Below are 72,089 nucleotides of genomic sequence, written 5' to 3' on the forward strand. Positions count from 1 at the left end.
TTACACTAGGTCCCCTCAATAGGGTTGTGCTTGACTTTTGCCGAAAGTATCGGGATACCTTGGCACAGGTTCATCCATCATTTTGGAGGATAGTATTGATGATGTGATTCTTTGCGGAGGAAGTAGGGCTCGAGTTCACCCTTAGCCATCTTATCAGGCTGTACAGGCCTTTTCACCACCGAGGCCTGCTAACCCTACGATGCCGATCCACCAAGCCCTTCGTTATCGATGAAGAAGATAGGATCGGGGGTGGATGAGCCGATTCGTCTAAGTACGAGCTGTTGACATTATCCCCGTAGAGTTTCTGTCGTTTCCCGAGGAATGGAATTTTACATGTAAGTGGTACACTTTTGCTTTTGTTGTTTCATTTATGGTAGAGGCGGGCTCCGTATATGCGCCTTCTTTCCCTTTCTGCAGTAATTCCATGGATGACATACGAGGTCCCTGACCTGACAGATTGGGCTTGGAAGTTGGCGACCCACTCGACTTATGATGAGCGTAAGTGGCGAGACTTTTCTAAGGGTAGATGGGAGGCAAAACACCACGGTATGTGGTATGTGATTTGCTCCTTTTTTTGAAAGGCACTTTCTTTTTATGCGTACAAACTCCATCATCATAGGCATTGAGGAGTTCTTCGAGGCGAGATCATGCCCTATCGGAGAAGGATCGTCAGCTTCGGGACCAAGGAATGACAATAACAAGCAAAAGGGGCCTTCGCAAGGCGACAGTGCTTGTAGCAAGACGAGTCCAGGCCGGGGGATCAGAGAGGATGTATCAGCCGAGCCTGCAGTGCCCGAGATCTCTGGCTTTAGAAAAACGGTCCCTCTTCCACTGCTATATTCTTTTCTCGTCAAAGGTACCTCGAGGAGCGACAGTTCTCTACCGCCGACTTCTTTTCCCGTCGAAGGTACTTCGAGGGACGTTCGAAGCTAGGGCCACATATATTAGGTGACGTATACCAACCAGGAGTGGTTCTTCTAGGGTTGATGGAGCCAGTCTAGTAGACGTGCGCTCGACTTTTGAGGAAGCTCATCGGCTCTACTTTGTGGTGAGTTTTAGCCGATCGTATTAGTTTTATAGCTTTTGCAATTTTTACTCTCTTATCGAGTTTCTCTTCCATAGGCTTTTAGCAAGCTCAAGTCTAAGCTACTTCACCATAAGGTCAGGCAGCAAAAAGCCGTGGATGGGGAGAAATCTCTCAAGCTTCTTTGCGATGAAAGGGAAGACGAGTTGGCACACTTGCGGTATGAAGCGAGTCGAAGTCTGAACTACGAAAGCTACCTCGAGGAGCAGGTAATATTTGTTCCAAGGGGGTGCATGCTTCTTCTTCTATCTTTTAAGGCTAATGTTTCATTTACTTCAGTTGCAGAAAAAGACGAAGGACCTAGAACGCCTTTGGGGTGAAGTCGGTCAAGCCAAATGTAAGTGCGATGAGCTAGAGGCTTAGATGGATGCCCATATCGCGGCCAAGAAGAATGCTTTGGCTATGGTTTCTACTCTCGAGATACAACTTCGGAATGCCTGTGAAAACAACTTGGTTCAGACAAGCAAGATTGCAAGCCTCGAGTCTGATCTTTTGAAGATGAAGGCCGAGGCCATGGACGCTCGGGCTGAAGCTGAAGAGATTTGGGCTAAGTCCGACAAGAAAGTGGTTGTCTACTTAAAATACATTGCTGATGCTCGAGCTAAATTGAGTGGTGCTTCCGATCGGGAGAGCAGAAGCAATGAGTATGCCCGGTGTAAATCTCGGAAGGAAACCCTTGAAGAGATTCATGCTAGGGGCATCGATCTCTCGGAGGAGATAGTGCAGGCCAAGGAGGATGAATACAATGCCTAGTTCCTTTTGTCTGATGCCGAGGATAATGAGGAAAAGGCCGACGGGCCACAGTCCCTGAGGGGGACGTAGACTAGACCTTTTCTTCTTGATTCTTTGTACAGTGTTCTTTAGAGAACTTTTGCAAATGTAACATTTGCATAGTTTCATACGTGCGTATATAAAGAAACCTTTTAGTTTTCTTCTTCCATGGATTTCTATTTGCTTGTGTATGCCCTTGTTTGTTTTTGAGTTTTGACGTTTTGTCAATGATTAGTCAGGTGAATTGGCCTTTGAGAAAAAACCTTTAGGTTTACAGTTCGTCCCTAGGGCTCGTTAGGCTGGCTCGCAGGCTCTTACGCATTTGCCTTAAGGCGTATTTAGTTAACTATTTCGGGCTTAGTCTCCGAGTCATATTTCGACTCGAGCTCATTGTCCCTCAAGTTTTTAAGCTAGCTCTTAGGCTCTTACACGTAGAGTCGGTACGACCTCTTAACATGGGCTAGAGACAGTGGCTCTTACGCGTAGGGTCGGTACAACCTCTTAATATGGGCTGGCGACAGTGACTCTTACGCGTAGGGTCGGTATGACTTCTTTAGGCTTTGTTTTCCCTCGTCAAATATTTTGAAATTTTTGTGTTCGCTCGACTCTTTGACGGCTTGCTAAGAGCCTCGATGGTGAGTCGCTATGTAGTGATTAACGAGCACCTTGGGAGGTTTTGCTCGGTGGCTGAATGTTTCAAAGCCTATAGTTTGGAGCTGACATGGTCGAAGATCTTTTGTCTATGTCGAGGGTAGCCTGTTTAACCGATTTTTTTCGAAGTACTTTCAAAGTATTTGAAGGCCTGTGATTTTATAGCGACGGTCGGGCATCCCCGAGTTGCGTTAGTTTGGCTGGTACAACCTTGTGACCGTAGTCATTATGTTTGGCCTGAGCCTTTCAGTCCCCGAATGAAGTAGTTTCGGCGTCTATATCGAAGGTATGCCTTTTTAGCGGTCTTACAAGTTCGAATATATAGCCTTAACTTTAAGGTCAGGATAATGCCTTTTTGTAAGGTCTTATAATTTTTACATGCCTTTGAGGTCTTACAGTTTTGGTTACTTGGTACAAGTATGGTTCATGCCTTGCTTGAGGTCTTACAGTTTTGGTGTTTCCTTATAGAGGTCTTATAGGGTCGAGGTTGCCCGTATGGGGTCTTATGGACTTGGCAGTCCTCGGGACATTGAAAGTTTTGTTGGCCCTGGAGCCGTTTTTGTAGACTTGACGTTGCCTCATTGAGGGCTTACTAGTTTGAAGCTTCCGACCCGGTGGTCATATGGTTTTGAGTTTTTGACGCCAGTCCCCGAGTGTTCGGGGCGTTCTTGGCTTCTGGAGCCATTTTTGTAACCTTGACGTTGCCTCATTGGGGTCTTACATGTTCGAAGCTTCCGACCCGGAGGTTATGCGACTTTGAGTTTTTGACGTCAGTCCCCGAGTGTTCGGGACGTTTTTGGCTTTGGAGCCATATTTGTAAAAAATACCGAACTCCTTCGAAATGCATTGATGGAAGGGAAAGTATTCTTTGATATACTTGGTACAAGTATACACGTTTTTGTTGTCAAGGGCTCGGTTATTCTATACGGACACGGTTCGTTCGACCGTTTGGCTCGGTACATCATTTTCCTATCGAGACCCTATTTAACACATCTTGGCTTCTCCGAGGAGGTGACCTTCCATGGGGATGCCCCCCAGTATTCGAGGTTGATTGAAGAAAAGCCTTGAATACTTGTTGAGTCTTCTTTAGGTAATATGAATGTTGCCTCGTTAAAAACCTTGCCAGTAAAACCCTTTTCGGGATAAACACCTGGTCGAAGGAAAAGAGTGCAACGTATGTGTGATGACCTTAATACAAAATTCTGTATTCTGAGACCTTAGAAACCTCTCTTAGCATCACCTCAATTTGTGTGCGATGTCGGGGTGCATAGCCAGAAAGCCTAAATGTGAAAATCTGTAAAAAAAATGATAAGTTTTAACTATAAAATGATTTAATTTGACTTCGGTCAACATTTTGGGTAAACATACCCGTACCCCTGATTTAACTGTCCCAGAGGGTCCGTAGGAAAATATGGGACTTGGGCATATGCCCGGAATCGAATTCCGAGGTCCCAAGCCCGAGAAATGAATTTTTGAAAGAAACTGTTTTCTGAAATTGTTTATAAGGTTTGGAAATGAATTTTGATTAGAACATGTTGGTATCGGGCCCGTATTTTTGTTCCGGCACCCGGTACAGGTCTTATATATAATTTAAAATAATTCTGTGAAGTTTGGTAAGAAACGGAATCCATTTGACGTGATTCGGACCTTAAATGCAAATTTGATGTTTAAAGAAGTTTTAAGAAATTTCATTGATCTTGAAGGTTAATTCGATGTTCAAGATGTTATTTTAGTGATTTGAGTACACGAATAAGTCCGTAGGATATTTTTGAGGTTGTGTGTATATTTGGTTTGGAGCCCCGAGGGCTCGAGTGAGTTTTGGATAGGCCACAGGGTGAAATTTTGGACTTAAGGAATTGCAGGCCCGCAGGCTTCGCATTTCCCAAACTTTTTTCGCAATTCCCAGGCTTGTCCTCATTTCCCAAACTTTTTTTCGCAATTCCCAGGTTCGCATTTCCCAAACTTTTTTCGCAATTCCCAGGCTTGTTCGCATTTCCCAAACTTTTTTCGCAATTCCCAAGCCAGCAAAGGTTGGTTCGCAATTGCGAACCCCTGTTTACAATTTCCATAACTGAGACCTGCAACTTTTATACTTAGCCAATTTTAAACCCATTTTTCACATCTTTTCAAAACATAAACACACTAGGGCGATTTTTCAAGAGCAACTTTCCTTCCAAATCAATTGTAAATCATTTTTAACTAGTTTTCTTCAATCATTAACGTCTTTTAACATGATTTCAACTTAAAATCAAAGATATTCATGGGGGAAATTGGGTGTTTTGGGTAGAACCTAGGTTTTTTCAAAAATTGGGGATTTGAACCTCGATTTGAGGTCCGATTTCAAAACAAATTATATATTTGGGTTCGTGGGGGAATGGGTAATCGGGTTTTGGTTCGAACCTCGGGTTTTGACCATGTGGGCCCGGGGACGATTTTTGACTTTTTGGGTAAAACTATGGAATACTCATTTTCATGCATTGGGGTTGATTCATTTAGCGTTTATTGAGGTAATTAAGTAATTTGTGACTAGATACGAGCGAATTGGCAGTGGAATTAAGGGGTAAAGCTATAATTGAACATTGAGTTGTATTTGTGGCATCGAGGTAAGTGTTTAGTCTAACCTTAGCTTGAGGGATTATGAGTTGAGTCCTATTTGCTATGTGGTAATTGTTGAGTACAACGTATAAGCATGGTGACGAGTATCTATACGTTGGTGTCTAGCATGACCGTGAGTCTTTAAATTGTGAATATCTTGATTTCGTTGTATCTTTCATGCCTTGGTGATGATTTCTATTTGTTGTGAAAAGCTGTGGAAGGAAATTGTGACCTTTGAACATCGAGGAGCATTGTCTCAAGTTATATTACAAATTGTGAAAGTATATGAGATGATTGAACTCTTTTGAGCATTGGCTCAAGTGGTAAAGTGAGTTATGAAATAAAAGTGAAAGAAAGAGAAAGAGTTATTAAATTGTTCCCTTGTCGGGATATTGTTGCTTTGTTGATTATCTCCCTTGCCGGAATGTTGAGATTATTGATGTTGTTCCCTTGCCGGGATTTAATTGTGTTCCCTTACCGGGATTTCTATTATTATTTTGTTTATTCCCTTGCCCCTTTGTTTGTGATTGTTGTTTGGGTGAGGAAGAGTGTTAAAGCACGAAGGGTGATGCTGTGCATTGTTTGTTATTGTGAGAAAAGAGTGTAAATCATGAAGGGTGATGTCGTGCCGCATGACGTACCATTCCGTGCCGATTCTATTGATTATATGGTGAGGAAAGAGAGCAAAAGCACGAAGGGTGATGCCGTGCACATTTTGATTATATGATTGTTTTGGTGAGGACGAGAGAAAAGCACGAAAGGCGATGCCGTGCACATTTCTATTATATAACTGCTTTGGTGAGGTTGATAGTAAAAGCACAAAGGGTGATGCCATACAATTGTTGATATTTTAGTTATGTTGTTTCTTTCCTTACTTGATGCCTTTCTATACGGAACTATTATCTCCCCCACAACATGTTTCCCCCTCCCACATTAACTGGTTATTTCTGTATTTCTTTTCCGCTGTATATATATATATATATATATATATATATATATATATATATATATATATATATATATGAACTGCACATGTTTATTTGGTAGTCTGGTCCTAGCCTTGTCACTATTTCGCCGAGGTTAGGCTAGACACTTACCAACACATGGGGTCGGTTGTGCTAATACTACACTCTGCACTGTGTGCAGATCCAGGAGCAACTTTCGGACAGTAGTTGGAGGGCTTCCTTCAGTCCACTCGGAGACCCAAGGTAGACCTGCAGGCGTCCGCAGGACTTAGCGTCTCCCTCTATCTCTATTTCCTGTTTTATTTCCTTTTGTTCAGAAACAATGTATTGTATTTCTTCAGACCTTGTATGTAGTAACTCTTAGACAGTCTGTGACACTGTGACACCAGGCTTTGGGATATTTGAGGTTTTAAAAGTTTTAATAGACGTAGCCTTAAGATATATAATTATTGACTTCCTCTTATTTATTTAAAATTCCGCTTTTATCATATTATCGAATTATGTTTGTTAAAAAGAAGCAAAAATAAAAGTGTAGCAAGTAGTTAAGGTTTGGCTTGCCTAGATCCCATTAGTAGGCGCCATCACGACTCCCGAGGGTGGGAAATCCGGATCGTGACAAGTTGGTATCAGAGCTCTAGGTTACAGGGGTCTCACAATTCACTAACAAGCTTAGTAGAGTCTGAGGGATCGATATGGAGATGTCTGTATTTATCCCTCAGAGGCTACAGAGTTAGGAAAAACTTCACATTTATTCTTTCCTATCGTGCGGTTTGGTTTCTCAATGCTAATTAAATTTATACTATGTTCTTTCACAGATGGAGAGAACACGCGCTTCCTCATCCACCGCTCAGCATCCCGAGTCCCCAGCAGCATCTCCCATGAGGGGCAGAGGGCGAGGCCGAGTCCGTGCTAGAGGCCGAGGTAGGGATAGAGCTCATCCCCGAGTAGCAGCGCCAGTGACAAAGTCTCAGGTTGACTTTGATGAGGAGGTTCCGACCCCAACAGTCCCGGTGGGCCCAGCTCAGGTCCCAGAGGGGTTTATTGCTACCGCAGTTCTTTAGGATGCGTTGGTCCGACTAGTGGGCCTTATGGAGAGTGTCACCCGGGCAGGCTTGCTTCCTGTAACACCAGCCATCTCTCAGGCTGGAGGAGGGGCCCAAACTCCTACTACTTGCACTCTGGAGCAGGTAGCTCCCCAGATTCAGACCCCAGCGGTTCATCCAATTAGAGCAGTACAGCCGGGTATGGTAGCTCAGACCGGTGATGGAGCAACTATGTTTGCTGATGCTTTGTGGAGGCTGGATAGGTTCTCCAAGCTCTTCACATCTACTTTCAGCGGTGCATCTACTGAGGATCCCCAAGATTATCTACACAGTTTCCACGAGGTTCTCAGGAACATGGGTATTGTTGAGACCAATGAGGTCGATTTTGCTACATTTCGCTTGTTTAGATCCGCCAAGACTTGGTGGAGGGATTATTGCTCACACAGCTATTTCTGGAGAAGTTTCTCCCTATTACTCAGAGAGAGGCCTATCGGAGGTAGTTTGAGCGCCTCCAGCAGGGTTCCATGACAGTTACCCAGTATAAGACCATGTTTATTGATTTGGCTTGCCATGCTCTCATCATACCTCCCACCGAGAGAGACAGAGGGTGAGGAGGTTTATTGACGGTCTTATCCAGCTGATTCGTCTTCAGATGGCTAGAGAGGCTGGGAGTGAGATTACTTTTTAGGAGGTGGCCAATGTGTCCCTTAGAGTTGAGATGGTTCTATCCCAGGGAGGCGATCATGGGTCAGACAAGAGGCCATGTCATTCAGGTAGATTCAGTAGTGCCTCGTTTGGAGGCAGAGATTCGTATGGTAGAGGCCATCCTCATAGGCCCTTTCAGTCAACCCTTCAGGTTTCTCATGGTGCTTTAGGTAGCCGTGGTCTGTAGATGCAGTATTCTGATCAGCAGTCCTACCATGCACCCCCAGCTTCTATCAGTGCACCGCCGCTCCAGAGTTTTCGGAGTGGTCATTCAGGTCGCCAGGGTCAGTCTCAGTTTCCTCAATCGCAGCAGCAGGGTTCCCGTGCTACGGTTCAGGCACCCGGTGTTTAACAGACCGCCCAACCAGCTAGAAGTGGGGGTAGAGGTGCTAGAGGTAGAGGTAGAGGATTTAGAGGTGGGGCTCAGACTGCCAGAGGTGGAGGCCAGCCAGCTGCAGGCCGTCCCAGAGAGGTAGTCCAGGGTGGTAGGGCCCAGCCCCGATGTTATGCTCTTCCAGCCAGGCCCGAGGCTGAGGCTTCAGATGCGGTTATCACAGGTACTGTTCTGGTTTATGATAGAGATGCTTCAGTGTTATTTGATCTAGGGTCTACCTACTCGTATGTTTCATCTTATTTTGCACAGTATCTGGTTATGCCTAGTGATTCATTCAGTGTTCCTGTTTATGTGTCTACACCGGTGGGTGATTCTGTTGTGGTAGATTGAGTCCATTATTCTTGTAGTGTGGTGATTAGGGGTCTTGAGACTCGTGTAGATTTGTTGCTTTTAGACATGGTTGATTTCGATGTTAAATTGGGGATAGACTGATTATCATCTTACCATGCTATCTTGGACTGTCATGCCAAGACTGTGACCTTAGCCTTACTGGATTTGCCTCGTTTAGAGTGGAGAGGGACTCTTGATCATTTTACCCGCAGCGTTATTTCGTATGTGAAGGCTCGGCGTATGGTCGAGAAAGGGTGTTTGGCCTATTTGGCATATGTTCGTGATTCTAGTACTGAGGTCCCTTCTATTGATTATATGCCTGTTGTTCGTGAGTTTTCTGATGTTTTCCCTTCAGACCTACCGGATATGCTACCCGACAGGGATATTGAATTTTGCACTGATTTGGCTCCGGGCACTCATCCCATTTCTATTCTGCCGTATCGTATGGCCCCGCTAGAGTTGAAAGAGTTGAAGGAACAATTGCAAGACTTGCTTGAGAAGGGTTACATTAGACCAGTGTTTCGCTTTGGGGTGCGTTTGTGTTGTTTGTTAAGAAAAAGGATGGGTCGATGAGAATATGTATTGATTACTGGCAGTTGAACAAGGTTGCAATCAAGAATAAGTATCCAATGCCGAGGATTGATGATTTGTTTGACCAGCTTCAGGTTGCCAGGGTATTTTCGAAGATTAACTTGAGATCTGGCTACCATCAGTTGAGGATTAGGGCATCCGATGTCCCTAAGACAGCATTCCGCACTCGGTACGGGCATTATGAGTTCTTGGTTATGTCATTGGGGTTGACAAATGCCCCAGCAACTTTTATGGATTTGATGAACCGAGTGTTCAGGCCTTATTTGGATTCGTTTGTGATCGTCTTCATTGATGATATTTTGATATATTCCCGCAGCCGGGAGGAGCACGAGCAACATCTCAGAGTGGTTCTTCAAACTTTGAGGAATAGTCAGTTGTATGCTAAATTTTTGAAGTGTGAGTTCCGGTTGGGTTCAGTTGCATTCCTGGGTCATATTGTATCGGCAAGGGTATCCAGGTTGATTCGAAGAAGATTGAGGCAGTCAAGAACTGGCCTAGACTAGCCTCAGCTACAGACATTCGGAGTTTCTTGGGATTGGTAGGCTACTATCGTCGGTTCATGGAAGGGTTCTCATCTATTGTAGCCCCGATAACCAGGTTGATACAGAAGGGTGCCCAGTTCAGATGGTCGGACGAGTGTGAGGCAAGCTTTCAGAAGCTCAAGACAGCTCTGACTACGACACCGGTGTTGGTTTTGCCCACAGGATCAGGGCCTTATACAGTTTATTGTGATGCATCTTGTATTGGACTTGGTGCAGTGTTAATACAGGATGGCAAGGTCATTGCCTATACTTAACAGCAGTTGAAGATTCATGAGAAGAACTATCTGGTTCATGATTTGGAGTTGGCAACCATTGTTCACACATTGAAGATTTGGAGGCATTATCTGTATGGCGTGGCATGTGAGGTGTTCACGGATCACAAGAGTTTTCAGTATTTGTTCAAGCAAAAAGAGTTGAATTTGAGGCAGAGAAGGTGGTTCGAGTTGTTGAAGGATTATGATATCACTATCTTGTATCACCCGGGGAAGGCCAATGTGGTGGCCGATGCTTTAAGTAGGAAGTCAGCCAGTATGGGCAGTCTTGCTTATATTCCAGTCAGTGAGAGACCACTTGCTTTGGATGTTCAGGATTTGGCCAATTAGTTCATGAGGTTGGATATTTCTGAGCATAGTCGGGTATTAGCTTGCACGATCGCTCATTCTTCATTATTGGAGCATATCCGTGATCGACAGTTTGATTATCTCTATTTGTGTGTCCTTAGAAACACGGTGCAGCGCGGAGGTACCAAGCAGGTTACCTTAGATGATGATGGAGTTTTGAGATTGCAGGGTCGAGTATGTGTGCCTAATGTGGATATGCATCGGGAGTTGATTTTAGAGGAGGCCCATAGCTCCTGATACTTTATTCATCCGGTTGCCGTGAAGATGTATCAGGATTTGCGGTAGCATTATTGGTGGCGTAGAATGAAGAAAGATATTGTTGCATATGTGGCTTGGTGTTTGAATTGTCAGCAGGTTAAATACAAGCATCAGAGGCCTGGTGGTTTATTTCAAAGGATTGAGCTTCCCGAGTGGAAGTGGAAGCGGATCACTATGGACTTCGTTACTGGACTCCTGCAGACTCGGAAGAAGTTTGACAAAGTATGGGTCATTGTTTATAGGCTTACCAAGTCAGCGCATTTCATTCATGTGGCAGTCTCCTATTCATCCGAGAGGTTAGTAGAGATCTATATCCGGGAAATTGTTCGTCTTTATGGTATGCCTGTGTTTATCATTTCGGACCGAGGTACGCAGTTTACCTCGCGTTTTTGGAGAGCAGTTCAGTGAGAGTTGGGCACCCAGGTTGAGTTGAGTACAACATTTCATCCTCAGATGGACGGGCAGTCTGAGCGGACTATTCAGAGTTTGGAGGATATGCTCCGAGCTTGTGTCATTGACTTTGGAGGCTCGAGGGATCAGTTTTTGCCTTTAGTAGAGTTTGCCTACAACAACAGCTACCAGTCGAGTTTCTAGATGGCTCCTTATAAGGCTTTATATGGTAGGCGGTGTCAGTCTCCGATTGGATGGTTTGAGCCGGGGGGAGGCTCGGTTGTTGGGTACGGATCTGGGTTAGGAGGCCTTGGACAAGGTCAGGATTATTCAGGATAGACTTCGTACACCTCAGTCCAGGCAAAAGAGTTATGTAGACGGCAAGGTTTAAGATGTGACTTTTATGGTTGGAGAGCGGGTATTTCTCCAAGTGTCGCCTATGAAGGGCGTGATGAGATTCGGGAAGAAGGGCAAGCTTAGCCCTAGGTTCATTGGTCCATTTGAGATTCTTGATCGAGTGGGAGAGGTGGCTTATAGACTTGCATTGCCGTCGAGCTTATCAGCTCTGCATCCAGTGTTTCATGTGTCCATGCTTCAGAAATATCACGGCGATCCATCCCACGTGTTAGATTTCAGCACTGTCCAGTTGGACAAGGACTTGTCTTATGAGGAGGAGCCGGTAGCTATTCTAGACCGGCAGATTCGTCAATTGAGATCAAAGAGTTTCCTTCTGTTCATGTTCAGTGGAGAGGTCAGCCTCCTGAGGTATCGACCTAGCAGTCCGAGTCCGATATGCGGAGCCGTTATCCCCATCTTTCCCCCGACTCAGGTACTTCCTTCTTCTGTCCGTTCGAGGACGAACAATTGTTTTAGAGGTGGAGAATGTTATGACCTTTTTTCTGTGTTCTGAGGCATTAAAAATCTCTCTTAGCATCACCTCGATTTGCGTGCGCAGTCGGGGCGCGTAGCCGGAAAGCCTAAATGTGAAAATCTGTGAAAAATGATAAGTTTTGACTATAAAATGAATTAATTTGACTTTTGTCAACATTTTGGGTAAATGAACCCGGACCCGTGATTTAACGGTCCCGGAGGGTCCGTAGGAAAATATGGGACTTTGGCGTATGCTCGAAATCGAATTCCGAGGTCCCAAGCCCGAGAAATGGATTTTTGAAAGAAATTATTTTCTGAAATTGTTTATAAGGTTTGGAAATGAATTTTGACTAGAACATATTGGTATCGGGCCGGTATTTTGGTTCCGGTGCTCGGTACAAGTCTTATATATAATTTAAGATAATTATGTGAAGTTTGGTAAGAAACGGAATCCATTAGACGTGATTCGAACCTTAAATGCAAATTTGATGTTTAAAGAAGTTTTGAGAAATTTCATTGATCTTGAGGTTTAATTCGATGTTCATGATGTTATTTTAGTTATTTGAGTACACGAATAAGTCCGTAGGATATTTTTGAGGTTGTGTGTATATTTGGTTTGGAGCCCCGAGGGCTCGAGTGAGTTTTGGATAGGCCACAGGGTGAAATTTTGGACTTAAGAAATTGCAGGCCTCCAGGCTTCGCATTTCCCAAACTTTTTTCGCAATTCCCAGGCTTGTTCGCATTTCCCAAACTTTTTTTCACAATTTCCAGGTTCGCATTTCCCAAACTTTTTTTGCAATTCCCAGGCTTGTACGCATTTCCCAAACTTTTTTCGCAATTCCCAGGTTCGCATTTCCCAAACTTTTTTCGCAATTCCCAAGCCAACAGAGGTTGGTTCGCAATTGCGAACCCCTGTTCACAATTCCCATAACTGAGACCTGCAACTTTTATACTTAGCCGATTTTAGACCCATTTTTCACATCTTTTCAAAACATAAACACACTAGGGCGATTTTTCAAGAGCAACTTTCCTTCCAAATCAATTGTTTTAACTAGTTTTCTTCAATTATTAACATCTTTTAACATGATTTCAACTTAAAATCAAAGATTTTCATGGGAAAAATTGGGTGTTTTGGGTAGAACCTAGGTTTTTTTCAAAAATTGGGGATTTGGACCTCGATTTTTCAAAACAAATTATATATTTGGGTTCGTGGGGGAATGGGTAATCGGGTTTTGGTTCGAACCTCGGGTTTTGACCATGTGGGCCCGGGGACGATTTTTGACTTTTTGGGTAAAACTATGGAATACTCATTTTCATGCATTGGGGTTGATTCATTTAGCGTTTATTGAGGTAATTAAGTAATTTGTGACTAGATACGAGCGAATTGGCAGTGGAATTAAGGGGTAAAGCTATAATTGAACATTGAGTTGTATTTGTGGCATCGAGGTAAGTGTTTAGTCTAACCTTAGCTTGAGGGATTATGAGTTGAGTCCTATTTGCTATGTGGTAATTGTTGAGTACAACGTATAAGCATGGTGACGAGTATCTATACGTTGGTGTCTAGCATGACCGTGAGTCTTTAAATTGTGAATATCTTGATTTCGTTGTATCTTTCATGCCTTGGTGATGATTTCTATTTGTTGTGAAAAGCTGTGGAAGGAAATTGTGACCTTTGAACATCGAGGAGCATTGTCTCAAGTTATATTACAAATTGTGAAAGTATATGAGATGATTGAACTCTTTTGAGCATTGGCTCAAGTGGTAAAGTGAGTTATGAAATAAAAGTGAAAGAAAGAGAAAGAGTTATTAAATTGTTCCCTTGTCGGGATATTGTTGCTTTGTTGATTATCTCCCTTGCCGGAATGTTGAGATTATTGATGTTGTTCCCTTGCCGGGATTTAATTGTGTTCCCTTACCGGGATTTCTATTATTATTTTGTTTATTCCCTTGCCCCTTTATTTGTGATTGTTGTTTGGGTGAGGGAGGGTGTTAAAGCATGAAGGGTGATGCCGTGCATTATTTGTTATTGTGAGGAAAGAGTGTAAAGCACAAAGGGTGATGTCGTGCCGCACGACATACCATTCCGTGCTGATTCTATTGATTATATGGTGAGGAAAGAGAGTAAAAGTACGAAGGGTGATGCCGTGCACATTTTGATTATATGATTGTTTTGGTGAGGACGAGAGTAAAAGCACGAAGGGTGATGTGGTGCACATTTTTATTATATAACTGCTTTGGTGAGGCTGAGAGTAAAAGCACGAAGGGTGATGTCGTGCAATTGTCGATTTCTGCTTCCTTGTTGATATTCTAGTTATGTTGTTTCTTTCCTTACTTGATACCTTTCTATAGCGTAGATGATCATCGATATTCGGGATGGACTTCCCAGGGCATGGACTTGCCTTACTTACTGCTTATATATATATATATATATATATATATATATATTTGGGATGTATATATGATAACTGCTCAGGTTTATTTGGTAGTCTGATCCTAGCCTCGTCACTACTTCGTCGAGGTTAGGCTAGACACTTACCAGCACATGGGGTCGGTTGTACTGATGCCACACTCTGCACTATGTGCAGATCCCGGAGCAGCTTTTGGACAGTAGTTGGAAGGCTTCCTTCAGTCCACTCGGAGACCCAAGGTAGACCTGCAGGCGTCCGCAGGCCCTGACGTCTCCCTCTATCTCTATTTCCTATTTCATTTCCTTTTGTTCAGAAACAGCGTATTGTATTTCTTCAGACCTTGTATGTAGTAACTCTTAGACATTTTGTGACACCAGGTTTTGGGGTATTTAAGGTTTTAAAAGTTGTAATAGACGTAGCCTTAAGATATATAATTATTGACTTCCGCTTATTTATTTAAAATTCCGCTTTTATCATATTATCGACTTGTGTTTGTTAAAAAGAAGCAAAAATGAAAGTGTAGCAAGTAGTTAAGGTTTGGCTTGCCTAGCTCCCATTAGTAGGTGCCATCACGACTCCCGATGGTGGGAAATCCGGTCGTGACAGTATGCTTTGAAACCTTAAGGTCTTCAATCTAGATAGTGTTTCGACTGTCCTAGTCGGACATCTGCACGAAGGTTAGTGTATGATATAAACAAAAAAGAGGAATGGCTATACCTTAGTGGCGATAGTGCTTTGAGCCTCGATATGCTCCCAACATTCACTTAGGGGATGTGGTATAGTCCTTTGTTCGTTTTATTTGGGTGTAGCCGAGGATGTGCCTCGTGAGCACTATTTTACTGTTTGCTTATCCTTTGTCAAAGGCGTTGATGCTGGTGCCACATCATGCATCGCGAACATCTCCTTGGCCGCATGTTATTTCCCATATACGGTTTTTATTCCATCTTTCGTAGGAAATTTCATCATTTGATGCAGGGTTGACGGTACCGCTCTCATGCAGTGTATCCATGGCTTTCTGAGCAAGGCGTTGTACCTTATGTCTCCTTCGATGACATGAAACTTAGCATTTTGTATTGTTCCAACCACATTGACCGGGAGGGTGATTTCCCCTTTGGTTGTCTTGCTCGCCATATTGAATCCTTTGAGGACTCGAGAGGCGGGCATGATTTGGTCGAGCAGTCCAAGCTGCTCCACAGCCCTTGACCTGATAATGTTGGCTGAGCTACCTGGATCCACAAGTAGACGTTTAATTTGAAATGTATTCACAAGGAAAGAAATTACCAGTGCATTGTTATGAGGCTGAGACGGGGTCTCGATGTCCTCGTTGTTGAACGTGAGAGCGTCCTCGGGTATGTAACCCCGAGTCCGCCTTTCTCTAGTAATGGATAATTTTGTTCTTCTGATAGTAGGTTCTTGTGGGACGTTGGTTCCTCCCATGATCATGTGGATGATATGTTGCGGCTCATATGTTTCATTTTTCCTGTTCGCCTTTCTTTCCTGGAACTAATTTTTGGCTGGGTCGCTGAGGAACTCTCGGATATGTCCTTTGGTGAGTAGTCGAGATACTTCTTCCCAGAGTTGTCTGCAGTCTTTGGTCTTGTGACCGTGTGCGCTGTGGAATTCGCACACTAAGTTGTGATTTCTTTGTGATGGATCCGATTGTACGGGCCTTGTCCACCTAGCATCTATGATTTTGCCAATGGCAGATATGATGCCTGACACGTCAATGTTGAAGTTGTATTCTGACAGGTGTGGTGCCTCCGTCGATCCTGTATGGCTATTGAATTCAAATCTACTCACGAGTCCCCGAGCGTTCTGACCTCGGTCTGTTCTTTGATCATTTCGGGGTATGTTACGCCTCGGGGCGTTTCTCTTATCTTTGGTGTATGTCTGGTACCTTTCTTTGTTTGGTTTTGGACTTTTTCCAGAAGTTTGCTTGGGTATACCGAGCCCGAGGGGGCTCCTAGTTGGTCGTCCTTGACCCGGATCTTCGATTGATATTGGTTGCGAAGATCCGGTCAAGTCACAGCGGGGTACTCAACCAAATTCTTCTTCAGCTGTTTCGAAGCCACCGAGCTTCGTTCGTTCAGACCTTGGGTGAAGGTCTGCACTGCCCAGCCATCGCAGACTGGTGGTAACTCTATCCTCTCCATTTGAAAGCAGGATACGAATTCTCGCGGCATTTCATTTTCCCTTTGTTTGATTTTGAAGAAGTTGAATTTTCTTGTAGCCACCTTGATGGCACCGGCATGTGCCTTTATGAAAGAATCTGCTAGCATGGCAAATGAGTCTATTGAATTTGGAGCTAGGTTATGATACCACATCATGGTCCCTTGCGAAAGTGTTTCCCCGAACTTCTTCAACAGGATGGATTCGATCTCGTCGTCCTTCAGGTCATTTCCCTTTACGACACAGGTGTAAGTTGTGACGTGCTCGTTGGGGTCCGAGGTCCCATTGTATTTTGGGAGATCAGGTATTCTAAATTTCTTCGGGATAGGCTTTGGAGCCGCACTAGACGGGAACGACTTTAGTACGAATTTTTTCGAATCAACACCCTTCAGTATCGGGGGTGCGCCCGGGATCTGGTCAACCTTTGAATTGTAGGTTTCCACCTTTTTGTCTTTGGCTTCTATCATCTTTTCGCCTGATTCAATCCTTTTTGTGAGGTCCTCGAGAATCTTCATAATAGCGGGATCAGTTGCCGACCTGTTGTTACTCTACCTTTCCGGTGACTGTTCGGTCCGAGGGGCCGTTCCCGGGGCCGCTGTACTTGGGGTTTTTTTTGTGGCTCTGCAGTTGATTTTGATTTTGTGGTAAATTGCCCAGAAAACTGCCTGTTTTGGCAGTTGATTTTGATTTTGATTTTAAAATGGTAATAACAATTAGATTTGATTTTGTGGTTCTAAAAATACGTGATCTATTTTTATGCTAGTTGTTTAGACAATAGATGCTAAGTGAAAAATCAAAAGATAAGACAAGAACTCGTAGACAGTGCAATAATCAAACCAAATGGTTGGAAACCGGGGCCTCGAGCTTGCGTTTTCTGGGCCTCGAGGTCGAGCTGGATGCCCGACTAAGGGCAGTCGATGGAGGATTAACAGTTATGATAAATTTGACGGCGGCTCTTTATGGCCAATAATGAGCAATAACTGAAGAACAATAAATAGAACACTGTGAATGCAAGCAATAAATGTAAATAATGGAGTCAAGAGAGAATGTGTTAGAGAGCAAAGAGAATGTTCTTGTATATTCAATGTTGTAAGAATGATATCTATTGTGTGTCCCATCCGCAAAATAACAAGGATCCCCTTTATATATGAGAAAAAATTTTAACGTAATACAAATGCATTTATTACAAAGATATATGGCTGATACAGTCATTTAATGCCACGGTACAGCTCATGCTAGCCTAATAGACCTAGGTCAGCTTTAATCACGTGCTTTGGGAACTTCCCATCTGTCCATCATAGCCTTTGATTTGTACTGTCTCAGGGTCGACCGTTGAGAACCCTCGGGGGCGAACTCCGAACTAAACTTCGAGCCTTCCGGGGGTGGTCTCTACGAGGCGGCCTAACAATCATAAAGTCGAGCCCTCCGATTTTACCGTGTACAAATAGGCTAGCGTGAAGGCTAATGTGCCGTCAATGGTCCCTATACTGTTCTCTATTAAATATACGAAATTAATAATTCCCCACTTGTTTGCATTAGCCTGCCATATATGTACTACTCTAATATTGTATTTCTTTTTTGGGGGCGTCTGTTTGTCTAATTTTAGTGTTTCTTACAAGTTTACTAAAAGAAAGAAAAGAGATGAGGTTTTGGTTCTCACGAGTCTTTCCTTAATCATTTCTTCTCTATTTATATCCTCTTTCTGGTGGTTGTGAAAGATAAAAATAGAAAAACAGAAAAAAGATGTCCTCATCTTTGTCTTCTTAGGGTTTCAGATCCTTTCCATTTATGTCTTAACCAAAAATTTTCTTCCTTTATTTTTCTTCTTCCATTTTTCAGATCTGAGACACCCATTAAAAGGTTTTTGTCTTGTTTTATTCCTGTTGTATAAATCAATTCTTATCTTCTCCAAAAAAAAACCTTTCTATTTATAGAAACTTATCATGGATGCTAGTATTTCTTGAATATTATTTTGTATTTTAATCTGAAAAGTAATTGAGACTCTCTAACAGTTTACAATATCTGCCATTTTTTCTTTTTCCACCTGAGATTTTTGAGAAGAAGTAGTATTTAAAAGTAAGAAAAAAAGATGGTGAGAGGAAAAACTGAGATGAAAAGAATTGAAAATGCAACAAGTAGGCAAGTGACTTTCTCAAAAAGAAGAAGTGGAATTCTTAAGAAAGCATTTGAGCTTTCAGTTCTTTGTGATGCAGAAGTTGCCCTTATTGTTTTCTCTCCAAAAGGAAGGCTTTATGAATTTTCAAGTTCCAGGTACACATTAATTATATCTTCATTTTCTTGTTTTTTTCACTACTTTTATCATAATTTTATGTGTATATATAGCTAGAATCTTTATTTAACCAACTTATATATACAGCTCTTTAGGATTTATCCATTATTCAGACAATTACACTAAATGAACCAAGTACAATGATCATCTGCTTTATCTGTCCAAAAGGGTCCCTTGTTTTTCTGCCTTATTGTTTTTGTTGTATTAACTTCTCTTGATTCTCCATCAGTCAGATTTATACCAGATTAAAGAGGGGAAAAAAAAAACTTGTTCTCTTGGGGACTTCGTTAGTGAGCAAGAATATATGTAGTAGTGTGTTACCAATACAATAATCTTTTGAATGATTTATGTGTCACTTATTCCCCCCATATTCCCAAATGAATCCGTACATTGAACTATTATTTACAATTGGTATAATAATCTTGATAAAGCTGAATCTTATACAAATTCTAAATGTTTCTCTATATAATACAAGGAGTAATTCTGCAAACAAGAAAACAAGATTTTGATAAAAGGATAGCCCGGTGCACTAAGCACCCGCTATGCGCGTGGTTCGGGAAGGGCCGGACCACAAGAGTTTATTGTATACAATCTTACTCTATATTTCTGCAAAAGACTGTTTCCACGGCTCGAAGCCGTGACCATACGCCAAGGCTCCCTTCCAAAACAAGATTCTGATGTATGTGGAAAATTTATACTTGGGAGAAGTGGTGGCCTTTTTAATCCTTAGTATGAAATGAAGTTAAACTTGAAAAGAAGTTGTACTTACAATCGTCAGTCCCAATACCCCACTCACTTTGGCCTGTTTATATGTTCATCACTTGGCACTAAGTGGAAGTGGATCTTTAATTTAACTTCTGCTAAACCATTTAATTCTTTCACAAAGTAAATAGTCAAGAGTTTTTTTTTAATTAAATTTCCCAGACCTCTGTCTGGGTTATGTTGTATTCCAAAAAAAGCGCAATGAGGAGGGCTATACCTTTTCCTAAGAAAAATAGGACAACGGTGATTACATCACCCCAAAAATAACAGGAGAGGAGGTTCATATATAAGCCCTCCTTCCTGGGAAAATCTATGTACATATTAATTGACGAAAAAAATTAGATTTTTTGTACTTCGTCCTTATAGTCAAGAGTAATTAACCTAATTGTATAGTAATATTTTTACTGACCAACTCTTCAGTATTATGTGTGGGTGTACGAAAATGTAATGCATTCTGTCTTTACTTTCATCATTTGATTCCTCAATCTTTTCTTAGTGATATCAGACAATCAATTATATATATCAAGTTCATAGACTATAAATGAATAAAGCAGATTTTCTTTTTATCACTTTCGAGGAATTTCATGACTCAAAATTATTCATTACTTTATTAATGAATCTTTATAATGCTCTAAGGTCGTCAAAGAAATCTTCATTTACTTGAATTGTTCTACAAGTTCATTAATTCTAAGAAAAAATCTTAGTATATGTAGTAAACCAATGATCTAGTTTGTTTGGTTTACGGACTAGTTATACAAGAATTATTATATCGTGAACTATTATACTAGTTGTAAAATAATTATAATAACTCGTGGAATGTGATGTTGAGATCACTGTGTCAAGTGGAGTAGCATTTTTGCTGTATTACTAATATACATATTCTTGTTACACATCCTATCTCATATAAAATAATATATGAATATCTATATAACTTATGCATGCATATTAGTTTTTATACCACAATGAAAACCAAATGTTTTCTCTCTACTCTCTATAGTTGAACTTTCTTACTTATGATGCGTTGAAGAGTTTACTTAGTGAAATCGAGTGAGAAGAAAGTACTGAAATCGGATGCCTTCCCTATCATCCCGTGTCTCTACCGGCTTTTCTCTTGTCTCCAAATCTCTCTTTTGACATTGAAACTAATTTGATATTAATAATTTCTAATTTTTGCGCCGTTATTGGTTTTTTTATGCAAAAAAACCCAAATGAGCCTTAAAAGAATCAGCAATATTCTGCATCTTGCGTTTGCTAGCAAAAGCTTGATGTGGAGCCATTTATCATTGGAGTCTCTTAATATAGACTATATATGAATTGAAACACCACCCTTAAATTTTGAAAAAAAAACAATTCTATAGTAAAAAGGATTAGAACACAAACAGGCGGTATAACTTTGGGCCTCTAAACTATAGCTTATGAGATGGTGATCGCTCAAAATCATACAAGGAAACAACACGTTCTCTTGTTCAATACGAGACAATCTAAGACCTCCTGGACGCCCAGACAAGATTTATTGGAACATGGATAGCATGACATAGGCGCGCATTCAACATTGGATAAATTAAGAATAGGGATGAGTCTATGCTAACGGCTATGTCACCATTTTAAGAGAATGAAACTTGGGCGTAAATTAAGTACAAAAGTTAGCTCATGGGCAAGAATGGCTCAAGAGACCATATGAGAAAACAATTCAATCAAAAGTTGATGAAAAAATTGGAACTTTTCTCAACCAAATATATACATTGGGCTTAATTAATGCTTTAAGAGTGGTAATCTTGTGCAAGTTGAGAATCTTATCCGTGGAGTCCTAGAGCCCGTTTGGATTAGTTGATTGTAAAGGGAAACTTACACAAATGTCCCAAATAAATCTCAACTTACCAATCTCTAGCCATTAGTTATAGACTTATCAAAACTAGCCAACAAAAATTGAAAAACCAAATAATAGGGTTCTTTCTATCAAAGAATCACATGCAAAAATCACCTTTCATATTTTTAAGCGTAATTAGCAATATTACATACAGGACGGAAAGGAAATTTCATGGACGGGGTAGCAAATAAGGTGATGAAATACAAAAATCTATACAATATTCCAAAAATCTAAACAAAAAAGGAACTTTTTTAATGGGTATAGTTGAAATTTATTGAAAATATATAGATAAGTCAATATACAAAATTTGAGGAAGATTGGAGGTGATTTGGACTGGTTTTGTATCAAAATTCGTAATTAAATCTAGTTCAAAAAAGTCTTCTGTGATACATGCATGTATCACGCATGTATCTCACACACAGGTATACATGGATATATATGTGATACACAATTGATACAAATATGATACATATGTGATACACAAATGATACACGATGTGATACACATATCATTTTTTTTCATGTTCAACTTTTACTTCGAATTTTCAATTCAAACCACCTCAAAACTTCACCAAATCATCCCAAAACTGAGATTCAAGCTCCTTAAGTTGTGCCCAATATATTCTAATAATACCCACTCAAAACAAAGCAAAAATTTGATACTTTTTTGCTACAAATAGCTAATTGGCAGATTTGGCTAATATTAGTAATATTTTAAAATTTGGCCAATTTTTGTAATGAACTACTACATAGCTGATAATTTTTTGATTGTAAATAGCTGATAAGATTAAAGTGCTGAAAAGCATTTTTAAGTGGTAAAGCTGATTTTTTAAATAAGTATTTGTGTTTGGATAGACGTGCTGAAACTGATTATAGGCCGTTGATGTGTTTGGTAGAAACGTGCTGCTAAGCTGTTCTTTTATTAAAATGACTAAAATATCCTTAAAAAATTTATAAAAGATTATGAATTAAAAAGTTTCATTGTAATGAAAAGGATGAATAAAACAAATATGGATTGAAGAAAAAGTTAGGAAATTTATTTTGGGAAAAATATTTTGTAAATTACAAAATATTATTAAAGATAAATTAGTAAAAGGCTTGGTCAAACTAAAAGTACTTATAAACTGAAAAGCCATAAGTTTGGGGGGTGACGAGAGGCAGATCTAGGATTTCTAGTACATGGGTGCATCACGAAAAAAAAAAAAGAGACAAAAATATACCTAGTGGGAATTGATACATGTACCTTTTGGTAAACACAATCTTCAACCAAGTGCACCATTCAACCTTCTTGGAGCAAGGGTACCAACAGTTAATATTATACCAATTTTAGAAAATATGTACATAAAATATCTAATTTTATAGAGAGACCATGGGTTCACGGTCCTCATAATTAAACTTATAAATCCGTCACTGGGTGACCAACTTATTACTTATGGCTACTTTTAGCTTATAAGCACTTTGGGTATTTATTAAATGCATAGATAAGCCTAAAGGTACTTATAAGTCAGTTTGACCAGCTTATAAGCTTAGCCAAACATACACCTAGTTAGGTCAGCTTAACATGAGCTAGACTTAATATCTTTGGAATACGTCTTGTATTAAGAATGATCTTTTTGTTCAATCAACTTGTATTATAATTTTTGAGGAGCTAAGGTATCATGTCTAGGGGCGGATACACCTTAATGTGACACTGTTTAATCAATTCTTTTTATTAAATATGTATACTGATCACGCCCAACTATACCTTATAAAAAGGATAAAGCGGTCGCTGCAAATATATTCCGGTTAATAAGTCCGGATTCGAATTCCACAGGGAATTAACCTAACAATCACAGCTATTGGACTCACAGATATTCACGTATTCAATCTTCAGAGATATTTAAGTAACAGATTGGATGCTTACTAACTAAATATTACGAAATGAAAATGCAGTAATTAAGAACTAACTATGAACGATTTTAAATAAGAATTGGAAGGATGTAGGATTATGATTTTCCCTATTGTGGGAATCCTTTCCGCTACGTTTTCTATAAATTTGCCTAAGTCTTCTCTATCGATCATGAGCACTCTGACTGTCATAACTCTCTCCCGAGTAATTACAATAATATACTAGACATATTCTCCCGAATTACGCTTGCTAGCTTTAAGTACAACTCACTTAGAGCGCACCCAAGGTTTCGTTATTCCTAATCTCACCTTTAAACCCTTCGTATTGATCCTTCATATACGTTAGGAGTGATGATATTTAACAACTACCTAAATATGCACTCTCTCCCGAGTAATGCACACTAAATAGAAACAGCTAATTGAGAGCCCTTCAATCAACATCAATAAGCATATAGTTGAACAAATAGAGAGAATACTATGGCAAATCTATATTAACATAACGAGAAAATCATCCTTCAACAGGTTCCATCAAACCCCTAGATTAGGAATTTAGCTACTCATACTCATACTAACAATTTTCTAAATAATTTGCATAATTAAATGATAAAGTAAAGATGAAGGAATGAAGAATTCGATGCTAATCTCCTCCGGAAATTGCTCCAAACATTTTCTCCATTCCAAAATAGTCTCCCTAGGTCTAAGATATGTCCAAAAGTCCACAAAATAACATTTTTCCATGTATATATACCAATGGGTCGGGCCCAGACGAAAACACCTTCTCCTACACGAAATAGGACAATCACTCTGTAAAATTTGTACAGGCGCGCCGCATGGGGCGACTCATTGTGCGGCGCGGCAATGAGGAAGTTAAGAGAGCTGTTACCTGACAGACTGTTGGAAAATTGCACAGATGCAGCTCACTGTGCGGCGCGACAATGGGGAAGTTAAGAGAGTTGTTACCTGATAGACTGTTGGAAAATTGCACAGATACGGCGCATTGTGTGGCGCACTTTATGGCAGGGTAGTTGGAATTCGCAAAAATGCAAAACATGAAAGTTGTATCCCTTTTGAATAGCTTTTCAACGATATATTGTGGAGCCCAAACGGAGTTCTGACCGAAAAGTTATGTGTATTTTACTAGACAATGCACCGTATACCCGCTTGATTCTTCGTTTTGTTCTTAATTATCATCCGTTGATCCCCGAACACGATCCCGGCTTGATTCCTTGGGCTTTTACTCATACTTCAAAGCTCTAAATCACTTGAATTCATTCAATTATATCTACATAGCTCGGAATCACTCCTACAAGGCCTAAAATACACAATTTAGTGCAAAACACTAGCGATAAAGCTCAAACTCAATTAAAGTGCAATACATTAGAGTGTAATAAGAGATTAAAATACGTAATTATAGCATATCATCATATACACAGACAATAAATAAAATAAAAATATTAAGTATAAATATAAAAAATGACACATCTTGTCATTATAATGATTTATTCATTTTTTGTTTCTTCAAATATTAATATTGCTTACGGAAAATCCTGCATACGCTAATGATATGTCTCCTCTTTCATCTATTTACTTTTATTTATAAGCATACGGATAGAGTCTAAGGTTTAACACCGCATATTCTTATTCTGTTTCATCTTTTGTCGTTTCAGTACTAACAAGACAATAGAACGTTATCAGAAGAATGACAGGTATCTTGGACCCAACAGAAAGATAGCTGAAATACAAACTACTGAGGTTAGCATCCTCTTTCATTTTTGCAAATACTCTACAAATACATCGTGTAATATAAACTAAGTTGGTGTATTTTTCATGTGAACATAATTATACATGTTGCCTTAGCAATATGCATTTTCTCCTTTCGTTTATCACGTCGCATGTTGTAGCAGGTACTATATCTTACTTTCAAAATTACAAATCTCAAATTTTAAGAAGGCTTACCTAGATGATCTGATAGTATAAAACATTATCCCAACTAACGGTGTATATACCTTAAACTCCTTTATTTAAGGTAAGAATTGAAGTTCCATTGCAGCGTAATGAAAATAGGCTGTCTAAAAATGTAGACAAATTAGTTATACAACGTACTGAATTTTTTTATTTTTCGACTATAAAGATGGATCCAATATCATCTTAATTTTTATAGTAACCTAAGATAATATATTAATTCAAGGAAAGCAATTTTGGGACAACAAGATGCTCTCAATAAACATATAATGATGAAGTTCCCTCTTGAAACTACCAACTTTTATAGAAAAGGAAATAGTAGTGTTCATTAGAAGATCTATATATCACTTTTGGAAGATGGCGCAAATGGCGCTTTATTTTAGCAGGGTTGGTACACATGATCATCTTTTTTTTTTTTTGTTTCCCGCTTCAGATTTGGATCTTGTTAGGCTAAACTAGACCGAATATACTCTTAACATGATTTGATATTATCCGCTTTAGGTCAAACCCATACGATTTTCCCAAAAGGCCTCATACTATTAAGCAATGGCGGTTAAAAAAAATTTGTGGCCTAAAACTAAAATATATTAAAAGGCTCTTAAATTTTCATAAGCTCTATATTATAATGAGACACAAAAGAAACCTACATGACTTTGGTCTAGTGGTAAGAGTGCAATACGTGACGAGGTTAGGCTCACATCATGATTTCAAACTCTCCCATGGACAATAGCATGATATTTGAAAAACGGCAGAGAGTTGGGCTCATTATCCATCGATTCGAATCTTGTGCAGCTGCCCTCGAGAATTTCTTAATTAAAAAGATAAGACAAAAAAGAACTTTCTTTCTGATGCATGGATCAATCAAATATGACAAAAACAAATAGCTAATTCAGAGAATCCGAATTGAAATTAAAGAGTGAAATTGTCAAAAACATGAAGGCAAAAAAGAATACATAAAGAAAAAGATTAGAATTGATGGGAAGGTAAATATACCATTTAATTTAATAAGAGAGAAAATTTGTGCTTATTTACTCACTCAATCATACAACATCAAATTTAAAAATGTAAAAATTTGAAAATTTCTGTTAATAATACTTGTATAAATTATATGTTATATATAATACTAATATACTACTAGTATTTTATAATTTTGGGGCCCTTAATATTTGCGGGCCTACGGCAAGGGCTTCATCTGCCTTACCTTAGAGCTGCCCCTGCCATTAATTAAGATATTTCTACCCCTTATATGTAGTCTTTCAATTTTTAATCTACCAATGTAGCATTATGTTTGCACACCCAATAATCTCCCTCTCGAACTAAGTTCCACGCAGCCCATCACCATGATCTATGGGTCTCCCCCTTATAATAAGTTCCATGTTGCCCATTACCTACAATTCATGAGTCAATTTTCAAGATTCACTATGTGCCACACCCACATTGTCAGAGTATTTATAGCAATCGAAGCATGTTACTAGATTCTTCTTATCTGTGTGCGTCAAGCTCGTAAAGGTAAGCAAACCGAGCCTCGAACCACCACTTTGTCAGCGTCATACTCGTCTCATCTAACCTAGGCTGTAATATCAGTTGTTAGGCTAAACTAGCCCGAAGATACTTTTAACTTGATATGATATTATCCGTATTGGGCCAAGCCTCCACGATTTTTCCTAAAAGGTCCACACTATTAAGAGATTTCTACACTTTATATATAATCTTCCAAATTTTTAAAGTACTATAGTGGAACTTTATTCGCACACCTCTGTACATTGATAGCCTCTTGTTCAATGCATTCCCTTAATTTTTCAATACTATTACACATGTATATCCGTTAATGGGTTCAGAATGGATATGGACTACTTGTATTTGTTTACATATTTTAAGTTTTTTTTATATGTATAATAATTACGTTGTGTTCAGTTGAACCCATTGAATTGTTCTAATTAGATCCACCTGTGCTATTAATTACTACAAACATTGTATGCATATGTATAGAAGGGGAGCCTTGGAGCAACGGTCAAGTTGTCTACGTATGACCTATAGATCATGAGTTTGAAACGTGGAATCAGCCACTGATGCTTGCATCAGGGTAGGCTGTCTACATCACACTCTTGGGGTACCGTCCTTCTCCGGACCCTGCATGAACACGGGATACTTTGTGCACCGGGCTGCCTCTTTTTTTTATTTTTTATTTATGTATATGTATAAAACTACGAATGCTTGGCTAGGAGTATGAGTTTCTTGTACCTAACAACATGTTGCCTTGTCGTGTATCTTAGTAATGCTACTGAGAAATACCCTTATTTTGTGTAGCATTTGAAAGAGGAGGTTGCAACAATGACTAGAAAGCTCGAGCTTCTTGAAGATTCAAAAAGGTTAATTGCTCCTAGTTTGTAGCACAATATGGACTCTGCAGAATTAAACCAGCAAATGGTTCTACTAATTCTTTCTGCATTATATATTGCAGAAAGCTTTTAGGACAAGGTTTAGATTCTTCTTCCTTTGATGAACTTCAACAAGTAGAAGAACAATTGGAACGAAGTTTAAGCTGCATTAGGGCAAGAAAGGTGCATAATATGTTGCTCTCTCTCTCTCTCTCTGAATTTTAATTTTCCTTTTCTTTTCTCCTGCTGGATGCATAAACTAGTGAAGCTTTAACATCTTTTTGTGTCTGAGTTTATGCTTTATGCAGTAAGGGCTCGTTTGGTACGAGAGATAAGGGATAATTAGTCCCGAGATTAAATTTGAGATGAGTTTATTCCACATATGTTTGGTTGGGATAAAGTCGTGGTATAACTAATCCCGGGATTGTCCTCTTTTTTTAATCCTTATGGGAGGGTGGGATAACTAATCCTATGATAACTAATCCCGAGATAATTAATCATGGGATATTTGTTTCCCAACCAAACGACCCCTAACCGTGTAAAAGATATTTACAATCATGTCACTTAAAAGATACTACGTAATTATTAATTACAGAATTTTTTTTTATTGTTAGTATTAAATTATGATACTCTGGAAAAAATAATACCTAATCTACTATTATAGGATAAACGACATTGATAATGAAAAAAAAATGTTTATACTTCTCAATATATATGTAACTTCAATTCTTTTTGTTTTGTCTCAGAACCTATTACTCAGGGAACAGATTGCTCACCTAAAGGAAGAGGTACATGCATATTTAATTTAATATCCATAAAAGTAAGAACTGTAATTAATCCAGTTGGCTTACAAAGTATAATGTTTCTATTGTCTCAGGAAAAAATCCTAATGAAGCAAAATGCAGACTTGAGAAAAAGGGTGAGATATTACTTGAAATATTTGCCTACATGTCAATATTGTTTATTCCTGCATCTCTATATGTTTAAGCTTTGGTTAAGACTGGTTAATGAAGTTGGATTAATTAGTAGTAGTTTGTTTGAAACACTCTCCAGGAAATTAGAGTGCAATGAAACATTAAACTTAAGGGCAATTGTGCTTTTGGTTCTCAAACTGAGCTGATTCTTTTTGTAGGATGATTCTACATAGATGACTGAATTTAGTGCTTCCACTATTTAAATTAATAGAACTGAAAAAAACTTAGTGGGCATTTGGACAAAAGAATTGTGAAATTCCGGAAAAAGATAAAAAAAAAATTTAAAGTTGAAAATGATATTTGAAAATTGGAGTTGTGTTTGGACATGAATATAAATTAGAGTTGTTTTTGAATTTTTGTGATCGATTTAGAGAGAAAATTATGAAAATAGCCTTTTTGGAGTTTTTCGAATTCCAGAAAATTTTGGAATTCTACTTCAAGTTGGATTTGGAATTTTTATGGCCAAACCTACTCCGAAAAAAGATGAAAAAAATATCCGGAAAAAGGTGAAACTTTTTATGGCCAAATGGCCCTTAGTTTTTGGACATTATATAACTAAAAGTTGGAAAATTAAAAATAGCATCCTAGGTTGAAGTTGAAAGAGATGTTCGGTGTATTTGAAAATGAATTGCACTTGAAAAAGACTTTGTTAAAGTTAAAGATTTGTAGGTTAAGACCAGTATTTCACTTAAGATGTACATTCAGAATAGTATTACTTTCAATATTTCATTTGAGGTTATTTGCATATGCTCAAGTCCATCTTAACATTTGCAGATACTGAATTTCAGTATTTGTAAATACTAAAATAATATTATGTCTAAATGTACAGCTAAAGATAGCTCCACAAATTTTGACTTTGCTAAGATTGTCTAATACCCGCCATCATCATCTATACCAAACCTGAGCACATCCTTAATTTATCACTATATCGAACAACTTTTATCCCTAAAACTCTTGATGATAATGATAGTACAAGAGGGGGTAAATTGTCAATTTTTGCTTTTTTTTTACCCGACGTAGTTGACTAGTTTACTAATTAGTCGAGTGAAGGTAAGAACAAAATATAAATAAAGCAGAAAAAATATAGGAATCAAAGACACCAGGACTTTTAACTGGTTCGGATTTAATGTAAATCCTATGCCTAGTCTCCTTGGGTTGCAAGGGTGTTCTCTTTCAGTACGTATTTGAAGTTTCTCGATACAAGAGAGTTGATGTAGCCTTACACCAACAACTTAATCACTATATCATTTTTCGCTTCTTGATACAATGCCTCACCAGTATTTTTCTTTCTTTCTTCTCTCACTAGTGACACACATTACTAGAAATCCGGAAAAAAGCGATCAAAGTTGGTCGCTTACAAGTCACAAAGCGATCAAAAAGCGTTCAAACTGGCTTGGTCGCTATTTTGTTGGCGACTAACTTTGGTCTCTAAGGTAAAAGGGCCAAATATTCCGGGTAAACAATATACCGACCAACTTTGGTAGCTTTAATATTTTAATAATATAAATTTAGCGACCAAAGTTGGTCTCTATATTTAAATTACGTTTTTTATGTATTATTATTATTCAAAATATAGCGACCAACTTTGGTCTGTAAACCAAATATTATATTTTAAAATCTGGAAAATAGAGACCAAAGTTGATCGTTTTTTTTTTATAATTTTTTTAAACATAAGCGACCAAAATTGGTCGATAATTTCAAGAATTTAATTTTTTTTAAACATAAGCGACCAAAATTGGTCGCTAATTTCCAGAATTTTTTTTAATAGAATAGCGACCAAAGTTGGTCGCTTTTTAGGAAATCTGGGTTAATTAGCGACCAACCTTGGTCGCTATTTCCCAGAAAATATTTTTTTAAAATAGAAAAACGACCAAAGTTGATCACTTTTCTGGGTATAATTTTGACAGAAACTGCCTGTTTTGGCAGCTACACCACCTGCCAGCATACTAAATTCCCTAAATAACAATATAATTCAATTCATAAACTACAATTTCAATACCAAAATCTCCACAACAATCCAACAACAACACCACTACCATAACAACAACAACGACACAATTCAAAAAAACACATTAAAACCAACAAATTAAAGTTTAATAGAACTAACAAATTAAACTAAGTTAACGCTTATTACACCTAGTTCAAAATCGTTTCTATTTGTCTAGTTCAAAGTATATAAAAGTCAAGGAGTGTTTTGTACAACATCATTATCATCACCGTTTGATGAACTTTCATCAACAAGACAGTATACAGAAGGGTCTACTTGTCGAGGACAGGAAGAACGATCACGGGGAGGATGGGAGGAACGAGCACGGGGAGGTCGAAAGGAACGCTCACGTTCAAGTCGAGCCATTGGCGATGACTCACGAGACCGGGGAATCGGAAAAGCTCTAGAAGCTAGGATAGATTTGAGCTGCTCTTGCATGCCCTGGTACTGAGCTTGCATGCCAATGTACTGAGCATCTCTAAGCTTTTCTCTTTCCTTGGCCGCTTCTAGCTCGGATGTGAGCTTTGTCACAGTCTCCCGCATAGCGGAGAGGATCTCCCCATCAAGTTGCTCGCCTTGCGAGGAAGTCCCTATTCCTTGCATTCCACACTTATAGCGATGAAATATCTTAGTAGGAAGCCCATATACCTTCTCCTATTTTGGATCGCCAGCAGCCTCTGTCCACATTCTTCCAGCATCCTCGTCTGAAGGTTGGATTGGCGCGCCCGATTTATTAGGTGGCTGACTGCGTATGAATTCCTCCACGTCAGTTGTGAAGTAACCCTATAAGAAAAATTACATTGAATTAGTATTTTAAAATTTATATAAAAGTAAATCAAAATACTTAATGAAAAGTGAAAACTTACATGTACAGTCGAGGCTCGGCCCTCGACCCACCTTTCTTGATCCGTCTCTTTCTTCTTATTTACAATATGAATCTCCTTGAATAGCTCATCTTGGTTCATTGGATGCCCCAACTTCTTTTCCTGAAAACTCATAAATTTTAGTTAATAAACAGAATAGATATACTTTGAAATTAAAATAAATTAAGCAATTATGTACCAATCTTCTTTTTATTGTCCCTAGGATGATTGCACCTCTAGTGTGCAAGGATCCTCCCTTCTCAGATGCGCGAGCTTTTTTTCCTTTTTTGCTCTTCTCTAAGAACTTTGTGGTAAGCCATTGCCTTTGCAAATCCTCCCATAAATTCTGAAGCAACCAGTTAGGCTTCTGGTTCAACTTTCTAGTTTTGGAGAAACTATGCGACAACCGCTTGCGAGCTTTGTCATGAAAATTTGCAGTCGCTTCCACGCTATAGCGGTGTTCCCATACATACTTGCTCTGTATTTCAAAAGTTAAATATTATATAGAAATATCATAAATATAATAATTATACTGCTTAAAAGAATATTTATACCTTAAATTAATTGAAAATTTGCTCATTCAGCGAGAATGGGAATTCACTCCAAGTCGCATAAGGGCCATCATAAAGCTTTCTGGTGGCTTTGGTGATTATTCTCGTAGTAATATTATTCGGGATGAACCTGCAATTTAATAAAAAGAACACATTAATATCTTAGTTCAAACTGTACAAAACAATAAACGTAAAAATAACAAATAACTCTTACACATCACTCTTAGGGACTATGATGATCCTGTCATATTGATCATAATGCACCTCATCGTCATCATCAGCATCACCGTCCGAAGAATGTATATCAGAGGCATGTGTGGAAGGTGTAGGGGGTCAGAGCTAGTATCTCGCAGGCGAAGGCCTGAAATAGATGGAGTCCCAGATGAAGATGGCTACTGATGGCTGTGATACTAATGGTTGTGACCCGAGTGGCTGTGGCCCGAGTGGCTATGATACGGATGGATGTGATCCATGTGGATGTGACATGGATGGATGTGATCCATGCAATGCAGATGGTTGCGATCCACGTGGTCGTGAGGCAGCTGGACTGTATGCCGGACGTATAGTCCTATGGCCCTGTGATAAAAGACCTAGGTGTCTGCACGAAGGTATAGGGCTTGTGATGTTGTGGCAGCTCAGAATAGCCCTGGGGTGGAGGATAAGACCTAAGCATAGGCATAGGCATCTCTGAAGAGGGTGGAAAAGATGTAGTATTATTTTCTACCCTCCTCTTTGCCTTCCTAGCCTTTTCTCGGCCCCAAGAACCAATAGAGTCATTGTTACCTCGACCCTTGCATGTCATCTGCATAATATAATACATATTTAGATTGAAACGTATAAGAAACTAGCTATAAAACGAGAGTTATTAAAGAAACCAACTTTTTAAAGCTCATCGATGTATTGTTCCTCGTCCGAGAATTCTTCTTCCTTACTAGTTTGAGCTTCATCAATTGATTCTTCTTCCCCATTTTCTATAATTCTTACTTCATTTATATCAACTTCTTCCAATATGTGTTCAGGATGTTCCAAATCATTTTCTAAAAGTTCGTCCACTATTTGGTGAACACTGGAGATACCGTTTTGATATGCAACACCTAACACATTCTCAACTTCCACCCTACCTACAAGCTTAGTATTTATTATAACCCACCAATCGGACTTATTCTGCCGCAATGGATAAGGAGCATAATACACGTGCCTAACATTATGTGCAATTATGAAAGGATCATAGCGATCATACTCTCTCGTATGATTAACCTCAATTATGGTGTATTGATTGTGTACTCTTGTACCTCTTGTTGGATTTGGGTCAAACCACTTGCATCTAAAGATTATCAATTCCTTAAATGGCCAACCTGTATATTCTAGTTCTATTATTTCTTTGAGCACACCATAATAATCAATATCTCCAACTTGGTTGCCATCACCACCTTGAACCTACACCCCGCTGTTGTTGCTATTTTTATTTTTAGAGCAATCTTCTGTATGAAACTTATAACCATTCACAACGTACTTAGACATTGTTGTGACCTGAAGCCCAGGTCCCCAAGATATATCTTTCAAAAATTGATTTACACCATTATTTGGATCATTTACCTACATATTGTTAAAAAAATTCATAAGTTAGCATAACTTCCAAACATTATTTACCTACATAGTGTTAGAATATTACAAGGATAAACTTACAAATTGTTTGAACCACGTATCAAATCTCGTATATACAACATCATGGCCAAATTGACCCACTAAGTGACTGTGACTGCATTGAGATGTAGTCACAATAAATTTTATATTTTGATAACTACTAAATCAATACTTACTTGAGAAATGGTACAACTTCGGGACAATTTAGCAACACATGAAGTGTAGCTGACTTTTACTCCATATCACTCAAACTTCTCTTTCTAAGATCCTTAGAACATCGGCCTGGTTGATTGAATATAGACATAGGCAGATATAATGGAACATCCACACATTCGACCGTGTGCCTATTGGGCCTATTCCTAGCACATGGCACATTGCTCTCAAAATAATATACACATGCAACCATCTTCACAACAATCAATTCTCATTGACGAAAGTCCTAACTTAGAAACTAATCTCTTTGCCTTATAGAAATCACTAGGTAATTTGATATTAGGGTCAACTAGTTCACTCATAAGGTCAATGAAAGAGTCCATGGATGCTTGAGAAATATTCCAATCAAATTTGATACTTAGTAATCTAACTGCAACAGACAGCTCAGAGTACGGACTTCTATTACGTAGTGGACGACTAGCTTCCTCTAACTGTTCATTAAAACGTTTTGCTTCATCATTAGGAGTTTGTTCAACATTTTTATTGGGCTCACCCCCTAAGTGCATCCCAAAAGCATCCGCAACCATATCATAAATTCTAGAATCACGATTTGTATTCTCCACCGACCTACTACTTTCACCCACAACCATGTTATGAAATATCCCATGGCTACCACCGATCTCTCTATGATTAGTCCACACAAAGTAATTTGCTATAAACCCCTTCCTACAAAGATGATGCTTAACTTCCGCCGGTTTTTCAAAATTCATAATAAAGTCATCCACTCCTTCTACAAATCCTCCCGCAATCTTTGTCGATTAGGATAATTCCTATTGTACATCCAAGTACGATGTTCCATCTATACAAATAAAACAAGAACAAATTAATTTAGTTAATTCATATCCTAATCTTTTTTTAGTTAACTAAAAGTTCAATTCATATCCTAAAAGTACAATTCATATTCTAAAAGTTCAATTTATAAACTAAAAGTTCAATTCACAAACTAAAAGTTCAATTCGTATCCAAAAGGTTCAATTCATAAACTAAAAGTCCAATTCATGTTCTAAAATACTCAATTTATAAATTAAAAGTTCAATTCATATCCTAAAATTTTAATTTATAAACTAAAAGTTCAATTCATATCCAAAAAGTTCAATTCATAAATTAAAAGTTCAAATCATATCCTAAAATTACAATTTATAAACTATAAGTCCAATTCATAAACTAAAATTCCAACACATAAACTAAAAGTCCAATTCATATCCTAAAATTTCAATTTATATCCTAAAATTTCAATTTGTAGATGAAAAGTCCAATTCATATCCAAAAAGTTTAATTCAAAAATTAAAAGTTCAAATCATATCCTAAAATTACAATTTATAAACTACAAGTCCAATTCATAAACTAAAATTCCAATACATAAACTAAAAGTCCAATTCATATCCAAAAAGTTCAATTCATAAATTAAAAATTCAAATCATATCCTAAAATTACAATTTATAAACTACAAGTCCAATTCATAACCTAAAAGTCCAATTCATATCCTAAAGGTTCAATTCATATCCTAAACCCTAGATTTTGACTAAACTATCAAGACAATGCAAAATATAATTCAAATCTGACTAAACTAAATTCAACACTAATTAAACTAATTAGTTAATAAAATTAATTAACAAAACTAATTAAAACAAGACCTAAACCCTAATCCTCAATAAAATACAATGTTCAAAGAATTGAAACACTAATTGGAATAATAAACTACAATACATCAAATATTGTAACACACACACTAGAAATAACAAAGATTGAAGGTTATAATTCTAACCTTGATTTTTTTTAGGTGGAGAAGGAGAGAGAGGGGGGCAACAGTGGTGGTGGCCGGCGAGGCGGCGGCGAGCAAAGGGGGCAGTGGTGGCGCGGGGTGGGGGATGGGATTAGGGTGAGTGAAATAGAGAAGGGGAGGGAAAGAAAGAGTTGGGGAAATTTTGGGGAAGGAAATAAGAGAAATGAGGGGGAAACCCGTTTTTGTTTGTAGAATTAGAAAAAGCGACCAACTTTGGTCGCTATTTTTGGTCTGTAAATAAGTTTTGACCGTTTGACCAAAAATAGCGACCAGCGTTGGTCGCTATTTAAGAAAAATTAAATTGAAAATAGCAAAAAGTTGGTCGCTATTTTTTTTAAAAAAAATTAAATTATTTTTTTTCTTTTTTGGGTTTTAAATATTATAAGCTATAACAAAAATTATTTTTAGCTATAAATATTTATTTTATTTAACTACAATTATTATAAATAATTATTAACTATGTGATTACTTTTAATAGATTATAATAGCATCTATGTAAAGTAATTTTTTAAGTTATATTTAAGTATATGAGTAATTTCATACACACGCATAAACTATATTGTAATTGATGATCAATCTTATACATTACTACATACAAATAATTAATGAATTGATAAACTAATATAATATTATTCTATTAATTGATATAATTGTATTCATTATTTGTATTATAATAGAGTTAATGAATTACATTCATTCATCACTAGGTTATAAGTCGATGAATCAATTATAACATATTAATTGATATAAGTCGAAACGTTTTCTTTTTAATATTCAATGATGCATCTGAGTAGGTTGTAAGTCAATGAATCAATATACAAGTGTATAAATCCCTAAAATAACCCGACCATGTGTTACTAGTGCTTCAAGTTCTTATATATATATATATAGACACAAACACACAGACACTTCACTATAATACTATAACGTATATATAACTTGTTATAGTATATGTTAGTGTGTGTATATCTATAACACACACACACTTTGTGCTGCTTTAACTACATATATAGCATGTTATAGTATATGATACTGTATTCATTATTTGTATTATAACAGAGTTAATGAATTACATTCATGTATATTTGATGAAAAATTATTTATATATATATATATATATATATATATATATATATATATATATATATATATATATATATATATATATTAGGATCTTAACAAGTTTATCAATCCCTAAAACAACCCGACCTCGGGTTCTTTTAGGGATTGATAGACTTGTCAAGATCCTAATTAGTATATATAATTTTTCATCAAATATATCCGTGTGTAAATTGATTCATCGACTTATAACCTACTCAGATGCATCGTTGAATATTAAAAACAAAACATGAAGCGCTAGTAACACAGGGTCGGGTTATTTTAGGGATTTATACACTTGTAAATTGATTCATCGACTTATAACCTACTCAGATGCATCATTGAATATTAAAAACAAAACGTCTCGACTTATCTCTCTCTCTCTCTCTCTCTCTCTCTCTCTCTCTCTCTTATATATCTCGACTTATCTCTCTCTCTCTCTCTCTCTCTCACTATATATATATAATACGCTTCGTTGTACAATTTTAACTACATATATAGCATGTAGAGTATATTTTAGTGTATTCATCTCTTGTATTACAAAAGTGTTAACGGATTACATTTATATTATTTAGATAGTAAATATAAAAGTAATTTTTAATTTTGACCAATTTTGACCTGAAAAGAGATCAACTTTGGTCGCTAATTATCCAGAAATTAAAATTAGCGACCAAAGTTGGTCGCTAAATTTAAATCAGATTTATTTATATTTTATATAATATTTAAAATAATAATATAATTGTTAAACGTTAGAACTGGGTCCCAGATTAGAAACCAAAGTTGGTCTCTATTTTTGTAAGCGACCAACTTTGGTCGTTAATTTTAAATTATATTTATTTATAGTTTATAATTTTTTAAAATAATAATATAATTATTAAAGTTTTATAACTGGGTCCCAGATTAGCGACCAAAGTTGGTCTCTATCTGCTTCCCTTTCGTAAGCGACCAACTTTGGTCGCTAATTTTAAATTATATTTATTTATATTTTATAATTTATTTAAATAATAATATAATTATTAAAATTTTATAACTGGGTCCCACTTTAGTGACCAAAGTTGGTCTCTAATTTCAATATTTCTTTGACTAAGCAAGTCTGACCAGTCCGGTTAACATTTTGACCACATTTTTTATTGGTAATTAAATTTTTTTATTAATTACCAAAATGATTACATATAAGTTCCATAGTAGACTACATCGCAGTCTACTATCTGTTAATACTCACAAACAACTAAAACATATACTACCAGAATTAACTAACTCTAAGCTGTTGAATCTAATATTTGATTCTGGCTGGTGCTCGAACACTAAACACATAAGCAATTTCCCTCACCAGTTGACTTGAATTCTTTGATTTGCCTTCAAATCTGCATTGATTCCTTTCTATCCATATTGCATACACCCATTCTGTGTATGCCATCTTGAACACTTGAGCTCTTTTTGTTCTGCCTTTTGCTCTTTCAATGATCCAGTTCTCCATCTGCTCTCATTGTGCTCTTTTGAAATGCTTAACCTTCATCCATTTTAGTACCCCTTCCCAGATTTTCATAGAATAAGGACATTCCATGAATAAATGGTTCCTTGTTTCATTATGCCTATTGCACAGTTTACATACACGATCCACATTTATGCCCCAAGCAGCAATTTTGTCCACTGTTAGTAATTTTCCTTGCATTTGCAACCACATTGTGAACTGGGCTTTTGGTTGAACATCATTCCCAAACCTTAGTGTCTTCCATAGTATCCTCTCATTGTTGCCAATTAGTTGAAGGTAAATCTGCTTGATTAAGCTGTTTTTGTTGCTGTGTTGAACCAGTGTCACAAATCTTCCTGCTTCAAAGATTCTCCTCACCATCCATCATGTATGCATAAGTATGACCATTTGACAAACTGTTGGTTGTTAATATAATAAGAGTGTACCCATCTGATCCACAGCATGTCCACCTTATGTTTAATGTCCCAGTTAGCTTTAATTATTGCTGCCTTATTCCATAGTCTCATATTTATCAATCCTAATCCACCCATTGATTTTGGAGTGCACACTTTCTCCTATGCTAACAGAGCTTTTCTCGTAATTGTGTTGGTACCAGACCATATATAGCTTCGACAGTAAGCCTCAATTGCATTTAATACTTTTGAGGGAATAACAAATATTTGTGACCAATATGCCTGAATACCAAACAATACTATTTGAATTAGCTGGGCCCTTCCTAGTATGAGAGCTTCTTGGCAGTCCAAGTAGTAATTCTAGAAACCATCTTGTTGATCAAAGGGTGCCACTGTATTAGGGATATCTTCTTTGTAGCGAAAGGTATCCCTAAATATCTGAATGGTAGGCCACCTTTAGTGAATTCTAGCAATTGCAGTATTTGATTCTGAACCTCTTTAGTAACCCATCCAAAATAACTAGAGCTTTTATCTTTATTGGCTTGAAGACCTGAGGCATCAGAGAACTCCATGAAACATCTTCTAATTGTATCCACAGATTCAATATCACCTCTTGAAAATAGCAAAAGATCATCTGCGAAGGACAAATGAGTTATTGATAGCTTAGAGCACTTTGGGTGATATTTGAATCCTTTACTTCCTTTCACTTCATTAAGCATCCAACTCAGATATTTCATGGCTATTGCAAATAGGAAAGGAGAAATTGGATCTCCTTGCCTAAGTCCTTTAGCTGCATTAAAAGGAACTGTTGGCTCACCATTGACCAAGGTAGAATAATTCACAGTTGTCACACATTCTAGTACCCATGAAATGAACTATCTAGGAAATCCCATCTCATCTAATATCTGCTCCAGGTATACCCATTCCACGGAATCATATGCCTTTTGAAGATCTATTATAATCATGCATCTAGGAGACATATTTTTCCTTGTATATGACTTCACCAGTTCTTGTGCAAGGAAGATATTATCTGAGATCTTCCTTCCAGGAATGAATCCAGTTTGAGCTTCACATATCACTGTTGCAATTACTTTCTAAATTCTTGCTGCTAGGACTTTGGAAATGATTTTATATAACATTGAACAACAAGCAATGGGTCTATACTCCTTCACACTTGTAGGATGCTCATTCTTAGTCGCTAATGTATTTAGAATAATTATTTAATAATTTTCTCCAATTTAGCGACCAACTTTGGTCGCTTTTCATGACAGACCAATTTTGGTCGCAAATTGTTGTTCGCTTTTTTTCCAGATTTCTAGTAGTGACGGTAGATCTAGAGTGAACTACAATACTTATTTGGAGTAGAACAAAAAAGTGATAGTGGTTCGTTCAAAGTATATGTTGCTCCTTGACATACTTCGTTTTATACTTGAGCTTCTTGGCTTGGCGAATCTTTGGCGGACCGTTGAAGAATATGCAGTACCAAGGGAATTGATCCTCAAAATTGAATCTGTTGTGATTCATTCCAAGAATAAGTATAGAGCTTCCATAGATGATCCATGACTACCGGTCGTTTCCTTTTTCGAGAAGAGATTTGTTATAAGTTCTCCTTAAGTTGTTTCTTGATTCATGGGATTGATAGCCTTCCTTTTTTGACGCATATCTTTAGCAATCAGGGCGACGTGAAATCTTGGTCCTTCCTTTATTATATCAATCATCCTGGCTGTCATATCGCGTCAATCATCAATCTTGCTTACTTGCTTCCGTTGACAGATCTTTGCCTTGATTCTTTTACTCATTCCTTTCTTGACTTCTTCCACACTTCAATGATAGATTTGCTTGAATTCTTCTTTTTATCTCTCGTGATCCTACACCATAGTATTATGTTATTTTCATCATTTGAAATTCACATCTAACAGATAACAATTGCCACCTTGTGAAATAGTTGGGCCGATAGTGAATTAGTTGTCTTCTGGGGTATGGGGGCAACATTTTTAGTGTACGGGAGGGCTTGATGGTACTTCAGGTTAGGGGCTATTGATACATACATCCAAGGCCTATGTGGGCAACAAAGTTAGCCAAAGAGATATTAGGATTTTATTGCGTATAGTCAAATGTATTGCCTAGTGATCAATAAAGTGAGATGAAAATTATGAGATCGATATTTAAATTCCAGTAAAGAGAAAATATGTTAAGTTATTTCTCTTTCCATTTGCCTAAATCTTGGCTCTAATGGCGTAGTAACTTAGTACTTGTGCCGAAGGAAAATAACATGTACCTGATAAAATTGTCTAGATGAACACAAACTTGATATGGACGCTATTATGGTTATAGAAGAAAATATTGAGATATTAAAATCATTGAGAATGACATGCACATGAATTGAAATTTATAATTGTAATATAGTTGATTGGTTTTCATCTATAGTATTTTATTTATAACCTATTACTACAGGAAGAATTAATAAAACAAAAACTTTTTGTTCCTCAGATTGAGGTGGTACCGTTGCCTTTGAAAATAGATTCTCGAGAAGAGGAAGACCCTCAAAGACAAACAATGGAACTAGAGACAGAGCTCTTTATTGGACTTCCTCAAAGACAAAGCTCCCATTAAATTTTCTCAACTGTGAAAATAATTGTATTATTTCAAGCTTTTTACCACTGTAAATAATTTCTACAGTTTTAGTAAAAAAATAAATTACAGTAAATATGGTTATCTTTTTCTTCTTTTCTTTCTTATCAGTTGTGCATTAATAATCATCAAAATGATACAAATGATAGTTCTGTCTAGAGAAATGTATATAGACATTTAATTTTATTTTCCTTTAATTAAGTGATGAGTTATATAACTTATTGCTACAAGTTGGTTATAAGTTGGTCTTTGCTATGAACTTTCCAGTTAATAATAAATTGGAGAAGTCAAAACTAATGAGGTCCTTTTCTCTTCATTTTGCATTTCTCTCCAAAAAAGTCTTGTCTACTCTACCTAAATCATGGACCAGAAGCCTGAGATATTTGTGTTCTACTTTAGTTAGGCATTGAACATTAAAAAAAAAAAATTTAACTGGAAATATACGGGTCAAACCCCGCTTAAACTAAAAATGACCTACAAATATGTAATATATGTAAAATTCTTGTATAATATGCGTATAATTGTCTATAATAAAGGTATAGACGACCATTTGAGAATTTGAGGGATTGCTAAGAATAATAATATTCTTAATTTAACATTTCAAGATGAGTAATGAAATTTTAAGTCGTTGACTTTCAAATACTCCTTTTTTCAACGTGAATAAAATATTATCCAAGTGCCTACTTAAAACCTGAATTCGTTAATAAGGTGCATAAAATTGGAGGATGAGTATATTTGTGCATTTCTAACGTACGTTAAGGAGAAGGAAATTAGCCTTCAATCCCTTGGAATAACTGATACTACTAAAGTATTTATTAACAGAAACTAACGGGTGAAATTCAAAAATAGCCAGATTTACAAGTGGTAATTGAAAAAAAATCACAGTTTCAAAAGTAATAAAAATTTAGCAACTTTTCATGTAAAGATAAATCTGAATTAAAACGCTATTCAAAATCCGTAAAATACTCTAGTATATCGAATTTTTTACATGTGAACTGTCAGCATAATATACTGGAATTCCAGCATAATTGTAATGACCCGACTGGGTGCTTTGAGCAATAAATGTAATTTTACCCGATTCCGAGATGTGGGCCCTAGGGGCATTTTGGTCATTTTACATAATTTCGCGTATTAGCTTGGAATTTAATTGTACAATCAGTTACTTGAAGTGTTATTTATATTATGCAATTGAATTGAATAGATTTGGGCCATTTGGAGTCGAGTACTCGTGGCAAAGACATGGTGTTGGGTTGATTTTGAGCCGGTTCGAGGTAAGTGGCTTGTCTAAACTTATGTGGGGGACCTTCCTCTTAGGATTGGTATATTTTGTAATTGAAATGCCTTGTACGTGAGGTGACGAGTGCGTACTTGTGCTAATTGTTGGAAATCCGGTTTTCTTAAGTAATTACTAGTACGTTTCCTTTCCTGTTTCTATTTCTTGCACTATTAAGCATGTTATTAGCTTAGGAAAGCATGTCTAAGTGACTTAATTGCTTTAATTGATTCAACCCTCCTTACTTGAATTCTGTGCAGCATGCTAGGCTAGAATCACTTATTGCCTTAATATGAAATTTTGCCCTTTCTGTATACCTCCTATTGCTGCTATGTATTTATTTTGGGACTTCGGATGTGGGATTCCGGTAGTTCCCCCTTGTCTGTTTACTTTGGGACTGCGGGTTAGATTCCCGATAGATCCCCCTGCACATTTACTTTGGGACTGCAGATTAGATTCCCGATAGATCCACCTGCACAGTTATATGGAACTACGGGAACGCACCCGGTAGATTTCCCCAGTACTGGGTATTTACATTTGGGACTACGGATCGGGATTCCAGTAGATCCCCGCGCATTGATAGTTGGCCTACCGGACAGGATCCCGGGAGATCCTTCAGACATATATATGATAGACTACGGGATGGTATCCCGGGAGATCCACTGGACAGTTGTAATTAGGACTACAGGACGGTATCCTAGAAGGTGCCCCGGTTGTTATCTCTGTGTTGAGCTGTATTTCTTTTCGTGGCTTGTTTTGACTCTGTTGTAGTTGTTGTTGTTCTGTCAATTCTATGTTATTTCTTACTGTTGCACTTATTTATACTGTTTTATTCCACACTGTTAAGCCTTATATTGTATTTAACCTCACTAGGGCACTAACCTTCCTCGTCACTACCCGACCGAGGTTAGGCTTGGCACTTTTTGAGTACCGCTGTGGTGTACTCATGCCCCTTCTACGCATGTGTTTCATGTGCAGATCCAGGTACTTCTACTCAAGCCTACCATCCTTGAGGGAGGCGACTACTTAGAGACTTCGAGGTACATCTGCCGCGTCCGCAGACCGAGGAGTCCCTTTCTATTCCTGCCTTTTAGTATTTAGCCCTTCTGTACTTTCTGTTCTTATTAGATAAATTCCGGAGTTAGAGCTATGTAGACTTTCTTTTCTTATCTTGTGATTCATGAGTTTTCGGGTCTTGCATTTATGTTTGGTGTTGAGAGTTAAATATGGTGTATGCCGAGCGGCACATTTAAACACTGTTATTGCTTTATTTCTGTTTTTTTTAAATTGTTTTACTTCCGCAAGTTTGGTTATTTTCCGCAAGTTTAGGCTTACCTAGTCGTAGAGACTAGGTGCCGTCACGATGGTTCACGGAGGGCAAACCGGGGTCGTGACATGTGCGTATGCGCGGAATTGAATTTCGAGGTCCCAAGCTCGAGAAATAAATTTTTGAAGAAAATTGTTTAACTGAAATTATAAGAGTATTTAAAAATTTGGATGTGTTTGAATTTGATGGTATCAGGCCCGTATTTTGGTTCCGGAGCCCAGTATAGGTCTTATATGGTATTTAAGTTGAGCCTGTAATTGGTAAGAAACGAACTTGATATAACGTGAATCGGACCATCGGTTGTTAAAAATGGAACTTAAGAGTTCATGAGATTTTTCTTTGATTTTGATGCTAAATTCATAGTTATTGATGTTATTTTGATGATTTGATTGCACGAGCAAGTCCGTATGGTATTTTTGGACTTGCATGCATGTTTGGTTTGGAGCCCCGAGGGCTCGGATGAGTTTTGGATAGGCCACAGAGTGTTTTGAACTTAGGAAAAACTGTTGAAAATGATATTTGAAAATTGGAGTTGTGTTTGGACATGAATATAAATTAGAATTGTTTTTGAATTTTTGTGAGCGATTTAGAGAAAAAATTATGAAAATAGCCTTTTTGGAGTTTTTCGAATTCCAAAAAATTCTGGAATTCTACTTCAAGTTGGATTTGGAATTTTTATGGCCAAACCTACTCCAAGAAAAGATGAAAAAAATATCCGGAAAAAGGTGAAATTTTTTATGGCCAAACGGCCCTTAGTTTTTGGACATTATATAACTAAAAGTTGGAAAATTAAAAATAGCATCCTAGGTTGAAGTTGAAAGAGATGTTCGGTGTATTTGAAAATGAATTGCACTTGAAAAAGACTTTGTTAAAGTTAAAGATTTGTAGGTTAAGACCAGTATTTCACTTAAGATGTACATTCAGAATAGTATTACTTTCAATATTTCATTTGAGGTTATTTGCATATGCTCAAGTTCATTTTAACATTTGCAGATACTGAAGTTCAGTATTTGTAAATACTAAAACAATATTATGTCTAAATGTACAAGTACAACTAAAGATAGCTCCACAATTTTTGACTTTGCTAAGATTGTCCTTACCCATCATCATCTATACCAAACTTGAGCACATCCTTAATTTATCACTATATATCCATCAACTTTTATCCCTACAACTCTTGTAAATAACCATTGCCACCTTGTGAAATAGTTGGGCTGATGGTGAATTAGTTGTATGGGAGAGAGAAGGGATTGATGGTACTTCAGGTGAGGGGCTATTGATACAGACATCCAAAGCTTATGTGGGCAACAAAGTTAGCCAAAGAAATATTAGGATTTTAATTGCAATATTCAAAGGTGTTGCCTACAACAACAACCTAGTAAAATCCCACAGGTGCGGGGTCTGAGGAGGATAGTTTGTACGCAGACCTTACCCTTATTGCGATGGAGTAGATAGGTTGTTTCCGATAGACCCTCGGCTCAAGATAACGAAAAAAAGAGACAATATATCAGTACCATCAACACAAACCATAGAAATAATAACAGCATCATAAGAACAAGAAAATAGATGAAACGTAATAATAATAACCAGTAAAAAAGGCCCGGTGCTATGAAAAATAGAAGAATAATATGAACACAACATTAACCGCTGGCAGTCTAAGGCAAATCCTATCAGACTAGCTTCACACCCGGAACGAAGTAGAAAAATGCTCAACTACCTCCTAACCTACAACCCTAATGCTCGACCTCCACACCTTCCTATCAAGGGCCATGTCCTCGAAAATCTGAAGCCACACCATGTCCTACCTGAGCACTTCTCCCCAATACTTTTTAGGCCGCCCTCAAAGTGTTACCTAGTGAACAATAAAATAGAATGAAAATTATGAGACCGGTGTTTAAATTCAGTAAAGAGAAAAAATATTTTTCTTTCCATTTGCCTAAATCTTGGCCTTTGACGGGCGTAGTAACTTAGTACTTGTGCAGAAGAAAAATAACATGTTCTTAATAAAATAATCGAGGGAACACAAGCATATGGACACTATTATGTTTATAGAAGAAAATATTAAGATATTAAATTTATTGAGAATAATGCACCTGAATTGAAACTTATAATTGTAATATAGTTGATTGGTTTTCATCTATAGTATTTTATTTATAACCTATTACTAGAGGAAGAATTAATAAAACAAAAAACTTTTTGTTCTTTCAAATTGAGGTGGTACCGTTGCCTTTGACAATAGTTTCTCGAGAAGAGGAAAACCCTCAAAGACAAACAATGGAAGTAGAGACAAATCTCTTTATTGGACTTTCTCAAAGACAAAGCTCCCATTAATTTTTCTCAAAACTGTGAAAAATAATTGTGTTTATCCTTAAAATCGGATAACAATTAAACTAATAAATGGTTTTAAGAATACATAATTTTACCTAGCACCAGTTGATAAATATGATGATTAACAGTGTGAATAAGCAATAAAATAAAGCAAACCAATATTGAAATGCAATTCAGCCCTCGAGCTAGGTCGCCTTCGAACTGAGTGAGTGAGAGCAGAATTATCAAATAAACTAATGAACAAGAGAATATAAGAAAAAGAGTATTGTATTGCTTTGATATGCGTGAATGTGAAGTGGTTACAAAATTATTAGAACCATTTTTATATAGTACATGTCACGACCCCAACCCCGAACTCGATCGTGATGGCGCCTCTCGTGAAGACAAGGCCAGCCAGTTTAACCCAATTTGCCTTTTAACACAGTTAAGCAACACAAAAATAGTCTAAACATGATTAATAACCCTGAATAGCGGAAATAACGATAACAATGCAGAAAAGTCCAACCCGATACAGCCCTAACCGGGGTGTCACAAGTCACGAGCACCTATAGAGCATGATACAAGTCTGTTAAATCCAATATCTAGTACATATGTTTGAAGGAAATAGAAATGACAGATAGTAGAGACACGGGGCAGCGGATGCCAACAGCTACCTCGTAGTCTCCGAATACCACCTGGAACTGGAGGAATCAGCACTCAGGAGCGGAACCAGCGACACCTGAATATGCACACATGGTGCAGGGAGTAATGTGAGTACTCCGACCCAATGAGTAATAAATATAAATAACGACTGAAGGTAAGAAAACACGTAAGGCACAAGGCATTTTATAATGAAGCAGTAAAAGAATCACTTAAAACAGTAAAACAATGAAGAGTCAAGTAAAAATCCCTTTTTAACAAGTAAAACAAGTAATTGACAGGTAAGTAAACAAATAGAAGTTTGCCCCCTCGGGCACAGTATCAACAAATCCGCCCCTCGGGAAACATCACAGAACAGTACTAGCCCTTCGGGCTCAATCTCACATCACAATGGGTACCCGCGCTCACTGGGGGTGTACAGACTCCCGTAGGGGCCCCTTACGGCCCAAGCGCAATATCAAGCCAACTCGTGGCATCAAGTCTAGGCCCTCGGCCTCATATCAATCAAGCCACCTCGTGGCGTATATATGTATCTCAGGCCCTCGGCCTCATATCAATACCAGGGTATCCTCACAATTAAGCCTTCGGCCTTAATCAGTCCGAAAATCATCACAAACCCCTCGGGCAATAGTAAAACAGTATCTCTAAGCCCAAAACATCATTTAAAATATCATTTAAGTCTCAAAACTGAGTAAAAATGGCTGAGTAGTAAAACGGTGGAAAATAACGGGATAGAGTTCAAGTAATAAGTCAAAATAATGAGGAAATGGTAATAAAAATCCCCGAAGGGTTCAAATAGTTGGCACAAAGCCCAAATATGCAATCAATCCAAATCATGATGATAGCAAATAAGTTTCAGCCAAATACGCGGTAAAATCATCAATCGAGACGGACCAAGTCACAATCCCAAATAATGCACGACCCCACGCTCGTCATCAAGCGTGTGTCTCACCTCAACACAATACTAAGATGTGCAATCCGGGGTTTCAAACCCTCAGAGCATCATTTACAATCATTACTCACCTCGAACCGGCTAAATCTCTAGCTCGCGACGCCTTTGCCCCTCGAATCGGCCTCCACGCGCATCGAATCTATCCAAAATCAGAATGAATACGTCACAATGTGCTAAGGGAACAAAGCCCAAACAAAAACAATCGAAAATACCAAAAATCTCGAAATTGGCCAAACCCGAGCCCCGGGTCCACTTCTCGAAACTCAGAAATTTTCACATCAATAGATTCCTCATCTCCCCACGAGTCTATTCATATCAAGAATACCAAAATCGGAGTTCAAAGGACCCCTCAAATCCTCAATTTAAGGCCTCTTAAACTCAAGCCCTAATCCCCCATTTTTAGCCTTTTAATTCCTTTAATTTCAGTCTTAATCCATGAAATACTACCATGGAAATGTGTTTTAGGTCCAAAATCCTTACCTTAACGAAGTTCCCTTGAAATCCCTCATCCAGATCGTCCAAAAGCTCTCAAGCCGAAGTCAAAAATGGTGGAATAACTCAAACTCGCAAAAATGAAATAACTTATATGTTCTGCCCAGGCATACCCGCATCTGCGGTACCGCATTTGCGGTAAATACTCCACTTCTGCGAAAATCACTAAAGCCGTCCACTGCCGCATCTGTGATCCTTCTTCCGCATTTGCGGTTCCGCAAGTGCGGCCCCCACAACCGTATTTGCGGTTTCCTGACACTCCCATCCAAACCCGCTTCTGCGGCTTCTCCCTCGCACATGCAGTGCCGCACCTGTGGCCCCTAAACCGCAGGTGCGAAAACACCAGAAGCAGCAAATATTTGCAGTCTCTCAAGTCTCAAATCTTCCCGTTAACCATTCAAAATCACTCTGAGGCACCCGGGACCTCAACAAAAAGTACAAACGAGAACCAACTCCACCGGAGTACCCAACTCCCTCTGCACGACTCTCCAAAATTGCAAACTAAACTGAGTACCTCTATCTGAAATGATGGAAACCGGAACACCGTGCAAACGAACAATCTCCCGAATATATATACCTGCCAACCGCTCTGATGAATAAGTAGTACACATAAAAATGAAGTGCGTAGACTTGGTTAGCCGATCCACAATCACCCAAATAGCATCGAACTTCTTCAAAGTCTGTAGAAGTCCAACAACAAAGTCCATAGTGATTCTCTCCCACTTCCACTCAGGAATATCCATCTGCTGTATCAAGCCACCTGGTCTCTGATGCTCATATTTCGCCTGCTGAAAGTTGAGACACCGAGCTACAAATCCCACAATATCTTTCTTCATTTTTCTCCACCAATATTGCTGCCTCAAATCTTGATACATCTTTGCGGCACCTGGATGAATGGAATACCGCGAGCTATGGGCCTCCTCCAGTATCAACTCCCGAAGCTCATCCACATTGGGCACCCAAATTTGGCCCTGCATCCTCAACACTCCATCATCACCAATGGTCACATCTCTAGCATCATCATGCTGAACTTTGTCTCTAAGGACAAGCAAATGCGGATCATCATACTGGCGCTCTCTGATGTAATCATATAAGGAAGACCAAGAAACCACACAAGCCAACATCCGACTGGGCTCCGAAATATCTAACCTCGTGAACCGATTGGCCAAGGCCTGAACATCAACTGTAAGAGGTCTCTCCCCAACTGGAATATATGCCAAACTCCCCATACTCATTGCCTTTCGGCTCAAAGCATCGGCCACCATATTGGTCTTTCCCGGATGGTACAATATAGTGGTATCATAATCCTTAAGCAACTCCAACCATCTCCGCTGCCTCAAATTAAGGTCCTTTTGCTTGAATAAATGCTGAAGACTGCGATGATCAGTGAACACCTCACAAGATACGCCATACAAGTAATGCCTCGAAATCTTCAATGCGTGAACTATGGCAGCCAACTCCAAATCATGAAGGGGGTAGTTCTTCTCATGGGGCTTCAACTGACAAGAAGCATAAGCAATAACTCTACCCTCCTGCATCAAGACACAACCAATCCCAACTCTCAAAGCATCACAATACACGGTATATGAACCTGAAGTTGATGGCAAAACCAACACTGGAGCTGTGGTCAAAGCTGTCTCGAGCTTCTAAAAGCTTTACTCACACTCGTCCAACCATACAAATGAGACACCCTTCTGAGTTAACTTGGTCAAGGGCGATGCGATAGATGAGAATCCCTGAACAAACCGGCAATAATAGCCTGCCAAACCAAGAAAGTTGTGAATCTCTGTGGCTGAGGACGGTCTAGGCCAACTCTGAACCGCTTCTATCTTCTTTGGATCAACCTGAATACCCTCGCTGGACACCACGTGCCCCAAGAAAGCCACTGAACTGAGCCAAAACTCACACTTGGAGAATTTTGTATAAATCTTCTCCTCCCTCAATCTCTGCAACACAACTCTCAAATGCTCCGCCTGCTCCTCCTGCCTATGCGAATATACTAGAATATCATCAATGAAGACTATGATGAATGAATCGAGATAAGGCCGGAATACGCTATTCATCAAATGCATGATCGTTGCTGGGGCATTGGTCAGCCTAAAAGACATCACCAAGAACACATAGTGACCATATTGGGTCCTAAAAGCTGTCTTAAGAATATCTGAATCCCTGATCTTCAACTGGTGATAACCCGAACAGAGATCAATCTTGGAGAATACCCTCGCTCCCTGAAGTTGATCAAATAAATCATCGATGCGAGGCAAAGGATACTTGTTCTTAATTGTTACCTTGTTCAATTGCCTATAATCAATGTACATTCTCATTGTGCCATCTTTTTTCTTCACAAACAGAACCGGCGCACCCCAAGGTAACACACTAGGCCGAATGAACCCCTTATCTAGGAGCTCCTCAAGCTGCTCCTTTAACTCATTCAACTCCGCTGGTGCCATACGATATGGTGGAATAGAAATGGGCTGAGTGCCTGGCACCAGGTCAATACCAAAATCGATATCCTTGTCCGGTGGCATGCCCGACAGGTCTGCAGGAAACACATCGGGAAAATCCCTCACAACTGGAACAGAATCAATACTGGGAGTCTCGGCTCCGACATCCCTCACAAATGCTAGATATGAAAGACAACCCTTCCCAACCATACGTTGGGCCTTCAAGAAAGAGATCACTCTACTAGAAACGTAATCAGTCACACCTCGCCACTTGATCCGTGGCACACTCGGCATAGCCAACGTGACTTAGCATGACAATCTAGAATAGCACGACACGGAGATAGCCAATCCATGCCCAAAATGACATCAAAATCCACCATGCTCAGTAGTAATAGATCCACTCGGGTCTCCAGATCCCCAATAGTCACCACATACGACCGGTACACACGGTCTACAACAACAATATCATCCACTGGGGTAGATACATGAACAGGTAAGCATGAAACTCATGGGGCGTACCCAAATAATAAGCAAAATACGAGGACACATAAGAAAAGGTGGAACCGGGATCAAATAATACAGAGGCATCTCTGTGGCAGACTGAAACAATACCTGTAATGACAACATCTGAAGCAATAGCATCCGGTCTGCCTAGGAGTGCATAGAAACGGGCGTAACCGCCCCCTGATCGACCTCCCCTCTGGGGCGACCCCTGGCTGACTGACCTCCACCCCTAGCTGGCTGAACGGGTGGTGGTGAAGGAACTGGCGCTGAAGCCGAAGACTGACCCCTCTATTGGGACGAACTAGCAACACAACGAGGACACTGCCTCCATATGTGGCCCATCTCACCACACTCATAACAACTCCCAAGTGCTGGAGAAGGGGACTGAAGGGAACCCTCGCACAAGAGTGACTAGCAGATGCACTCGGCATAGAAGATCCCTAAGCTGATGGGGCACGAGATGAACTCTAAGCTGAAAGGGCACTGAGTGATGACTAGCCCTGCTGAGATCCATGATAACCATGACCTAAAGATGCCCCACGATAACCTGGGCAGGCTGACTGAGTAGGCCTGAATGAACGGCCTCTACCATGCTGAAACCGGCCCCTCGAAGGAGCACCACTATAACTGCCCGATCCTCGAGACCTCTGGGACTCCCTCTCCTCTCGCTCCTGACGGCAAACCGAGTCAATCTCACGAGCAATATCAAACACCTCCTCGAACGTAGCACCCATCACTCTCTTTCTGGTCATAAGAATACGAAGATGATAAGTAAGGCCATCAACAAATATCCTGATCCTCTCTCGATCTGTCAGAACCAACCAGATGACATAACGAGCCAACACAGAAAACCTCAACTCATACTGTGACACAGTCATATCCCCCTGTCGCAACCACTCAAACTATCTACGTAGGTCCTCTCTGCGGGATTGCAACACATAATTTTCCAGGAAGAGAACGGAGAACTGCTGCCAAGTAAGGGGCGCTGCACCAACAGGCTTACGCCTCTCATACGTCTCCCACCAAGTGAAGGCAGCCCCAGAAAACTGAAAGGTAGTAAATGCCACACCACTAGTCTCAAGAATCCCTACTGTATGAAGCATCCGCTGTCACTTATCCAAGAAACCCTAGGCATCCTCGCCCTTTGTTCCGCTGAATGTCGGAGGCTGGAGTCTACCAAACCTCGTAAGTCGATGTTGCTCATCATCCGGCATAATTGGTACTACAAACTCCTAAGCTGGCGCAACCGGCTGGGCTGGAGGTGCCCCTGGTGTCTGAAGTCTCTGCACTACCTGCTCAGGTGTGCGAGCGGAGGGAGTCTGATTGCCTCCCCCGGCCTGTGAAAGAGCTGCGGCTGTTGTGGCTGAAACCGCCTGAGCCAGGCCAATGCAAGCTGATAAGATCTGTGCCAAGGCCTCCTGAAGACCTGGGATCACGATGGGCACAACTGGTGCCTGAACTGGTGTTGCTGGAGCATCCATAAGGGGAACCTAATCCAGAGCTAGGGCAGCTGGTGGATCTACAGGTGCTGCCCTCGCTGCTCTGCCTCTGCCATGACGACGACTGCGTCTACGGCCTCTGGTGGCCTCAGCTGGTGGCATTGGTGGTCGTCCACCCCATCCGGTAGCTCGTGTCCTCAACATCTGTGAGCGAATAGAATAATAGAAGTTTAGTACTCGGACCAACAAGTTCGTACGACAAGAATTTCAAGAATATGAAGTTTTTCCTAAAGGTTCTGCAACCTCTCGAGGATAAATACAGATGTCTCCGTACCGATCCGCAAGACTCTACTAAACCTACTCATGACTTGTGAGACCTATGTAACCTAGGCTCTGATACCAAATTGTCACGACCCCAACCCCGAACCTGATCGTGATGACGCCTCTTGTGAAGACAAGGCCAGCCAGTTTAACCCAATTCGCCGTTTAACATAGTTAAGCAACACAAAAATAGTCTAAACATGATTAATAACCCTGAATAGCAGAAATAACAATAACAATGCGGAAAAGTCAAACCCGACACAGCCCTAACCGGGGTGTCACAAGTCACGAGCACTTGTAGACCATGATACAAGTCTGCGAAATCCAATATCTAGTACAAATATTTGACCCAAATAGAAATGACAAGATAGTAGAGACACGGGGTTGCGGACGCTAACAGCTACCTTATAGTCTCTGAATACTGCCTGGAACTGGAGGAATCAACACTCAGGAGCGGAACCAGCGACGCCTGAATCTGCACACATGGTGCAGGGAGTAATGTGAGTACTCCGACCCAGTGAGTAATAAATATAAATAATGATTGAAGGTAAGAAAACACGTAAGACACAAGACATTATATAATGAAGCAGTAAAAGAATCACTTAAAATAGTAAAATAGTAAAGAGTCAAGTAAAAATCCCTTTTCAACAAGTAAAACAAGTAATTGACAGGTAAGTAAACAAATAGAAGTTTGCCCCCTCGGGCACAGTATCAACAAATCCGCCCCTCAGAAAACATCTTAGAATAGTACCAGCCCCTCGAGCTCAATCTCAGAACAATGCCAGCCCCCCGGACTCAATCTCACATCACAATGGGTACCCGCGCTCACTGGGGTGTACAGAATCTGGGAGGGGCCCCTTATGGCCCAAGCGCAATATTAAGCCATCTCGTGACATCAAGTCTAGGACCTCGACCTCATATCAATCAAGCCACCTCGTGGCATATATATGTATCTCAGGCTCTCGGCCTCATATCAGTACCAGTGTATCCTCACAACTAGGCCCTCGACCTTACTTAGTCCGAAAATCATCACAAGCCCCTCGGGCAATAGTAAAACAGTATCTCTCAGCCTAAAACATCATTTAAAATATCATTTAAGTCTCAAAACTGAGTAAAAATGGCTGAGGAGTAAAACGGTGGAAAATAACAGGACTGAGTTCAAGTAATAAGTCAAAACAGTGAGGAAATGGTAATAAAAATCTCTGAAGGGTTCAGATAGTTGGCACGAAGCCCAAATATGGAAATCAACCAAAATCATGATGATAGCAAATAGGTTTTAGCCAAATACGCGGTAAAATCATCAATCGGGACGGACCAAGTCACAATCCCCAATAGTGCACGACCCCACGCTCGTCATCAAGCGTGTGTCTCACATCAATATAGCACTACGATGTGCAATCCGTGGTTTCAAACCCTCAGAGCATCATTTACAATCATTACTCACCTCGAATCGGCTAAATCTCTAGCTCGCGATGCCTTTACCCCTCAAATCGGCCTCCACGCGCGTCGAATCAATCCAAAATCAGAACGAATACGTCACAATATGCTAAGGGAACAAAGCCCAAGCGAAAACAATCAAAAAATACCAAAAATCCCGAAATTGGCCAAACCCGAGCCCCAGTACCACTTCTCGAAACTCAGATATTTTTGCATCAGTAGATTCCTCATCTCCCCACGAGTCTATGCATATCAAGAATACCAAAATCGGAGTTCAAATGACCCCTCAAATCCTCAATTTAAGGCCTCTTAAACTCAAGTCATAATCCCCCATTTTTAGCCTTTTAATTCCTTTAATTTCAGTCTTAATCCATGAAATACTACCATAGAACTGTGTTTTAGGTCCAAAATCTTTACCTTAACGAAGTTCCCTTGAAATTCCTCTTCCAAATCGTCTAAAAGCTTTCAAGCCGAAGTCAAAAATGGTGGAATAACTCAAACTCGCGAAAATGAAATAACTTATATGTTCTGCCCAGGCATACCCACATCTACGGTCCAAAATCCGCTTCTATGGTACCGCATTTGCGGTTAACACTCCGCTTCTGCGGAAATCACTAAAGCCGGCTACTGCCACATCTGCGATCCTTCTTTCGTATTTGCAGTTCTGCAGATGCGGCCCCCACAATCGCATTTGCGGTTTCCTGACACTCCCCTCCAAAACCGCTTCTGTGGCTTCTCCCTCGCACATGTAGCGCCGCACCTGCGGCCCCCAAACCGCAGGTGCAAAAACACCAGAAGCAGTAAATTTCTGCAATCTCTCAAGTCTCAAATCTTCCCGTTAACCATTCAAAATCACCCCGAGGCCCTCAGGACCTCAACCAAAAGCACAAACGTGACCCAATACCTTATTTAAACTGGTTTCAATCATCAAAACATCTCAAACGACCTCAAATCAACCAAAACACCTCGGATTCAAGCCTACGTTTTTAAAATCTTTCCGAAATACGCTTTCGATCAATAACCCAACCAAACCACGTTCGAATGACCTAAAATTTTACACACACATTCCAAATGACATAATGAAGCTACTGCAACTCTCAGAATTCTATTCCGACCCCTATATCAAAATCTTGCCTATCAACCGGAAATCACCAAAATGAACACTTTACCAATTCGAGCTTAATTCTACTCCGAACCTCCGAAACCCATTCTGATCATGCTCCTAAGTCACAAATCACCTCCCGAAGCTAACGGAACCACCAGAACTCACATACAAGCCCTCTAACACATAAGTCAACATCCGGTTGACTTTTCCAACTTAAACCTTCTTAAAAAAGACTAAGTGTCTCATTTCTTACTAAATCCTCTCCGAACTCAAACTAATCAACCCGATCACATAAAATACGGATAACAAAACATAAGGAAGCAGAAATGGGGAAAAATAGAGCGGTAACTCATGAGACGACTGGTCGGGTCGTCATAGTAGAGGAATCTTATCTATGGTACAATTCCAATTACAGAAGGAAATCCCATGATTAGCTAAACAACCGCCCTTGATTTGATCTATTTCAAGATTTTTGCCATGATCTTCGACCAGTCACGGATATCTCGCCTTTCCGTTATTATGCTATCTTCGGTCTTGCTCGATGTCTGTCCCGTTCGACCTCGATCATTACTGGTTTTGATTTTTCTAGGTACCTCGAATCTTGAACTCGGTGCCTTATCCTCATATCTTGGCCATCATGTTATGCGGATGACCCACTATCCATCCCCCTAGTCTCGGTCAATCAGTAAAATCGGGTGAGCCCCGTTTAATCGTATACAGATAGTCCCCTCGTTTTTGGAATGTAATGACAAGAAACGAATTGAGCCTTCAAATTTATTCGTAGTTAAAATTGAGTTCATAAAATCCTTTTGTGACACATGTATCATGCATGTATCTCACACACAGGTATACATGGATATACATGTGATACACATTTGATACAAATATGATACATATATGATACACAGTGTGATACATATATCATTTTTTTCATGTTCATCTTCTACTTTAAATTTTCAATTCAAATTATGTCAAATCCACCAAATCATCCCAAAACTGAGATTCAAGCTCCTTAAGATATACCCAATTTATTCTAATAACACTCACTCAAAAGAAAGCAAAAAATTGACCCTTTTTAGCTACAAATAGCTAATAGGCTAATATTGGCATTTAGCTAATATTAATAATAATTTATGAATAAGCTACTTATAAATGGACGTAGCTGGTAGTTTCCCACTATGAAACGTATGGGGATAAATTCAAAAATAGCCAGATTTACAAGTGGACATTCAAAAATAGCCTCAGTTTCAAAAGTAATCGAAATTTAGTCACTTTTCATGTAAAAATAAATTTGAACGAAAAAATTGTTCAAAATTCGAAAAATACTCCAGCATAATATACTGAAATTCCAGCATATTATACTGGAAGTTCATATATAGGTGCTCCAATCTCCAGTATATTATGCTGGAACTTTCCGCGTGTTGGAATTCCAGCATAATATGCTGGAACTTCATACACAGGTGTACCGATCTCCTGTATATGATGCTGCAATTTTCTGTGTTGCAGCAAAATAGTGGCTATTTTTGAATAACTTTGCAAATACTGACTATTTTTTTAATTACCGGTCCAAAAATTGGCTAGCCCTTGCTATTTTTACAGAATTATGCTAGTGCAAAACGAGATGAAATTCAAAAATAGCCAGATTTACAACTGGTCGTTAAAAAATAGCCCAGTTTCAAAAGTAATAGAAATTTAGCCACTTTTCATGTAAAGATAAATCTGAGCGAAAACACTGTTCAAAACTCGAAAAATACGCCAGTATATTATACTGGAGTTCCAGCATAAGTATGCTTGAACTCCAGCATATTATACTTAGTGTTGTATTCTGGGCCGGGCCCGGGCCTTCGTGGGCCAAACGGGCTGGGCTTCGTGGGCCTGGGCTCTGGTGGTCCCGGGCCTGGCGGTCCCGGGCTTCGTGGGCTCAACGGGTGGAACCGGCCCGTGACGGGCCTAAGCCCGCATGGTCCTGGGCTTAACGGGCCGGGCTCGTGGGCTTCGCGGGCCTAGCGGATTTTTTTTAAAGGCAATTTCTTGTAGTATCATGGGTATATTAAAAATATATATGTAGTATATATGTAGATCTAATTATTAAAGTGCTTGACGAAAAAGAAAAATAACAAAACAATAGTAAAACACTAAATTGTCATGCATAATATATTGTCTTGTAGTATATATATTGTATCTTATGTATATATATTATAACTTATTACTTATATATTTTCTTGTAGTATATATTGTATGTTATGTATATATATTCTCTTATATATTTTTTTGTAGTATATATTGTATCTTATGTATATATATTCTCTTATATATTTTCTTGTAGTATATATATTGTATCTTATGTATATATATTCTCTTATATATTTTCTTGTAGTATATATTGTATCTTATGTATATATATTCTCTTATATATTTTCTTGTAGTATATATATTGTATCTTATGTATATATATTCTCTTATATATTTTCTTGTAGTATATATATTGTATCTTATGTATATATATTATAACTTATTACTTATATATTTTCTTGTAGTATATATTGTATGTTATGTATATATATTCTCTTATATATTTTTTTGTAGTATATATTGTATCTTATGTATATATATTCTCTTATATATTTTCTTGTAGTATATATATTGTATCTTATGTATATATATTCTCTTATATATTTTCTTGTAGTATATATTGTATCTTATGTATATATATTCTCTTATATATTTTCTTGTAGTATATATATTGTATCTTATGTATATATATTCTCTTATATATTGTCTTGTAGTATATATATTGTATCTTATGTATATATATTATAACTTATTACTTATATATTTTCTTGTAGTATATATTGTATGTTATGTATATATACTCTTATATATTTTTTTGTATGACTAAGCGAGGAATACCTCGTTCCTTCTCTGCCGCATTATTAACATAAAAGGCAGAACATGACCAAGAAGATTTTGAGGGTTTTATCAAACCCTTTTATAACAAACTATCAATCTCGTTTTTGCAGAATTCAACTAGCTCAGCATTCATCTGGCAAGGTCGAGATTTAGTAGGAATATCATCCTCAGAGAAGGTTTCTTCGTATGGAAGAGTTACAATATGCCTTTTCCTGTTCCAAAAGGCACTAGGGTGATCGGCGCAAACATCAACGGCCATTTTTTCAGCAATTAATTTAATCTTCTGCTGAACTTTTGCAGATTGTATAGTATCAAATATATTCATACTAAGAATTTCTAATTGTAGTGAATCAACATGCCTTTGTTTCATATTAATCAAGGCATTAATATCTCTAGTTACGGGATCTGTAACAAAGGAATAGCTTATCCTTTTATCTTGATAAGTAGCAGAAAAACCATGTTTATCTATATTATTAAACGGATAAATAGCATTAATAAAAGGTGTTCCAAGTATGATTGGAGGGTATAACTGGTTTTTTACCAAAAAGAAAAAATGTGGAATACAGACTTTATTCTGGCAAATATGAGTATTAGGCAATTTGTACTCTATATCTAAAGCATGACCAGAAGCGGATTTCACCAAATGAGTAGTCTTTTGAAAATATCTAGTAGGAATCAATCCTTCCTGAATGCAGCTTACATCTGCACCACTATCAATCATAGCTATATCCGTTATAGAAAAATTATTATCAATTAAAATAGTACATTTAATATACCATTTGTGTGCAGTAACAATTTGCATCATACCTAAAAATAAATCAGATTTTTCATCAGAAATTTCTTTTCCTTTATCATTAGAAAAATCAGAAAATCCTTTAGTCGAAGATTCAGGTAGAGAAATATTTTTCTCAATTTGAGTAATCCGGTGATCGCAAATCATTTGATTTTGCTTAAGAGACTTAATATCTCTTTTCAAATTTTCGATTTCTTCTTTTAAATCATCAAAAGAAGTATCTCGACTAGGAGTACTGGACTTTTGAAGTCTTCTATTTATTTCAGATAAAGAATATGGTGCAAAGTGTTCAAATTCGTTTTTGTATTTTTCAACAGTTTTTGAACTACTAGAACTTGAACTTGCAGCTAAAGTAATAATTTTTTCACGAAGTTTTTCATCAGTAACTTCTTTTAAAAGTTCTATTACATTGTCAGATGTAATAGTTTTTATATTAAGATCATCAAATTGTGATTTCAATTTATAAAATTCGTCACTATCACAAGCACAAATATCACCTTTGCAAGCAGTGCAAGCAGTATCAACATTTTTATTATTATCAGAAAAATCAATTAACTCAACTTCAGCTTCAGATTCAGTCTCTGAGTAATAGTCAGATTCTGATCCCGAAGTGTATAACAAGCCATAAACCTTATCGTGTAACTCATCATCGAGTTCTAAGGTTTTTAGCTTTTGAAGCTTGAAGTTTGGAGAAATATGACCAAACTTTCCACACTTATAACACTTAATATCAGCGAGATCACGTTTGGATCTATTCTTCGCAAATCGAGTAGATTTCCTGTTCGCTTTTCTAGTATCACGTTCTTCCTTAGGCCTATATCTAGACCTCTTTTTCTTATACGGGCTATCCGGGTTAGGGTACCTATGATATTTGGTTTTCTTCTTCCTGTTTTGAGTGGAAGTTCCGGGTAAACCAAACTGGGTACAAAAGTCACCTACTTGGGACCTTTCTTTAAGCTTATCTATCTTAAGCTGTCTAGAAAGTCTTAGCTCATTACATAATTTAAGACCTTCTTCTGTACAAACACCTATAAGCTTACCATAGGTATAATTATTATACAAAATCTCTCCGCAACTACCCTTTAACACATTCCTTACTCTTTCAGCAAATAAGGAAGGGAGGCCGTCTATAAACTTGGCTTTCCAGTGCTCATATCTATTCTCGGGTAGTTCCATAACTCTACTCATAAAAGTATCTTTATACCATCTAAACTCACTAAGGGTCTTACATCTAAGTCCATTAAGTAAAGTTCGGACGGTCTGATGGTTTGAGGTAAATCTACCGTTGAAATGCTCTAAAATTGTAAGGATAAGAGTATAAACTGCATCTTCTCTACCCACTACTAGAGCCATACCTATGTTATCAACACCTTCGTCGGTTGCCGTAGCATTTATAACGAACGCCTTTTCCTCTACAGATAAATGATTATCCCACCAGCCATGAAGTTGGCCAGTAAAACCTGCAATAATCATTTTGCAAATAGTTCTATCTGTATTTTTAACACTTTTACAGATAGTCGAATACATGAGCATTCTGTGTACGAGAATGGTTAATTGTCTATCAGTTAGACCATCAAGATTCCATTCATAAATTTCGGAACCGTTATAAGACGTATTAGTCTGATTCCAATCTCGTTCCTCAATCAACACATCTTGAGGAGTAGGACGAGGATAATAATAGGTCTGCATTCTCGGTTTATCAGCATACCTATGATTTTGTTTAACAATCCCTTTGAGTTTATTAAACTCTGACCAAGTCTCAGTTTTATAATCAGAAACGGTCTCCTTTTTATCAGCAAAATTTTTTGATAAATCAATAGGTCTAATATTTAAACCAGAAAGCTTTTTATCTAAAAGCTGAGCTAAGTCATCAAGAGATTTAAATTTAAAATCCTGAATCTCAGGAGGTCTTTGAATATGGGTAAGAATGTTTTGATCAACTGTTTTACTTCCTGAAGTGGAGGCAATATCAGTTGGTCCTTTCTTAGTACCCATTTTTTTTATTAAAATAGTCAAATCATCAAGTTTTTTTATCAAGAGAACCAATATGTTCTCCTAAAATTTTAACATATAAACCCAAATAATTGTTTTGAGAAATCAATTTGTTAATTTCTGCAATACTAATAGCTGCCACATTATCATCAATAAATTTTTGAAAGGCAGTGAAAGTAATACCAGTATTATTAGGTAGAATAAAGGGAGCCTGAGGCGGATAACTTGCTTTAGTAATATTACCACTCCCGTCTTTATAAGATCTTTCTAATACCTTTATATAAAGAGGTAAATAAGTTGTTATAAACCAAGGAACAAAATACATAATTTGATTATGTAAGGCACAAGTTTCATAAAATTCTTGAGATATATTACTCAAATCCTCTTTACTATAAGTATCAAAAAACCATGTTTTAAACTGGTTCCATTTTTCACTAAAAAATTCTTTTTGAATATAAATACGGGCCCGAGAACCTGGGCTAAAATCAATTTGGTGTGGAATCATTAAATATTATTGGGGTCGAAATCCATCTCAGATAGAGAAGGAATATCCTTATCTGAAATATTGTCATTATCTTGAACAATATTTGTTTGAGGGTTAATCTTAACCCTTTCAACCCTCTTATCTTTGGAATCAGGCTTATCGCTAGCAATAGTGTGTAAAGAAGCCGCACGATTGCGAGCTGGACCGTAAACTGGTTCAACAGGGGAAATATGTTGCATAGCAGGTAGAAGTCTGTGATTAGAAAAAGAATGTCTATTATAAATAGTAGACTTATCATCAAATTGAATACAAATCCTACCATCCGGATTTTGAGTGACATGCGAAAATTCAGTATTTGACAAGTCGTTAGTAATCTGACTTGGGGATATAACAGAATTTAAAGTCCATGTAGTCGGAAAATTAATTTCCTCCCATCTGATAGGTCTCCTAGTGGTGACCTTGGACTTTGCAAAATTGGTTTCGACCAATATGGTCTGATCCGAAGTATCGTATAACTTACATTTCGGATTTAAAGTAGATAATAATTTGAAATAAATCCTATAGGACAGACATATAAGTTCAGAACCAGGCGCATAATTATAACCATGCGTTTTCACATTTAAAGTTAAAGCATCAAGAATATTAACATCAGAAAGAGATAGTTGCAAATTGGGTTGAGTATTAAAATATACTGGACCATAGGCCACTGTAGATTCTATCGAACCCATTAGAGACTGTCTGAAATTCAGATTTCTAGCATCTCTAAGAGCTGCTAAGAAGGTCTCTGGTAACCCTTTAAGGGTTAAAGGTTTAAAAGCAATTTGAACCATACCAATATGCACATAATGGTAATGATGTTTATATAAATCTATATCATGCTTGTTTAACAAACGAATAGTCTGTTCAGATGAATTTAATGCTAAAGACTGTTCAGTCGTTTTTATCAATTGTTTAGAAGAGAGTTTATCAAACCAACCATAATCATAAATGGTTTTTATAGAAACTTTAGGAATTGTCCATTTATTTAACAAATCAAGGTTTTGAGGTATATCTACCTCTTCAAGTCTAGTACTTTTAGTACTTGTTTCTCCCAGATCCATTCCAAAAGCTTCATATCTATGTTGAATCTTTCATATCTATTACACAATTACCATGAAAATTCCTAGGCTCTGATACCATTTTAACACCAGGATCTAGGTAGGCGGGCGGTAGTCCGCACGGCCATCCAGATCTAGCTGCTTTAGTACACTTTTAAAGGTTGGCGGTAGTCCGCACGACCAATAAGGATTCGAAATATACGGAAATTCTATTATAGTTTAATGACTGTATGGAAGGATCTATATCCTTTTACCCAAGCAAGGGGCCTGTCTAAGCCCGATACATACTCTTACTGAGCCCATGTGTCTAGCAGTTCTAACTGTGAAAGAGATAGCCCTTTTGACAACTTCAACGGGCTTTAATGTCACAGCTGGCTAGACGTAGCCACTAAGGCAAAGCCAATAAGAGTAGTACCAGAACCGACTGTACCACCATCTTGGAACCAAATCAAGAAACTATATTAAAATTTCTTTATATTTTGAAAGAGTCTGGATTCTTCATGGTTAATATGCAAGAGAAATTAGTGCTTCAACATAGATATGAATCCGTTTAGCCGGACATAGTCACGGCTAGGGAGAGAGACTAAAAATACTTAAAAGAAGAATAAATATGTACCTTGTAGGCCGAGAAGCAAGGCCCTGAAGATGAACTTCAAAACTTTTATTAATTCTTGAACTCGATTTACAAACTAAGCTATGAACTAAGTGTTTACAAAGGGGGTTGGTTGAGAGAGAGAGAGAGGAGAGAGAAAGTAGAGAGAGAGGGGGGTTCCGGCCTTCTCCTTCTTCAAATGAAGAAGCATTCTTAAATAACAAAAAAAGAATCTTGAATAGTAAAATGGGTCCCACATCTGGGTCCCTACACAGTGTTTTTACTGTAGATAAACAGTGTTTCTACTGTTGATGAACAATGTATCTACTGTTTAAGTGGGTCCTGGCGGCTGATAAGCTGTCAAGTCTTCTTTTTGTCCATATTTTGCATCTGTTGGAGGAATTCTTCCACCTTGTCAATTTCTCTGTCAGATAATATCATTTCTGGCTGTATAGGTTGAGTATCTTCTACGAGGTCATCACCACTCGTCTCACTTCTCATTGAAGTGTCTGATTTTTCACACTGATCTAGTGATTGGAGCAGATTTCTTTTCAACCCTTCTAAGTATTGATTTATCAAATCCATTTTATCTCCATCTTGGATTGATATTCTCCGAGCAATATGTTTAACAGTGCTTTCTTCTACTATCCTTTTTTGAGGGGCTGTCACATATAAATGAATTTGTGTTTTTATAGAATCTAATAATTCTTGGCCGTATAACGTCTTTGTTTTGGGATCAGTTTTCATCAATTTGTCCCAAAAATTGTTGTAGAATACCCTATATAAACAAGGGATTTGTTCTTCCGTATAACCCATTTCCGGGGTCCATTTATGGATCCAGGGGATAGAAAATTCAATAAAGAAGTAAATCTGATCAATTTTTTCTAAATAGCAGATATGATCTGCGTGATATAAATCTGTTAAGAACAGAGAGGCTTTTGTCCATTCTTTGTATAATTTCAAGAATGGTTCAGGCAAAATTTTGGTAGTAGGACCGTGGTATGACCACCAGTTTAAAAACCAGTTAGGGATAGGTCCTGTAAATACCTTGGCGCATACCTTGATAAACCAAGTATGCTTATGTCTTTCATTGTTATAATAAAGCACTCTATCAAATGCTTGAATATAATCCCAATAAGTGAAATTCATTGGTGATTTATTAAGGCTTATCTGCCTTTCTTTCATTGTGGAAATACCCCATTCTTCAACAGATATAATCTGTTTGATAATGACCTTTGAAAAGTTATAAACATTTTCATTTGTGTTATAACCTGAAAAGTGCTGGAATTCTGCACTACCTGTACTGATCAGGATAGTTTCATAATAGGTGCGAGTTTTATATGATTCACCCGGATAGTATAATCCATTAATCAGATATCTCTGAAATATTTTCCACGGTTCTTCTTTTCTCTGAATCTCAGAGTTTTCAAGGAGAAATATCATTTCTCTTTTTGGTAACTTTTCATATGACTTGATATCATCATTGTCTTCCTCTTTAGCAATTGAAGCAAAAGTATCACTTTGCTTTTTAGATGCTAAATAAGCCTGCAGATGTCCGTATAACGGACTGTCTTCTGGAATATCTTCCAGATGTATAGAATGTCCTGAGGATTCTCCTGTATGCGGCACCTTTGAGTTTATCAAACTCTTTTTTCCTCTTTGTATTACTGGAGAGGTTGATGAGGATCCGTATGACGATCCCTGAGAATAAGTCCTACTAGGGGAAGATCTTCCCCTACCTCTGCCCCGGGTGACCCATGAAGGGTCCATTCTGCGGAAATTGCAAATCATTATTAATTAAAAAGTGATTGCAAATCATTATTAATTAAAAAGGATAACATAATTCTAGTGCTGATATCATCTTGACCGAAGGGACACACATTTTCAATTAACTGAAGAATATCAATAACTTCTTGAAAATTAGAGTGTTCTTTTTCCCTTGTTTGAATAATGTCAGCCATAATAATATCAAGTATAACTTCTTGTAAGTCTCTATTTAATTTAATCACTTTAAGAATAGTGATCAGTACCTTATCATCCAAAAACATGGTATAATAATTCATAATCTATTCTAAATATTCCCGGGATAGAAAATCCGGAAGGGAATTATCAATTCCTTTTTTGTATTGTATTTCAAAATCGAAAGGTGCTAGCTGAGCCTGCCATCTAGCAAATATTAATTTTGAAGCATCGTGCTTAAAATCTTTGTCAAACATGTATTTAACCGATTGAGCATCAGTTTTTATCAAAAACTTTTGGTTGTATAAGTCGTCTTGAAATTTTAATACACACTTAACAATTGTTAACATTTCATGCGCCACAGTAGCGTATTTCTTTTGAGCTTCGGTCCATTTACCAGAGTGAAATCTTATTAAGTATTCACTCTTATTATTGGGATTTACTTGTTTCAAAATCCCTCCATATCCAACATTAGACGCATCTGTCTCGATAATCTTTTGCCAAGTAGGATTGGCAAGGGTTAAACATGGTAAAGATTTAACACGCCTGGTTAAATCTTTCCCCTGCTATTTAGACAATGTAATAGAACTTTTAAAAGAAGTTACTGATGAAAAACTTCGTGAAAAAATTATTACTTTAGCTGCAAGTTCAAGTTCTAGTAGTTCAAAAACTGTTGAAAAATACAAAAACGAATTTGAACACTTTGCACCATATTCTTTGTCTGAAATAAATAGAAGACTTCAAAAGTCCAGTACTCCTAGTCGAGATACTTCTTTTGATGATTTAAAAGAAGAAATCAAAAATTTGAAAAGAGATATTAAGTCTCTTAAGCAAAATCAAATGATTTGCGATCACCGGATTACTCAAATTGAGAAAAATATTTCTCTACCTGAATCTTCGACTAAAGGATTTTCTGATTTTTCTAATGATAAAGGAAAAGAAATTTCTGATGAAAAATCTGATTTATTTTTAGGTATGATGCAAATTGTTACTGCACACAAATGGTATATTAAATGTACTATTTTAATTGATAATAATTTTTCTATAACGGATATAGCTATGATTGATAGTGGTGCAGATGTAAGCTGCATTCAGGAAGGATTGATTCCTACTAGATATTTTCAAAAGACTACTCATTTGGTGAAATCCGCTTCTGGTCATGCTTTAGATATAGAGTACAAATTGCCTAATACTCATATTTGCCAGAATAAAGTCTGTATTCCACATTTTTTCTTTTTGGTAAAAAACCAGTTATACCCTCCAATCATACTTGGAACACCTTTTATTAATGCTATTTATCCGTTTAATAATATAGATAAACATGGTTTTTCTGCTACTTATCAAGATAAAAGGATAAGCTATTCCTTTGTTACAGATCCCGTAACTAGAGATATTAATGCCTTGATTAATATGAAACAAAGGCATGTTGATTCACTACAATTAGAAATTCTTAGTATGAATATATTTGATACTATACAATCTGCAAAAGTTCAGCAGAAGATTAAATTAATTGCTGAAAAAATGGCCGTTGATGTTTGCGCCGATCACCCTAGTGCCTTTTGGAACAGGAAAAGGCATATTGTAACTCTTCCATACGAAGAAACCTTCTCTGAGGATGATATTCCTACTAAATCTCGACCTTGCCAGATGAATGCTGAGCTAGTTGAATTCTGCAAAAACATCCTCATCAACCTCTCCAGTAATACAAAGAGGAAAAAAGAGTTTGATAAACTCAAAGGTGCCGCATACAGGAGAATCCTTAGGACATTCTATACATTTGGAAGATATTCCAGAAGACAGTCCGTTATACGGACATCTGCAGGCTTATTTAGCATCTAAAAAGCAAAGTGATACTTTTGCTTCAATTGCTAAAGAGGAAGACAATGATGATATCAAGTCATATGAAAAGTTACCAAAAAGAGAAATGATATTTCTCCTTGAAAACTCTGAGATTCAGAGAAAAGAAGAACCGTGGAAAATATTTCAGAGATATCTGATTAATGGATTATACTATCCGGGTGAATCATATAAAACCCGCACCTATTATGAAACTATCCTGATCAGTACAGGTAGTGCAGAATTCCAGCACTTTTCAGGTTATAACACAAATGAAAATGTTTATAACTTTTCAAAGGTCATTATCAAACAGATTATATCTGTTGAAGAATGGGGTATTTCCACAATGAAAGAAAGGCAGATAAGCCTTAATAAATCACCAATGAATTTCACTTATTGGGATTATATTCAAGCATTTGATAGAGTGCTTTATTATAACAATGAAAGACATAAGCATACTTGGTTTATCAAGGTATGCGCCAAGGTATTTACAGGACCTATCCCTAACTGGTTTTTAAACTGGTGGTCATACCACGGTCCTACTACCAAAATTTTGCCTGAACCATTCCTGAAATTATACAAAGAATGGACAAAAGCCTCTCCGTTCTTAACAGATTTATATCACGCAGATCATATCTGCTATTTAGAAAAAATTGATCAGATTTACTTCTTTATTGAATTTTCTATCCCCTGGATCCATAAATGGACCCCGGATATTGTCTTGTAGTATATATATTGTATCTTATGTATATATATTCTCTTATATATTTTCTTGTAGTATATATATTGTATCTTATGTATATATTGTAGCTTATAAATAATTCTAAGTAAAGACAAAGAAATATTGCGAAAAGATATTCAAGGGTAGAAGCAATAAATTTTATTACCAAAAATGGCATATCTTTCTTAGTCATCCTTCCCCCAATGGAATGAGCACAACAAGGTACTAATACCACCATTAGAAGGAAAAAAACTAAGGAAGATGTGCCAAAATACAAGTTACATATTAGTCTATGTATTATCTCTAACAAATCTCATAAATCCTTCAAGGTTCGGAGGAGGTTGCGTTGGTGGTGGTGGAAAAGAAGCTTGTTCATCACCATTTCCGGGCGAAGCCGAATCCTCTGCAAGTTCCGCTATCATTTCTTCATAAGCTTCATCTATCGCCGGTTGTGATTCTGCTATTCCAAAGTTTCTTCTTTTCGAGCGGATCCAATCTCTAAACAGTACTGATTTTTCCAAGCTATCCCTCATAGACGCTCTATGATCACCTATTTGCAATCTTGCTTGACTGAAAGCGCTCTCTGATGCAACAGTTGAAGCTTGAATTGATAAAATATCCCGAGCCATCCTTGCAAGAACCGGAAAATGTTTTTCCCTTGCCTTCCACCATTCCAAAAGATCAAAAGAGCCGTCTGGATTCTCCTTTTCAAGTCCCTGAGACAAATAAACTTGAAGCTCATTTAGATGTGAAGTTTCATCATAATTATCACCTTGAGAACCCCTGAACTCCGTCCAAGATTTAAGAGTTTTTAAGCCCGCAGCTCTTTTAGATGATTGTGAGCTAGACGAAGTAGGGGTTGGAATAGTTGGCCTAGCATGCTCTAAGGCAAGTTGATAAGCATTATAAACTGTTTGAGCATTAATTTTAATTGAAGCTTTTGCATCTGCAAGTGTAGCAACTTCCTCATTTGAAAGATCTAAAGCCTTATAAATATTTGAATACCAAAAATGAGGACCTCCCAATTTCATTGTAGGATTTAACATTGCAACAACACCATAAATAGGAGGGATAGGAAAAAAATATTTTTTAAACTTTTGTTGCATTTCATTTATAGCAAGTTCATAAATGTCCTCACCCTCACCAAATTCAACAAACAAATCAGATAGTGCTGCAATATAAACTAAACAGTTTGAATTAGTAGGATAATATTGCCTAAAAAATGCATTTGTAGCAATTTGAAAATGTTCTAAAAAATCTAAAAGAATTTTAACATTCGTCCAATCTTGAGTAGTAAGCATTTCATCATCATCCTCACCACCTACCCGAGAATTAAACGTTGCATTAATTGGGTTTCTATATTCATATGCAACTATTAAACTTTCGTACATACAATTCCATCTAGTCGGACAAGGTTTAAGAACCTTTCTTTCTCTAAGGCCATATTCATCACATTTTTTAAAATACTCTCTAAGTCTACTTCTACGGTTTGAATAAAAAAGTCAATTAAGAGTCATTCTAACCTTTTCAATTTCTATGTTTAAAATTCGCATACCATCACCGACAATTAAATGATAAATATGACAAATACATCTAACATGAAAAATATTAGTAAATATAGGATTTAGTGTTGTTGTAAGCATGCCTATAGCAATAGTGTTACTAGAAGCATTATCCATAGAAATTGCCATTATTTTATCGCTAAAGCAAAAATATCTGCAACAGTGTTAGCTATAAACTTACTTGTGTGACGCGAATTAATTATTTTATATGCAATTATGCGTTTTTGCATTATCCATTCCTCATCTATCCAATGACTTGTAACAGTTAGATAATCATAATCATTACCACTTCTACCAATATCAGTAGTAATAGAAATCCGATTAGGTATATGAGTAAATAAATACCGCAAATATTGTTCATATTCATGTTTGAATTTATAAATATCACTCTTAACTGTTGCGCGAGGCCAACCTTTATAAGTAGGATTAAAAACTCTTCTAATATAATAAACTCAATTAGGATTAGAAGCAAAAGTATAAGGTAAGCACATAACAGTAATCATCTTTGCTAATTCTTCACGATCTCTATTTGGATCGTAATATAAAATACCTCCGGTGACAGTGTTAATTCCTGGTTGAACTAGATTTGAACCTGTACTAGGGTTAACCGCAGAATCTACACTTGTCCCCTCTAGCTGCGCTTTCATTTGAAAAAATCTATCCTTATCTCTAGGGTGTGTTTTTATGTGCCTAGTCAAACTACCCGTGCCGCTACGGTCTCCAGTATATTTATGCGCCATTAATTTCCCATAAGTTTTACACTTAGCCTTATTTTGTTCTCTTACTTGAGTAAAAAAATTCCAAACTAATGATGTTTCTAGGCGTTTAGCAGGTTCTCTATTAAAAGTAGGAGTTTCTACAGGTGGGTCGATCGGTACATCAGTTGGGTTATTAAGAGGACTAGTAGGTGTATCATCTAAATCCGGTGCTTGGGTTTCATCATCATCCTCATTTTCCTCATTATTTTCTATGATAGTTTCATTAGGATAAAGAGCATTCATAATTTCATCATCTAATCTTTCACCTGGTGCAACATTATGGTAAAATTCACTATCGGTAAATTGAAAACAAGGGTGATCACTATCAAGAATTAAAGAAGGAGGAGGACGTTTGGGTTGGCGACTACTTTCAACTTGCTTATCTTTTCTAGGTCGGGGAGCCGGGGGAAGGGTAGTTGGTTGGCCACTACTTTCACCGGTTTTATCTTTTCCTTTACCAAACATTTTTTTCAAAGAAAATGCCATATTAATTATAATTATGCAATCTAAACCACACAAAAATATATTCTTAAAACGTAAGAGTTGAAACGAGTTTACCGGATTGCCGAACAACTTCTTGAAAATTGAAAATCGTTGAACACTTGAAAACTTCAATTCAACAACTTCACAATTTTTCACGAAATTTCAACAATAGATTAAGTAATTGTAGTAGAGAGATTGAGAGATATTGATGAATTGGTGAATAAAAATGAAAGAATGAGGGGGTATTTATAGTTGAAAAATGGGGAAAATGTAATTATATAAAGTTTGGGGTTAAAATAAAGTTTGGGGGGCAAATTGCCATTTTCTAAACTACCAAACGGTAAAAAAAAAAGCCCCAAACGGCTACTTTTTAAATATGGCCGTTGGGCTCTTTTTAAAAAAAAAAACAAATTTTTTTTTAAAATTATAGCCGCTAGGCCCGGACCAGGCCCGCCAGCCGGTCCCGGGCTCGTGGGCTTACCAAAGAAGACCAGCTCGCCTCGGGCTTTAAGAGACCACCAGGACCGGCCCACCAGGCCCGTGAGGCCCGTTAAGACCGCGGGCCCGGTCCGGTCCGGTTCGGGACCGGCCCACAGTGCAGCATTAATTATACTGGAGTTCAAGGATAAGTATGGTGGAACTCCAGCATAATATGATGGAGTTCCAGCATAAGTACACTAGAACTCTAGCATAATATACTAGAGTTCCAGCAAGTATCATTGTCCAGTATAATATACTGGAGTTTGAAGTACCGGTGCTCCAGTCTCTAGTATATTTTACTGGAGTCAGCAAATTATATCGGTCCAGCATAATATGCTGGAGTTCATACACAGGTGCACTGAACTCCAGTATATTATGCTGGACCGGTCTCTATTGCAGCAAAATAGTGACTATTTTTTATTAACTTCATAAACGCTGGCTATTTCTGAATGACTGGTCCGAAAACTGGCTATATCGTACTATTTTTACTGCAAAACGTTGCTTGTGTATAAAGCACAAATATTGGCCCAACCATTGGCTACACTGCATGTCATCATCCCAAAATAATCAAATCGTGTCTAACCTTTTATTTTTTTCGTCCTTTTTGTCGTTATATTCGCGTTTTATGAGGTAAAAATATTACAGCTAATTTTTATGAGATCAGTTTCACAAAATAAATTCTTAAGAGTGAAAACAAGATAGAGCCAAATGATAATCGTTGAGCACCAGCATTGCATAAAAGGTAGCAAAAAACAGCTCTTTCACGTACAAAAAGAATAACGAATCATGGAGTACCATATATATTCATTTTTCATGTGAATTCGGTCATTGATTTTAGTAGTTATGAAGTAAGGTTTGCATATTTTGAAAATCAATTTAAACAAATAATATCACAGTGTTATATAGTAAGCATAATTAGGCATCGATCACAGTGTTTAATATGAGGCATAACTCTTTAAAAGAAAGGCATGATATATATTTTTATTTGAAGTCCATTTTTCT

At 37.8% G+C, this 72,089-nt stretch overlaps 1 protein-coding gene across 2 annotated transcripts; it reads left to right on the forward strand.

Moving 5' to 3' along the window:
* The first annotated feature begins 17,952 nt into the window (after positions 1-17,952).
* Positions 17,953-43,670, forward strand: LOC107761745 (agamous-like MADS-box protein AGL19). Of its 2 annotated transcripts, XM_075240856.1 has the most exons (8): positions 17,953-18,657; positions 24,859-24,943; positions 27,461-27,522; positions 27,615-27,714; positions 28,278-28,319; positions 28,409-28,450; positions 42,361-42,430; positions 43,411-43,670. In XM_075240856.1, exons 1-8 carry the CDS (start codon positions 18,476-18,478, stop codon positions 43,443-43,445), a joined length of 618 nt encoding a protein of 205 aa, XP_075096957.1. In that variant the 5' UTR covers positions 17,953-18,475; the 3' UTR covers positions 43,446-43,670. The 2 variants fall into 2 exon arrangements, with proteins under 2 accessions (XP_075096957.1, XP_016435497.1); XM_016580011.2 differs by lacking the exons at positions 42,361-42,430; positions 43,411-43,670 and adding an exon at positions 41,019-41,235.
* Positions 43,671-72,089: the final 28,419 nt, after the last annotated feature.

This window comes from Nicotiana tabacum, chromosome 1 (genome assembly GCF_000715075.1).
Source record: "Nicotiana tabacum cultivar K326 chromosome 1, ASM71507v2, whole genome shotgun sequence".
Classification (NCBI taxonomy): Eukaryota; Viridiplantae; Streptophyta; class Magnoliopsida; order Solanales; family Solanaceae; genus Nicotiana; species Nicotiana tabacum.

Excerpts from the sequence above, each read along its gene's own strand:
- LOC107761745 (XM_016580011.2), top strand. The coding sequence starts at position 18,476 with ATGGTGAGAGGAAAAACTGAGATGAAAAGAATTGAAAATGCAACAAGT. Across the intron at positions 18,658-24,858 it reads TATGAATTTTCAAGTTCCAG|TACTAACAAGACAATAGAAC; the intron begins GTACACATTAAT and ends TTGTCGTTTCAG. Across the intron at positions 27,715-28,277 it reads GCTGCATTAGGGCAAGAAAG|AACCTATTACTCAGGGAACA; the intron begins GTGCATAATATG and ends GTTTTGTCTCAG.